General features: G+C 37.8%; 2 protein-coding genes across 4 annotated transcripts; one reads left to right on the forward strand and one right to left on the reverse strand.

Moving 5' to 3' along the window:
• Positions 1–7,314: 7,314 nt before the first annotated feature.
• On the forward strand, positions 7,315–23,141 carry LOC131167966 (uncharacterized). 3 transcript variants are annotated; one of them, XM_058127069.1, is made up of 6 exons: positions 7,329–7,942; positions 8,024–8,297; positions 11,194–11,292; positions 11,409–11,599; positions 12,762–12,853; positions 22,726–23,141. In XM_058127069.1, exons 1-5 carry the CDS (start codon positions 7,464–7,466, stop codon positions 12,832–12,834), a joined length of 1,116 nt encoding a protein of 371 aa, XP_057983052.1. In that variant the 5' UTR covers positions 7,329–7,463; the 3' UTR covers positions 12,835–12,853; positions 22,726–23,141. The 3 variants fall into 3 exon arrangements, with proteins under 3 accessions (XP_057983056.1, XP_057983052.1, XP_057983055.1); XM_058127072.1 differs by lacking the exon at positions 22,726–23,141 and adding an exon at positions 13,034–13,179; XM_058127073.1 differs by lacking the exon at positions 22,726–23,141 and having other exon boundaries at positions 7,315–7,942; positions 12,762–13,013.
• LOC131167967 (probable galacturonosyltransferase-like 10) lies at positions 15,701–17,309 on the reverse strand. The gene has a single exon (XM_058127074.1). The coding sequence runs from the start codon at positions 16,965–16,967 to the stop codon at positions 15,858–15,860; it is 1,110 nt and encodes a 369-aa protein (XP_057983057.1). The 5' UTR covers positions 16,968–17,309; the 3' UTR covers positions 15,701–15,857.
• Positions 23,142–72,089: the final 48,948 nt, after the last annotated feature.

Genomic DNA, 72,089 nt, shown 5'->3' on the forward strand with positions numbered 1-72,089 from the left:
AATTAATGAACCTCCTAACAAGTAAATAGATTAGTGTATTTTTTATCTTATGTACTTAAAAAATTATGAACTTACTTTGTTAGTTGACTCTTAAACTTATCAACAAGTCTATCATTTACAAATTAAACAAAAAGTTGTGAACCAGTGTAAAAAATAGCTTGCAAGCTTAACGAGTCAAGTATCAACTAACTATGTTGACTTTTTGAGTCTAATACCGTTTTGATTATGACAAACCATTCGTATCTTATGTGTGTATTTAAAATGTGAACAAGTTTATATTTCAGCATACACATAAGGTCAAGAAGAAATGAAAGCCAGAAATGACTCAAAAAATACATCATCTAACATATTCCATGAAGAAATGAAGAGCAGAAGAAGAAAGAAGACATATTTATTTCATTTGTAAATTGCATTTAGTTTAAGACTATTTGTAATAATGTATATCATGCATAATGTGATTGAATGCTCAGAATGACCATAGACAGACCTTAAAGATCAACACTATCATCAAAAATCCTTTTTCATAAAAGTTAAAATCATACAAGAGTTTTGGAATAGCTTTAGGATCAAAATCAGGACAAAAACCTAAGTTTTCAATGTCCTCAGTCGACCAACCTACATAGGTTATCCCCTCAGTCGACTAACCATGCCTTAAAGGCGAAATAATAATTTTGTTCAAGATCAGCTGACCGGCCCAAAAATGAACATAAATGGATGGTCGACCAACTATTGGGAATTGGGGATACTCTACGAGGAGGTACCAGTTCAAATTTTGGATCGAAAAATACAGGAACTGTGTACTAAGGATATACCATTGTGAAAGTGTTGTGGCGGAATCACATAGTAGAGGAGCCTTCTTGAGAGTTAGAAACAGAAATACGCCAAAAGTACCAACAGCTTTTCAAAGAGGTTTAACCCTAGACAAATTAGTAGGCAACACATGTAGGTGTTAGTTTTATTTGCAGGTAAGGTAGGTTTGTTTAGTTTATTAGTTTGTTATGGTTTCTGTATACGGATGGTCACTAGAAGAGTTTTGTTTGATTTTGTAATCTTTTGAGACCTTGTATGTAACCACGGTGATCTTCCATCATAAGTGAGGGTAATTAATAAACTTGGGTCGGGGCCACTATGTGAGTGGCTACCGACTCTTCGGTAGAGATGGATTGTGAGTTAAGGATGTGAACGGTAACAATTAGCAAGTTTCGAGGACGAAATTTTTTTAAGGAGGGGAGATTGTAGAAACCCGAACCCAAAAAATAAAAGAAATAAATAAGAAAAGAAGAAAGGGAATTTAAAAAGGACAAAGTAGTAGGATTCGTAGACGAATCCCTTGATTTTGTTGACGAATGCCCTTCTGTCGACGAAGTTTAGGCGTCGTCGACGAAGAAATCCCAGATGGCAGGAACTTCAAACTTAAGGTTCGTCGACAAACCTTTCCTTTCGTCGATGAACGTCCTTCTGCAATTTGTCGACAAAGGCACCATTTCGTTTATGAATGCGACTGGGTCAACGACCTATAAATAGCTTTGGAATTACTTCTTGATTAAGAAATCAAAAAAATCTCTCTTTCTCTCTCTAAAAACCGCACCCCTCACTCTCTTTCTACGATATCTCGACGTTCGTCGCTCAAATCGACGATCGGAAGTTACCACGAGGATCTGGGGGAAATTCTCTACAAGTCTAGCGGAGTGGATTTTTGAATGGGCTCTTTCTAGGCATCACCCCAAGGTTGAGGTAAGGGTAGAAATGAGCCTTTTGTCTAGCATATAACTAGTTAAATAGGGTCTATGGGTCTAGGGATGTTTAATGGTTGCTAATCTAGGGTTTGACTTGATTAAACTGGGGAAATGTGTTTTTAGGGTTTTAGAGCCTGTATCGCCATAGGGTGGGCTATATGAGCGTTGTAGAAACTATCTTACTAAATAGGTAAGGGGATTAAGTTAAGTCAGGATTTTTCTAAAGTTGAACCGATTAAACTGCTATATATGTATATTTATGTTTTCAGTTGTTTTTACAAAAACCAACAGTTCAAAATGGATTTTTCAAACCTAGGATATATGGTATCGTATTTTGAGTAAAAATGAACGGTGGAAAGTTTGGTAAATATATTGTGTTTCTTGGTTGCCTATGGGCTATGTTCAAAGTACTGAAATCATGTGGCAGATGAATATTATTTTGAGGGTCATTGAATAACAGAACTTGTGAATGGTTGTGAAATATTGGAACTGTTTGTGAAAAAAATACAAGGAATTGATATAATGGGTAAGAGCCGAGCGTTATATGACGGCCGAGGGCTGGGATTTTATTTAGTGGCTGAGAGCCAAGTGGTATATAACGGCCGAGGGCTGGAATTTTATTTAGCGGTTGTGAGCCGAATTTTATATGACGACCGAGGGCTAAGTTTTATATGACGGCTAAGGGCCGAGATTTTATAATATGACAGGTTTTATACGAAATATAGTTTTAATTACTTAAATTGCATGATATACTTTAAGAACCTTGAGAGCCAGTTATGTTATGTGCACGATACCTTTTCTAGAGATTCAGTAATTGACCACGTGCGCCCACACTGTTCTAAATAGAAGTGTAGGGTGATCTCAGCCGCTTAGCCTCAGTAGAGGATGTCCTTCCCTGGAAGTTCGAACCAAGAGGGGGTAAGGAAATTAGACCCACAACTAAGTTGGGAATGCCTATAGTCGTAGTTAGCAACAGATGTATGATTTTGACTTTGTCTGGGTTGATCCCCCAGGGCTTAGTCCAGCCTTCGGGCCGCGCAACCCATACCATGGGGGAAGTAAATGGTGTTTAGTCATAGGGAGTGTCTTTTATGCATATCTGTAGATTTATGTAAATATGTTACTTATTTACAAAACTATTTATACTATGGAAATGAGACGCATATTTTCAACTGTATAAAGTAAGTACAATACAAAATAACTATTTTCGATTAAATGAAGGATGGATGTTTTTTGTAAACACAAAATGCATGCTTACCACACACTAATGTTAACTTAATCTGCCTTACTGACAAGTGTCTCACCCCAATATACAAATTACCTTTTCAGTACCATATCGAGGTCGAGTTTAGCGAACTCTGAGGGGGGGGGGGTGATAGCCAGTTAGTTTTTTTGAGTGTCAGTAAGAACTCTACTATATGTAAGTTGGGTTTGAAACCCTTAGTATGTAAAATGGGTGTATGGAATGAGTTGTTTTTGTTGTACTATTTTAACGGGTTGTAATATGGATAATTGGAGACTATTGTGTATAAAGGTACTTTAGAACTCTGGTAATGGATTTTGGAGGATGTTTTATTTATTTCTGCTGCATTTATATTACTGATTATTGTATCAAGTACACAAATGACACTAAAGTAGCACCCCCAGCCCATATGGCGGGTCGGGGCGCTACAATTATCTTCAGTTAAGGTATGGTTTTCCAGATGGTTCAACATAAAGGACTTGGGAGAAACTGGTCACATCCTTAGGATCAAGCTTTTGCAAGATCGCAAGCAAAGGATGTTGGGCTTATCACAAACTACTTATGTCAATATGATTCTTGCCCGTCTTAGCATGTAGGATTCCAAGAAAGGGTTCCTCCCTTTCAGACATGGAATCTCTCTATCCAATGATCAGTGTCCTAAAACATCGATTGAGGTACATAACATGAAGGCAGTTCCTTATGCATCAGTAGTAAGAAGCTTCATGTATGCTATGCTTTGCACTAGACCTGACATTTGTTTTGTCGTAGGCATGGTCAACAGATATCAGTCTAACTTAGGGTGGGAACACTGAACTGCGGTAAAACATATAATCAAGTACCTAAAAAGGACTAGGGATTATATGTTGGTTTATCAAGCAGATAGTCTAGTACTTATTGGGTGCACAGACTCAGATTTTTAGTCAGATAAGGATTCCAAAAAATCAACCTCGGGAAATGTCTTTATCTTAGGAGGTGGAGCCATTAGTTGGAGGAGTATCAAACAATCATGTGTTGCTGATTCCACTATGGAGGTCGAATATGTGGCAGCCTCTGAGGCAGCTAAGGAATGAACATATTCGTGGTAAGTTAGGTGTAGCTCCTATAGAAAATAAGATAAGGAAAGGACGATTCAGATGGTATGGACACTTGCAACGTAGGCCTTATAGTGCACCTATGAGGAAGAGTGACTTAGTTACTGTGGGGGGCAGTAGAAGGGGTAGGGGTAGACCTAAAATAACTTGGGAGGAGATAGTGAGTAAGGATTTAATATCTTTGAATCTATCAAAAGAAATGGTTTATGATTGTATAAATTGGCGGAAAAGGATTCATATAGCCGACCCCACTTAGTAGGACTAAGGCTCGGTTTTTTTTGTTGTTATAATATATTAATTATTATTGAAACATAATTCAATTATGGAATGAAGAAGAAGAATAATCTATTAATTTAAATTAATATTAAAAATTAAAATGTCTAATTTAATTATTAATAATATTTTAACATAAATTAATATGATAATCATACGTTATAAATATAAATTAAGAAAAATATTATTATTTATCAAAAAAATAATATTATATTATTGTTAATTAATAAAAAATATTTAGATATTAATTTAAAATAAAAATTAACATATTTATTAATTAAAGTGTTAATTAAAAATTAATCATATATTGTTTTATTATGTATTATTAATATAATTAAATTTTTGAATGAATAAAAAGAACCATCTTTAAATTTAAATTAACATAAAAAAATTAAAATTTTAATTTAATTATTAACACTATTTTTTACATAAATTAATGTGATAATAAATATACATTAGTAACAAGGTTATTATTAACTAATAAATAATATTATATTATTTTAGTTAATATTTTAAATTTAAAATTTTGAATTATAATTATATTAATTTCTAATTAAATTTTAAATATTTTTTATCATCTAAAATAATATATTATTATTATTATTATTATAATTTTAATATAAAATATGACATATTAGTTATTACAAGTCAATTATGAATTGAAAAAGAACTATTTATTAATTTAAATTAATATTAAATAAATTAAAATTAAAATTAAAATTTGATTCAAAATATTATTTTCATTATAATTTAATATGATTGTAATATGTTATAAATATACATTAATAACAAGATTTTTATTAATTAACAATAATTAAGATGTTTTTATGGGGGAAGAAACAAGATGTGGCCGGGATTTTCAGTTGTTGGAATTGTCTATCGGAGGAAGACCAAAGGAGGTTCACTTTGTCATATGTTCGAAGCATGGATATCCTTAAGTTAGATGTCAATTTGAAGGTATTGGGCTTCATGATCCAACATTGGGATCCTATCTACCAGCGCTTTGCATTTGGACGAACCGACATGGTCCCCTTTTTTGAAGAGTATAAAAAATTACTCCAAAATCCTAAGACTACACATGACAGAGTCTTTATGTTTGACCAAAACATTAACTAGGTCCATGATTTGATCTAAGCTATGGGAGGTAAAGCTAAAGAACGAGAGGGGAAGATATGGAAGAAGGGAGAAATCAAAGTTTGAATTGAATTAAACTTTCCTCTTGAGTATGCTAGCCATCTTTCTCTTTGATTCCTTGATTCAGCTCACCTTCCTTTTCCACTATTAATGGTAGTGTTGCTGTGTAGCCCAAAAGTTTTCATAGTGGTCTTTCAACTCATCAGGGTGAGGCATAGACTTATCCCGCCCTAAGGCATGTGAAACCTCATAACCCTTACCTCTACTCTTCTGCCATGTAGTGTATCCCAAGGAAATACATATAGTAGTTCCTTCTCTGAAATTCTAGGACCTAATTAAGCCCTCTTTGTTTGCTCAATGAAAATGCTAATGGTGCTCTCCTGGTATCACCAATGAAATTGATGAAGTCCCACAGTTTGAACTATGCACTAGAAATGCCTAGAATGACAAATAGTTAAGGCAAGTGCATAAATAATTCATCCCTTTGCTCCAAATAAGAGGAATCCAAGGCATATCACAACATCATAGCAGCATGGATCAGATGAGCATCTAGTTTGCCAACCACCGAACTATCTTCCCATCCTTACTCTTAAGGGCAGCAAGTATATCCGCATTCTCATAAGTGGTTGCACACTCAAGTAAAGAATTCCTTCCTCCCACCAAAGTACTCATAAAAGTTAAGCAGCTACATGACCAAGGAACCAATTATGTAATAGTTGCATCCAAAAAAGTAAAGCTCCTCTATTTTCTCCCAAGAGAAGTTGGGTGATGTGAGTGTCGTAGCAATGATGGTGGGAATTAGTGCTTGTCCATCTTTACAAAGGTCATGACAACTCCATGATGTATAATATGAGTAGTTGAAGGCAAGAGAAATAACCCATATACCTGACAAAGCTAGTAGCAAGAGTCTGAACTTTACATCTAAGTCTTGTAAGTGATCTATTCTTATATCATTTTTTAATGAAAGATGTTTAAATTTTAATTATAAATAATTAAAATAATTATTGTTAATTTTTTAATTAAAAAATTAATATTTTAATTTAAAATATGTTTAAAAATAATTATGTAATATTATATAATAAAAAAATTATCTAAATACCACTTTTTAAAAATATAATCAAGCACCACCACTCCCCCAGGGCTTGGTTCAGGTGGCAGTTCGAATACTAGGATTTCGTCTCACGAGGTCAGCCAATGCGTGCATCCCGGGTTTGAGTCTGGCCTTGAGCCCCTAAATTTACCAGCTCGTGGTGGGGTGGGGTGGGGCCGCCATCACGGGGCGTGGGATTAGTCATGACCTGTGCGGCGGACCGTAAAAACGGACGTCGTTGACTGTTGTGGACACCCTACGATATTCCAAAAAAAAAAAAAAAAAATCAAGCACCGCTTATAGTTTTTAATTTTTTTTTAACTCAATGCTAATTATCAGTAGTTATTAAATTTAATATTTTTTTAAAAAATGTATATCTAATTAAGTGACTCCCAATGACGTAAATGTGTATTAATTAATATATTAAATTTAGAAAAAAAATTATCCTTACACAAATTTTTAATTTTTTCAAATAAAATATTTATATATATTAAAGTATATTTTTCGATATGCGTCGCTAACATATTATTAAATCGTTCGGTGGCTCATTTACAATCCTATGGTGACGTGGGCATGGTATCCTTGGGGCGCATCAGATTTTTGGGGGGATTGGCTGCGTGGCGGCCACAGCCATCAATGATCTCCCACCTGTACTTTACAAGATGTACCGCTCAGAGCCTCACGCGCTCAATGGCGAATCTGTAATATATCCCAACACCAGTGGCATCTACGTATCCCGTCCCCAAGTCACCAAACACGCCACGAGCTGGTGGGCCAAAGACCTAGGGGCCAAGGAAGAAAGATTCGAACTTCGAGAAGAGAGAGCGAGCGGGCATCGCCGGAGCCATCCGCACAGAGAGCCACACAAAGCTCCCCTCTGCCTCACTCGTCCTTTGATGGCCGCCCCGGCTAGGGCTTTCATCTTCTCCCGCATCGCCGACCTCTCACTCAGACCCCTCCGTCTTTCGCCGCCGCAGCCACCTCTACCTCCGATTTCGCGCCACCTCGTCTTCAAGCCGTTGTTACCTCCCGGCGGGAAGAGGCCTCATTTCTCAGGCGGGTGCGGCGGAGGCGGAGGAGGCGTCGTGAGCTGTCTCGTCTCCGGTGTAGACGGCGGCGGCGTCTCTGACGACTTTGTTTCTACCAGAAAGGCTGGATTCGAAAAGGAATTCTCGGTCATCGCCGCTATGCTCAAGCGGATCGAACCTCTCGACACCTCGCTTATCTCCAAGGGCGTTTCGGATTCTGCCAAGGACTCCATGAAGCAGACCATCTCTACAATGCTAGGGCTGCTCCCGTCCGACCAGTTCTCCGTTACTGTTAGGGTTTCGAAACATCCTCTTGATCGCCTACTCGTGTCATCGGTCATCACAGGGTAATTCCTTTAACCAGCAGCTAAACTTTTATGTTCACAAATCCTCAAATTGAAGATAGCGATTTGAGTGGTGTTTTCTAGGTATACTCTGTGGAACGCGGAATACCGAATATCTTTGATGAGAAACTTCGATATCTCGCCCTATAGTTCTGAGAGGTCCGACTGTACAGAGCAGCGTGAGGTTTCAGAAGCGGAGTGTGAGGAGAGCCAGGGTAACGACGGGGAGGTTCACGTGGGTGTTGATGGGGATGATGACGATTTGGATGAAAGAAATCCCCAAAGTCTTGGGGATTTGCCTCTTGAGGCTTGGGACTACATACAACAATTGCAGTTTGAGTTATTGACTGTTAAGAAGGTGAGGTTTTGTTCTACCTGTGGTGTAGTATAATTTTTCTTTAACTGCTGCCTGTGCTGCCTTTGGATTCGTCTCTGAAAAATGAAATTGTGATTGCGGTTAACTGAAGAAGAATTTAAAGCTGTGAAAGTTGTAATATGAAAAAAAATGAAGTGCATGAGTTCAGATGAGGATTATAATGATTGAGGTTATAATAGATTATTGAAGATAGTTATGCTAGTCTTACAGGCCTTGGTGACTGCATCCCAACTCCCATCCTCACCCCCCCCCCCCCCCCGCCCGCCCCTCTATTTTAGTTCTATCTCCCACCTAATGGAATGTCTCCATTTTGATTAGTAAAATTATGTCAGATTATGCATATATTTGGGATGTATTGATTAGGGGCTCTTTTACACTCTTTAAATATTTTTCTGGCATTGAAGTCTGCAGTAGACATTAGATGAACAGAGAAAATAACTAGTGAACTAGATCAACTGTGGATACTTCCTTTGGTATTTGTGAAACATATTTTACCCAACGTTTTAAAAGGCTTAATCGAAGCTCGCCTCAAGGCAAGGCATGCCTAAAACGCCTTGAGGCTTAATCTAAAATACCAAATCCCAAAAAGGCGTATGCATTTGCACAAAAGGCATGGGTTTTTTGCCTTTTTACTTGAGGCTTACGCATTTTGGGTGTGTGATTCTCAAGCAAGGTTTGGCTAGAAAATATTAACTATATGTTTATATAAAAGTAATGTCATAATATGAGTTGATCTCTAAAACTCTTGACCCTCAACCTTTCCAAAAAAATTTAGCTGTATCTTAGATTTTGAAAAATTATTTGAACTTTGGAATGTTATAACTATCACTTGTCATGATTTACGCCATGAAATTAAGTTATCACTCTTTTTGAATGACCAACAAGTAGTTTGCAAATTATTTTTGTTTTACATTATATTTGTGATTTTTTTTTAATTTTTCTTAATATGTAAACTCACATATTTTTATCTAAAATTAAAATCCCAAAAGGCTTATGCCCCCAACGTCTTAAGGCTTACGCTTCGCCACTTAAGGGTTAGAGCACCTTGCCTTACGCCTTTGCCTTTTAAAACATTGATTTTATCTATAAGCTCCATGTAATCCAATATGAAATAAGATTACAAAATACTGCTTCTACTTGTGGGTTAAAGGAATGCCCTTAGAATCATATGAAGGGGAAGCATTTTACTTCTGATTGAAGCCATAAATTTTTTGTATGCATGTACATTGTTGGGACTTTGAATTGAAAAGTTAAAATAAGAAAAAAATAGAGTCAAGGTTTCTTAGAATAATTGTGCCGCATACCCTCCTCCTTGCTGTCCCTCCTTGTTAGCCGTCAGCAGAACACATGTCCGTCATTTGGATTTCCAAAAATTCTTTTGAGAATCTTTTGAGTTTGATTGAAGAAAAGTGTTGTTATGTATGAGAAAGTGAAGTTTCTGTTATGTTGGTATTGGAATTCTTGCTTTTCACACAATGAGTTTCCATTTCCTAATGATGAAGTTACGTACATTTTAGACCATTTTTGAGGATTTGAAGATTGGGTTATTTAAAAACCTATTTTGGTCTTTTAATTGGAGCATAGAAATAGGAATTCTGTTTTGCTCATTTAAGCTGATTAGAACTCATGTAGATTAGTCTTACAAATCCCAAGAACTCCTTTTGTGTCCTTTTTCTATCATACTTGCTTCTGTTATCCTTGCTTTCATGTGGTTGGTGAGTTCCAATTTCTGGTAGTATGTTTCTTACAAGTTTTCCATGAGACCCCTAAATTTTTTGGGTTGGGTCCTATATTTCTCTGTAGTGCCACTTTCCATTCTCAATTATTAGGCATTTCGGATTCTTCAATTGTTGTGACTTAATTATGCATGGTATGCCATGGAGGTGCACGCGCCCAACTCAAGAAAATCATCCTGCATTCTGTAATACAAATGAAAAGAGATTCTCGTTGCATGTCTCACTGCTAAATGCCACTCATATGCCACCTGAACTGTTACATGGCTCCTATATTAAACAGATAGACATGTTGAGCTACCTTGTTGGAACATATTATAGATAAAAATAAATAGAGGAAGAATGGTGGTGGCAGGTTGCAACATGAGAGACATGTTGAACTACCCTTTTTTCATCTATTGGATTGGGTCCATGTTTATAATTTCTCCAAATCAAATAAGAGTTGGCTTTTTGCTGTCCTAGATTGGTATAGGTCTAAGTTTGTAAATCCAGATTCCAGAAGAAGAAGAAGACTGACGATCTCAAGAGAATTCCCATGTCTGGTGATCCTATATGAGACTACTCAGACTTATGACCAGCTGTTCTAGAATATGAGTTTGATAGGAATGTACTATATGAAATTGAGAAATGGGATATTTTGATCTCTTAGTTGAATAAAAGTGGCATGGACACCTTCCAGAATTGCTGTATTGGCAACTGTGGTTTAAACTGACGGGCTAACTGTATGCACTGGAGCTAAAATAGGTCAACACTGCAAATATGCTAGCTTGGCTGACCTGCAAGTAGTTAGCCTTAGTGTGACTTAGTTTCATGTGTTTCCAAATTGTCCCACTCCCACCCCCCCTCCAAAAATCCACCCTTGTTGTGTGTTACTGGGTGGCTGAATTGTGTTTTTGACGTCATTGCAATCGTCATTATGCTAGGCTAATATTTGTCATTTGCTCCTCGAAATGGTGGGTAAGTTGCTTATAAAATTTGTTTTGTTAATTGATTGATATTTGACATTCATAAGCTGGAGTTATGTGCAGACACCCATGCTGAAACACTTATGAATGAATTTAAATGCTTTATGTTTCCTTTATCATGTTTATAAGGAATGACTCTTGATTCTGCCACTGGGAGCTGATCAGTGTGTGTTGTCTCAGGAATTGAGTGTGCAGAAGCAGGAATATAGGCAAATGGAAAATAACAGAGAAAAAAACAATAATTTGTTGGAGTATTTGCGGTCCTTGGAGCCTGACATGGTAATGACTAGAATTTTTCTTAAATCTGAAATAGCACTTTCTGCTCATAGTTGGATTTGTTTGTATTATTTTTAATAGCGGAGTCTTTTTCTAATTATACACAATTTGTTTCACAGGTGACCGAATTATCTCAACCATCAGCAATGGAAGTGGAGGGAATTATTCATGAACTTGTTCAAAACATATTGCAAAGATTTTTTAAGGATGATACTAGCACTGGGATCACAGAGAATTACCAAAATGATGATGATGGAACTTGTGACGCCATTACCACTTCCCGGGATTACTTGGCAAAATTACTTTTCTGGTTAGTATATTGCATCTATCTTGTCTTAGTGTGCCTTTGATTTCTTCATTTTAGTTCTAAATGAGCCCCTTTTGTGAGATGAGATACCAATAATACACAACCAAGAACCTGCACGAGTAAGGCTGGAGGTAGAGATCTAATTGAGAAAGACTTTGGGGGCCCCGTGGGGGGGGGGGGGGTTGCACTTTGCAAATAGGATTTGGAACTCATCAATTGCATAGTGCGGTTGTGGGCCCCAATAGTGGGGCACTGCATCATTTTGAACACTGATATTATAGTCTGATTGGTGGATTCCGAATCTCCTGTGTGGTAATCAAGCTTAATCTAGTTTTCTGATACTACCATTGGAACATACTCTTATTTTGAGGTTTGGGACACTACTCGGGAGCCTCATCGAGCTTAATTGAGATTTTGTAATTTTATTATTTTTTATATTGTATAAGGAATACAACACATAGTTATACATATATTAAATATTATGTATATTATATATTTAATATTATTTATAATCAAATTGAGTCTCGCAACTGGGTCAAGCTTGCTATGGATTACAGGAACAAATGTAGTTGAACGAGACAGCAGGCGGGTTACACGTTCCACTGTGCCGAGATGTGAGGTGCTAGAAGGCGAGCGGGCTCGCCGTTAACCTGCGCCTCTTGTGTTTCGCTCGTGCTTCTCACCCAAGAGGCACTTCACGCAAGAGGTTCGAGTCAGAGTTGAGTCTGAGTATCCCACATTGTTGCCTTGAATGCAGCCATGGGAGAGACCCTTTCCTCTGAATATTTCTTGACTTAATTAGGGAAAAAGGTTAAGTAAAAGATAGATATGTTGAAGTGCAATAAATTTAAGGCAACTGGGTCAAGCTTGAGTTCAACAATTATAGGATCAATCAAGTTCGAGTCAAGAGTTGAGTTTGAGTTAGGGAAAAAAGGTTAAGTAAAAATTAGATATGTTGAAGTGCAATAATTTTAAGGCAGCTAACAGTCTTGACTAATTTTCATAAAGTGTTATTATAATAGAATTATTTCCTAGCTCAACCTTCTGCCATTACTTACCTAGGAATACTGATTTTATTTCTGCTGCATCCATAAATATCTTCTTGTATGAGACCAGTTCTTATCTGGATTTGTTGAATTAAGGTTCCCTATATTTTTTATGACAGGTGTATGTTATTGGGTCATCATCTAAGAGGCTTGGAGAACAGGTTGCATCTAAGTTTTGTTGGACTGTTGTGAAGAAAGTAGAGAGAGAGAGGCATGTATAGTCTTTTCCTTTTCATTGTCTTTTTGGTTTTTTTTTTTTTTTTTTTGCTGCCTAAACTCATATGTGTGATTATCATGTTTCATTTTTGTTATAAACTTTTCTTTAATATCAATTTGCCTTCAAATAAAACACATTCCATTCAAAACCTGAAGACTTTGATTTCTCTTGCAGTGGCCATTCTCTTTCCATCTGCCAATGTTCTCTAATTCGAAACAATTGAAACTCATGATGGTTTCTTGTTTTGTAATTAACAATTAAATAGTGTTTTTTTTTTCATACCAATTTCTTTTCAATCTTAGGGTGGTTTAGGGAAGTTACATGATCTGATCTTGTGTTATGTTAATGGGGTGGAGGGCTAGGGTTGTGCAAGCTTTGAAAGCATGGGACATTGCAAAGATAATGCCCCTAATCCCCATTTTATTTTGATATAAAACCGATTTTTAGGACCCCCCCCCCCCCTCCCCCAAACCACAACACAGGGAGTAAGGAAACCCTCATTCTTGCTCAGCAGTAAAAAAAAAAAAAAAAAAAACAAAACCATTCATCCAAGCCTTAGTTTGGCTCTTTTCTAATGGTTGAAAAAAATTTATTCTGGTGAAAAAAGAGTTTAAAAAATAAATAAATTTAAGATGTCTTGACTAATGTAATGAATTCAGGGACAATTTCGCAATATTTTTTTTTAAAAAATAATTAAGGAAGCTCATAGAATAAAATGATTTATTGAAAAATGTTTCACTTTTAAGTTGTCTATTTAGTAGCTGAAATTTTGTGTGTTGAATAGCTTATGCTAGGCTTTTACTTTGGAAAGGGGTAGTTTATGCTGAAGATTGTAATAGTATTTTTAACAATTTAAGCATCTTGTCATTTTTAGTGGCTTGTAAATATTAGATTTTCGTGTTTAGGAATAGTTTAATTTTTGTGATTATGGTTTATAAATCAATAAGATCTTAAAAATTAATCATTGATAAAATTTATATATATATATATATATATATATATATATATATTCAATTATGACCTCTACGGCAGCAACAAAAGAGAGAAAATTTTGAAACTAGCTATTCATTTGGAATTAGATAATTAAGAAAATAGTTATATATATATATATATATATATTTTTTTTTTTTTAAAACTGGGATCTATTATTTCTTATAAATAAAATGTTTGATATGGTTACTTATTTTATAATAATATAATAACTAATTATAATTATAGTATTAAAATTAATTTATTTCTGAGAACGTAATCTTAGAAGCAAATCCATTGGCCTTGAGCCTCCGGGGTTGCAAATATCCTGAAAATATTCTCATTTGAAAAGAGAAAAACGTTCAGCCCAGGAGGCATTATTAATTTGTCTAATTTTTAGGAATAGGAAAATAAATACTGTACATCAATATGGCTGAACTTTCAAAACCCTCACCCCAACCTTTCCTTTTTGTATTTTTTCCATTGGCCATACGATTCATTATATATAAAATGAATAACCAAAGAAAATGATAATGAAATATTACTATTATGATTTCGGCTCAAGTTATTTTACCTTGTCAATTCTCTTTCTACTATTTTAATAGTCTACAAATTCATTTTAAATAAAAATTATAAATGTTTAATTTAATTAAAATATATATACTAATTATTTGGTGTACTCTAATATTCAACAATCAATTAAATATTTTTCATAGTGAATTGGGGAAATGGGTTTGCGGGTGAAAAGATAGGTCAAAATTTGATGGATAACTTATAACTCGCTAATTTAAATCGAATTAGAATTTAATACAATTCAAGCTGTTTATAAACATACCAATTCAGACCGATTTGTTTATTAAACCTGGTCCAAGTCGAGTCACTCCTCAGCGACACGTTTTTTTGCCTATATATATATATATATATATATATATATATATATATACGCATTTCAAAATTAACCCGAATTTGCTACCACCCACACCTCGGCGATAAAGATTGATTCAGAGTGTGAGGGATGAGTGTAAATGAGTGCAACATTAGGATGACGAGGAGGACCACTCTGATCTTCGCCGGAGTTCGGCACGAGAGAGAGGGGAAGAGAGCCCAAAACTAGAGAAGAAACAGAAAGTGAAGAGCGGAGCAAGGCGTCACAGGCTGCTTCCTTCGTCCGCTTCATCGGAGCCTTATCAAGCGCACGACCCCTGTCGAAGTCTCTCCTAGCTTCCCACTACTCCCAGCCTTATTCGCTGGAGATCTCAAGCTTCGTCGGAGCCCTAGCAGACTCACGACCCCACTCTTACCTCTCTCCCAGCCCTCTTCATCCTGTTCGCCAGACATCTTCGGCTTGCAGGAGGACGATCTTGGCTAGGCTTGAAGCCTCTTCTTTGTTGAAGCATCCTATTTTATACCAAGTGGTCGAATCGAAGCTCTTCTCCGATTCTCTCTTGAAGGGTCGAAATATTTGGGTCTCTGCTCAGAGTGAATCGCGTCTTTTTTCTCTTTTGATCAACTCTTTATGTTTGATACTCCTATGTTTTTTAACTCTTTGCTTGGATCTCAAATTTTCATTAGTTTTGATGGCAATTGTCAATTGGCGACTAGCCTTGAAGCTTCTTTGATGGAAATCATAAAATTCACAGGAACTCGTGTGGGCACCTGTCAACACAAATTAATGGAGAGCAGAGTGTGTATATATATTCGGCCCATGGATCCGTTTTGCCACCCTTTAACTAAAATGGGTGACACCATCCCCTCCACCAAAATAAATAAATAAATGAAAGAGGAAACAGTGGCTCCATCAGCCAAAATATTTTCCCTCAAGTTTTATCTTGCCCAATAATTGATCAACCGGAATTGTTATGGCACGAGAACTGGATAAAAACAAAAACTCTTCTTCATTCTTTGTATCTATTCCTTGTTTCATTTACAAAAAGAATACTGTCCAACATCATGAAAAAATCAACAAATAAAAAAAAAAAAAACAAAAAAAATGAACTCAATCAATTGCAGCATAATGGTAATCTCTCCATTAGCTACTGGCGATGGAGAATGGAGATGAAGATCCCAGTGCCCTGTGTCTGTAAAGATCATAAGGAGCCCAAAAACGATCAACAGAGCAGGGCTCCCCTGCATCCAGCCTCGCCCATGGCTTCCCTTTCCCACTCCAATGCAGCAAGCTCACCGGCCCCGGATGCAATTCCCTGCAACTGCTCACCACATTGTCTCCCCCAAGCCCATGCTGGTTCCATCTGTGATCAATCCCCTCAACCTCGCCGCCGAAAACCAGCAAAAATGGCGGAAGAGAACCCAATTCATAAATCCTCTGTTCCTTCTGAATCTCCATCCACTCTTCGATTCTCCTCCTGCAATCCCCATCCCTCCACCGCCGCAAATCCATCACCATCACACCCGTGTTGAAATAACACGCCTTCTTCCCCGCAAAAACCTCCTTAAACCTCCGCTCCGACCAGAACTCGCCGGAAAAGTACTTCGTGAAGTTAGCTCCGCAGTACTCCGGCGCTCCGATTACCTTCGACCCAGTTAGGGGCACACTCCATAGATTCCGGATGTCGTCGACGACGATGACGTCGGAGTCTAAGTAGATCACGCGGTTAACGCAGGTTTCGAGGATTTCTCCCAAATAGCTTCTCGCGTAGTTTAGGGGATTTTCCAGAGCTTGACGAACAGAGGAGGAGATTAGATTGTTGACGAGGCGTTCTTCGAACGCGTAGACTTTGAAATTCAAAGAAGGGAATGTGGAACGGATGATCCGAGCAAGCTGGGCGGGTTTCGCCGGCGCCGAATCGGAGGCGACGAAGTGGAAGAAGATTGATTCAGGGCAGGAAGTATGTTTGAGAATGGAGTGAACGGCGGCGACAGAGCCTCTCAAGTACTCCAAATCAAGCGTCATTGCGATGTGAACGAAGGAGGGGTCAGCGCAGGCCGGGTCTGCGGTCTTCGCCCCCGGCGAAACTGGACATTCGGGGCCGTTTCGAAAGTCGGGCGCTTCCGCAAACGGCCGTAATGGGTCTGCAATCAGTCTTGTGTTGGGAAACGGTCGAATGGCCTGGATAGGAGTGAGAAACAGAGAAGCCAAGACGAGGAGGGTGACCGTGAAAGCCGGGCGGAGAGGAAACATATCGGTAGTAGTGAATCGAGGAACTGTGGGGTGCGATGGGCGGGGCAGGGAGGAATGAGATTTGGCTGGGTTGTTGAAGTTTTAATATGGGGAGAATTAATTGGAAGGGGGAAGGGAGGAGGAAACAGAGAACCATGGACGCGTATATTGATTACTGTATTTGGGTATTGTTGTCGTGATCATGAGGACTGTGCAAAGAATAATGGAAATGCGATTGGAGGGGGAGGAGGGGTGGTTGGTTGGAAGGTTCGCGTACATTTTGCGTAAAGAAATTTCGAAGGGCAATGATGTGCAATATTGTATTGTGGAAGGGGGAAGCCATGTGTGGCCACATGCAATGATCAGTACGTAAAATTTCAATCTCTCTCTCATCTCCAGACTGGTGGTGGGAATATGATAATGGAGGGGCGACTCACGTGGACAGCTGTGCATGGCGGCGGCGCCCAGAGTTGAATCGGAAATGTATGCAGTGCACGGGAATTGGGAAGGAAGTCATGGACTAGTTTTTACACGTTTTGTTATTATTTTATAATAAAATATAAAATAATATTGAAATTTTTTTCTTTTACAATTTAATGTTCAGGTAATTTCGTAACTTAGCTTTGTAAGATTTACCACCTAACATGCCAACTAAATTTAGGAATACGTGCACAGCGGACAAATTTTTTTATTTTTATAGATTTCATTTGGACGTCTTGAAATATATATACACACATATAATACTTCACTTTTTCGTCCTTAGAAGATGCGTTTGAATAACAAATGTAGAAATCTTATCCCACATTACTAAAAGTAAAAATTTTATTTTAATATAATTAAAAATTATAAATGTTGACCTTAAATAGTGTCACTCTTTTGAAATTTTTTTTTTTCTTCTCAAATTGAAAACAATTACAACTATGGTGAGAGAGCATTGTGAAAATGCGTATGAGTGTACATGAAAACACATGCTTTTATTTTGGTTTTAAATTTTTACCCACTTTATTCGATCAACTTATTTACAATCGGTTGGTCCCAATTCAATTGTTGACATTGTTAATTTAATAACTCCTAACATCGAATGGAAAAGTCCAACAAATGCTCTCTAACGTAAAAAAATTTTAAATGCTGATTTTTTCTTTTTCTCTTTTCTTTTATTGATTCACTGTAAGAACCCGACCCGACGTATGTTGATTGAATAAATGAAAAAAGATAAAAAGTTAAATTTTGTAGGCTTCGTCAACGAAACCATTGTTCTCATTGATGAAGACCCTTATACTCTTCGTCGCCGAAATTCAGAATCTCGTCGATGAAGTGATACCGAACATGTTGTAAAATATCGGAATAGGGTTCATCGCCGAAGGAGCCAATTCATCGACGAAATGTATGGATGATTTGTCGATGAAGGCGCCATCTTGGCGACGAAGTTGGCCGGGTCAAAGGGGCTATAAATATCAATTTCTCTTGCTTAGTTGCTAAGAAACCTCAAACACACACACACTCTCTTTGTCTAGAACCAGTGGGATCTCTCTCTCTCTCTCTCTCTCTCTCTCTCTCTCTCTCTCTCTCTCTCTCTCTCTCTCTCTCCGATTCTTCACTGTTCGTTGCCTAATTCGACGATCCGACGTTACTGTGTATATCAGGGGAGGAATCTCTTCGAGAATAGTGGATCGAAAAGTTGTTTCGAGGATTTTCGGGTTTTGACCCAAAACCGATGTAAGGGTCCGATTTCATTAGTTTCAGAATATGTGTAGTAGTAAGAATTATAGTGAAGTATAGTTCTTCGATGTTTAGGCTTTGGTGTCTCGGTTCGTAGTTTTGGAGCCGTAGAGTTCGTATTTTGGTATTCAGGAAAAAGTAAGGGGATTCTATTTATATCAGTTTATTTTTGAAATCAGGATCGATAAATCTGTAGTTTATGATCATATGTATATTTTGGTTACTTATTTGGGAAAATTTATCGGGTGAAAATGCGAGATTTTCGTGTTACAATTTTTGGAAAAATTTAGGGATTTCGAGTATCATCTCTATTTTGTTGTAGAAATCGTATGTTGTATTAAAACTGTTTTATATCAGTTTATTTTTGAAATCGGGATCGGTAAACCTATAGTTTATGATCATATGTATGTTTTGGTTACTTATTTGGGAAAATCTATTGGGTGAAAATGCGAGATTTTCGTGTTATAGTTTTCAGGAAAATTTGGGGGTTTCAGGTATCATCTCTATTTTGTTGTAGAAATCGTATGTTGTATTAAAACTGTAGTATTAAGATGACTGTACTCATATTTGTATTAAATTGTATTTTTGAATTGAAAATGATATGATTTGTTGTATACTAAATAAGTGTGAAATGAACTGTTGTATGTAAAATGTTCCAAGTTTTTGTAAAACAGTTAAGGACAGCTAATTACCGTACGTTGATGAGTATAGGACATGAGTTCCAAAATTGTTCCAAGTTTTGTAAATCAACTAGGGGTGGTTAATTACCGTACGCTGAATTAGTTAGGGGCAGCTAATTACCATGCGTTGACGCCATGTCTCGGCTAATTACCGTGGGCGAGACTGTCCAACTCTATATCTGAAGGTGTGAAATATCGTTTGTTCTTTCCAGATGGTCACTAATGGGTGTGCGCTACACCGTAGTGACAACGATATCGCTTTGAGGCTTCGATTATCGCAGGTTATCGGGTGCTCGTATTGGCAACGTTATCGCTGTGAGGCTTCGGTTATCGCGGGGTAATTGGGCAGTGACGAAAACCCTAAACAGATGCTGCGAACGACCAAAATACGGATACAAATGTCGCTGTGTTCTCGCTACTTAGAACAGGAGTCCACCTCCACTTGATTACAGTACCAAGATTGTACGCGCACATCGCTTCCATCCACTTCGGAAAAGTTTAATAAGACATATCTCAATCACCGAATACTTAGGCAATTTCCTTTTGTTTGCCCAACCAAAGCTTCTTATACGAGATCGAATAGCCGAAGCAACGATATATGAACTCTTTTAATGTGGCGATTGATGTCGATGCATCTCCCCTGATCATATTCACTATCTCCCTAGCAATGAGAGACAATGTGATTTGGTTATGGTCCTGTGAGAGAAGTTTGTTCAAACACATATGCGGACCACTATATTGGGTGATTTCGAATAATCGGTGTTTCATCTGATACATTGCACGCACTCTCCATCCGCAATCAGACTTCTTACACCTAGTAACCCATAACACTGGGGTAGACTGCACAACGTGGAAGTCATGGTGGGTTCGACCATGATATATTCGCACTGCCGCTATCAACTGATTTTTCGAACCGAATAGCATCCCCCTACTCAGCTCAAACGATTTATCCCAACGAGTAGCCCGTATAGGAAGCTCCTCGTCACGTGACAAATCTGCAACATCTATGTCAATTTGATCATACATAGGAGGTTCGTCCATAAACTAGGCGTCGTACATGGCATCATTCGTTTCACCGGAGGGATGAGTTCACATCATCGAGGAACTTATTTAACCCTTCACTCGTTTCCTGCTTGTACGTGTCATATTGTAAATTAATATCATTCGTAATGTTCATCCCCTCGTCTAACGCGTTGTTCGCAATGGCGAACAACGATCCTAGACCTTCTGCCGGAACTTCTTTGCAACCTCCCTGATCATTCGTGTGAAGAACAAATCTTTCGTACGTCGGCGGCTCAAACGATGATCCCGGACATTCATTGAAATCTACAACAGGCATCCCACCAATCTCCACGATTATATCATAATGACGTGTCTATTGGGTGTCTTCCTCTGCTTCAACCACACGCTCGGCAGATGTCCCCGTATGCCTATCCGCGGCGACACCCATGTGAGGAATGATTTTGACATATAACTACACAGTTAAATATGTCGTACTTACGCAGTGTGCATCCAACACAATGCGCATATCGTAATCATCAGTTATGATAATAGCCTCATAGAGGATTGTATCATTATACTTTCGCATAGGGTATCTTGCGGTCACCCGCAATGGATATTGATATGGATCAATATGCAAATATTGATATATTTTTGAGTACAATTTATTTAATTTACACCTATGACCAATGCGAATTGGTCGAACTGGCGTAGTACTATAACTAACACCCTCTACTCCGGTGATAATTCCCCCCATAGACAACAATACCGTCACCGGAACACTATTCGAGCTTCCTGCCATTTAGATCGACCTCAGGAAATAGTAAAAACCTATGAAAAATAAAATTGTATAAGCGCATGACATAACGTCTCGTTTCATTCATACTAAATTCTATTCTAATTAGAATATTAAATTAAACAAAACAAATCTTATTCCTTAATTCTAATTCATTTTAGATCCGTTAGAAATAGGATTTTTGGGATAAGGAATAAGCAACCTATGGATAAATCCAAATGACCCTTTCTTAAATCCAAGTGATCTTTTCGCAGGGGATTCGTTGAATTTCAAGTATTCGGTTTTACCAATTAGATACAGAGACTTACTTCGCATTTGGAATTACATAGAAAAGACTATTTATCTCAAAGAGGTCTACTGAAAATTTTGGGAAGACGTCAACGATTGATAGCTAATCAACTATATATATTATGATTCGTATTGTTATAAGCAAGCAATAAACTTCTCCGAATTCATATTGTGAGGACGTGAGCAAGGTTGTTAAAATCAAGATCCTACGCAGGATTGCTAGGTTGGTTTGCAGGATCAGATCATAGAATTAGATTGAGGATCATAAAATTCTACTAAATACATCAATAAATATGAAAAATGATTTGCATGCTTTTTCATCAATTTCTATCACATAAGCCTATTGAAAAAAGACAAGAGCACAATTTTCAACAAAAAACAGTCAAGAAATTAGCATACAACATGAACATCCATTTTTCTTTTTAAAAAAATTTTAGCAAACAAATGCTAAACTATCAAGCCAACTTTATATATTTACAATTATTCGCTATTTGAATCTGGACCAATTGGTTTATTGCTTAAATAAGAATGTGTATCAAGTACTTCACGTCACCCAATGACTTCTTTATCTACTCAACAAAACAATGTAGTACTTGACTTATTTTCATTAGCATTATCACGTGAAAAAAATACATAATCTATTCTTGAATTGAATGTTTCCATCGCTAATTTGAGACCGTCTAGCTGACCATACTTAAATTTTAGTCAAAAACCAAGTTATTATTGTAACATCCTTAAATTCTATCCAATTTGTTTTTTATTCATGTGTATAAATCCATACCTAAGCAGCGGGAATATAAATCATACAACCATTCACATATATATACTATACAATACCAAAATCCAGTGTATATTCACCATAGCCAAACAAGACTAACCCCTCCAGAATCATCTACCCAAAAATATACACAATTCTGTCAAAAACTTACCCTATAACCAGGGTAATCAACACTCTCTCTATCCGCGAGCCTGATCTGCTCGCCTAACTGGCTCACTTGAAAAATATTAAATTAATGGGGGTGAGTCGACGCCCAGTAAGTGGAAATATGCTATTACTAGTGTGTGACAACTAAGTTAAAAATACTTTTAAATAGTAACTGAACTGTAATGAAATGAATAATCTGTAAAGCATATCTTTCTTTCACAATTTAAACTATACTGTATCGTCTGTATTTTCTACTTTTCATACTGATAATACCATACTATACTTATCATATATTGTAAAAACTGTATACGTATACATAACTGTGCTTTATCCCTGGGACTCTGTACGTCATGATTTGACCTCTCATGATAGGGTTGTGCGGCTCGTAGGCGGGACTTAACCTAGTCAGCCCTCCAGGTAAGTCATCATACTCTACACTACCTCAGTCTGGCCAAACTACATCCACTCTTAAGCGCGGGACTGGCTGCTACCTCGTCTAACCAGCCCCCTCAACCCAGCGTACTGGGGAGCTGCATCCACTCCGAGCACAGTTAGACAGTACCCACACATTATCTAAAATATGTGGTTGCACTCTATCTGTATATAGCAACGGTACCGTGTTTTGTAACTGTATATGTCAGTAATCTTTCCACAGGGATCTTATATATATACATATATACTCTTTTACTGTTTTCATCATGTTCCCCAAAATTACCATAATGTTATCTTTATGTACTATAAATATTGTAATCTCTGTATACTATATCTGTAGCATCTTGATGCTACCTCTGTATATCTATTTGTATATTCTATCTATATACTCTGTATGTTATGGTAATAGGAAAAACATGGCATGCTATAACACTATACATACTGTTCTGTATAAAACTGTAATATATATACTGATATGAGTAAAACTGTATACATGTATATGTATATATTTATCTGCATCATGAAACTATTCGTATAAAAGCTGTATATGCATGTAAATTTCTCTGTATAATCTCTGTGCATTCAGTATAGTATGATACATTATAAAAGCTGTATAAATTCTTCATCACGTGAAAATCTACTCGGGCCATACAAGCATTTAAATTCATATTCTGTAAATATTATATAATAAACTAGTATAAATATGTGTCTATGAAATTTCTAATAGCATTATGGAAACTCCTAGCATAGCATATTTCCCTTACCTTAATTTTGAAAAGCCCCTATAAAATTCTGGCTCTATACCCGTAGGGTTCCTAACTCAACATCCTGAAAACACAATCTCCCAAGACAAAATATCAGTATTTTCTTACCTACAACATTTCTCATAACTGAGGGAAAGACAAATACTGAATAAAATGTATCACCCTGAGATTGGGACAAAATTCAAACCGACTTTTCCAATGATCAGTTTCGGCAGACTTGCATAGAACTTCGCCAGGAGTATCGTGGTAGCCTCGGTTCTTCGATCTGGCAAGAAACAGGCCCGGAAACGAAGAGAGAAGTGAGAGAGAGATGTAGAGAGAAAGAGAGAGAGGACCGCTGTAAATGGGTAAAAATCCTGGTTTTTTACTATTTATACTGCCAGATTAGTCGACGAGACACGTCACCTCATCAACGAGTCCTTCATTAAATTCGTCGACGAAATTCAGAGCAGCCCATATCCGTCTCTCGGTATTTTCTCGTCGATGAAACCCTATATTCGTCGACAAATTTCCCGACAATTCCTTGAAATAATAATAATAATTATTATCTCCAAAATGCGATGTCGTCGACGAAGTCTACTGCCTCCTTCTGTTCCTGTTTCCATTTTCCTCTTTCTTTAATATTTAAATATTAGTATTTTCCGGGTCGTTACAATTATTTTTCTCAAGAAATAAATGGTTGTGGCATTGGAGAAAAATCTTTGAATGATACTTTATTCCTATTTGTTTTCTTTTTTCCCAAAACAAAAAAATCAACCTTAGAATCATGTTCAGTTATAAAATTGTAAAATGTTAGGTCAATTTTTCAAGATTTGCATTAAAAAGTTGAGGAATAAAGGATTTGTTAAATTATGAAAAACAATTTTTATTTTTTATAATTAAAAATGTTGCATAACATTCCTATGCAGATTTATAAAATTAAAAAGCAAGTTTGTATTTTTGTAAAAAAAAATCCTTGTATTGTTCATTTTTTATATAAATTGAAAATTTAGCTGATTTTGTTCTAAATATTTTAAAAACACAAAAAATATATTTCCACAACTAAATCCATCAGTCTTTGTTCTATTCTACATATCAGCATTCAGACCACCATTCAGGCAATTAGACAAAATAACAAAGCAATTATAATGTAAATTAAATACAAACTCCAAACTCACAATGTCAATCAAAATAATAATTCATTTTAAATTAAAATCCAATCAATAATTCATTTTTTTCAAATATCAAATTTAAAACAAAAGATTACAGCATATCAATTACATTACATATCACACATGAAATGAAGTAAAACATTAACAAAAAAAAAAAAAAAAACCTAACCTCAAATTTGGGCGTTTCGAAATGATGTCTTCAATCAGCCCAACTAATTTATCAGCCACACTAACGATCTTATTAATCAAACAATTTCTTCAATCAAAAATATAAATTTTAATTCAAGAACAGATAAGAAGTTTTAAAATGAACTTACCCCATCTGCCCCTTTTATATGTTTCTCCTCAACGTTCACGAGCAACGTTCATAAACAATGCTCGGCAAGCCAATGTTCACCTACACTCGTCCGACCTCTGCCCTCTCTACTCTGCAATAGTCTCCTCTCTGGTCTTTATATTCTGTGCGCAGAAAATTGAAGGAGAAAGGGCGTTTGAAGGGCCGAAGCAAATCTCGCAGGACCAAGTTGCAAGATTTGCCAGGTGTCAGCTTACGATTCATTTCTGCTGCAAATCTCGTAGCTTCGTCCTGTGAGATTAATTAGAGACCCGGGAAATATAATAATAATAATAATAATTGAAAAAGGAGGAAATTTGGTTTGGTGAAGGCCAAACCGTCAATGGTTTGGAGAGGGGCACAGAAAACTGTCGACGATTTTGTATTTACCGTGGGCCGGTTACAGGTAAAATGGTAAAGGAGGCGGGATAAGAGCCCAAACCGTCAATGGTTTTGTGAGGGGTGCAGAAAACCATTGACGATTTTCTCTGCAGTGCTGGTTATGAGAAAGTCCCACGAGCTTTGTTTTGTTAAACAAACAAAATCTTTTCTCTCTTTCTCTCTCTAAACCCTACAACCCTAACTCCTTCTCTCTTCAATTTCGGCTTCATTCTAGGCCGAATCAATAATCCCGAACTACCACAAGGTTCGTGGGATGATTCTCTGCAAATCAACCTGAGTGGATCGTTGAGTTGGGGTTCCAGGGCACCACTCCAAAATCAGGGTAAGTGGGGTATTTTAGGGTTTAATTGGTAACTTAGAGTATTTGGGGCCTAGGAAAATATTGAATGATAAGTAATTCTGGGATTTAGTTGATTGAATTGAGGAAAATGTAATTTCAGGGTTTTGAGCTTCGAACGCTGTGGGGCGTGGATTTAAGGTTGTTAGTAGGTCTCTCAGTAAGCTAGGTAAGGGGAATAAATTATAATAGTTATTTTTGAAATTACTAGTTGAGTAATTATGTGAAAAGGAAATTATGATATTTTCCCTATGAATATTGTATTGTGAATATAAGACAAAATTGTGTGACATGAGGAACGGGAATAATATTTTATATAAGAATTGTGATAAAATGGAATAAATATGCATATGTTTTGGAATGGAAAGAAATGAAAATATGAGATATATTGATATGATGATACCGAAATGAAAATATGAGAAATAAAGATATGTTTTTATAGAAAAGATGAAATGTGATATGCAGAAATGGTTTTTACTGGAAATGATGAAACATGTTATACCGATATGTTTTTACAGTGATATGATAAAATGTGAGATAAAGATGTGTTTTATTTGAAACAATGTTATACGTGATATAAGATATGTTGGTACATAAATATTGAATTGAGCTATATACTAATATGAGATAAAATATGAACTAGAATGATGAAATGAAGCAGAAAATGATGAAAATATTACTAATGTGATGAAATGTACCAACAAACTGAAATCTGAACACTGAAATGTAAATATTGCAATGTGAATTATGCAATGCGTATACTGAAATGTGAATATTGAAATGTGAATACGGAAATGTGAATATGGAAATGTGGAAATGAGAACCCTGATGGACTAGAATATTTCTAAAAGCACGGTACCGTTGCTAGCGAATTGTTAGTGCAACCACACGGTCTCATTTAGAGTGTGGTGTGGCAGTTGATTGGGCCAATGAGAAAGGTAGAGATGCCCCTGAAGTCCAGACCAGGTGTAGGCAGGCCAATCGTATTACAGACAGGTAGTTTTATTGTTTTGATCTAACCGGGTAGGCTAACCGCGGTTAGGTCCAACTTTCGGGCCGCACAACCTTGATCATGAGGGGAAGCATGACGTGGAGAATATCCTTAGGGCAGTCATAAGTTACAGACATGAGGTGTATTGGTTACTGTGGATACTGTTGACTCTATGAGTCCAATCCTATTTTGATAATGACAAATCACTTGGTATTTGATCTGTGCACTGATATTGTTGACAGGAACAATATTTAGCATGCACGGAAGGCTAGCAAGTCATGGAAGCCATGAAGATTAAAGAATAAACATCTTGGCAAAATTCATGGAACTAAAAGAGTTGAAGAATGAAGATGCCAGCGGCAAGTTCAAGATCGTCATGGGAAGGGTATTTAGAATTGAATGAATTTACAATTTTCATATGATTTAATTTGAGGCTCAAAATATACCCTAGACTGACCTTAGGACTCATGCATATCATGAACATCTTTAGGGGATATTTATGGACTTAGAGATTGTTTTTGAAACCTTGGAAAATATTTTATAAAAGAGCAAAGAAAGAGAGCAAAACAAATTTTTGAAACTAAAAAGAAAAATCTAGAAATGCACTATTTAGAAGACCGAACTCCCTGTTTAGTCGTATGAAGTGTCAACTTTAGAAGACTAAAGTTAAGCTCAGTCGTCTAAAGAATTTCTTCAGAAGACCGAAGATTAAGTTCAATCGTCTGAAGAATTATTGGAGAAACACAGAAACAGGCAGAAGAACATCAGAAGACTGAACCTTGACTTCAGTCGTCTGAACCCGCAATTTTAGAAGACTGAACCCCAACTTCAGTCATCTGACCTAGTGTCCAAGTTCTATTTTTCAAAACTCTAAGGAACTTTAGTCGTCTGAGCTCTAACCCTTAGTTTTCTGAACTTACGAGAAGATTGAAAATTTGATTTTCTATTGAGAGTACACGCTAGTTATTTTTTGATCCAACGGTTAAGATTCATTCTAAGGGCAAGGTTACTTATATAATCAACATCTAAACCTTAGTGCTCTAGGAAGTGAAAAGAAAATGGACCTTTGGCATATGATTGAGCATATTGTATGTTTTAGCATAACTTGGGAGAACTTTGATCACATTGCTGAAGTTTCTGCTTAGGATTTCAATTCTTATACTTCAAATCTGAGCTAAAGCTACATTGATCTTCAAAAGGATTTCTTGTGATTGTTGTGCAATCATTTTGGTATTGAGGTTTGGTAAATCGATTTGCTTGTTAATATTTATTCTTAAAGAGTTTTTCATCTCAAAACCCATTATTGAATATTTGTTAAGAGGTTGATCTTGAGTGTGATTATATTAAATCGTTTTGACAAGATCACTACTTGAGAAAAGTTTTAGCCATTGGTTAAATAGTTTTGATTCAAGTGTGTATTCAGTTAAAGACTTGATATTTTTGATATTACAAACCACTTGATTAAATATCTGTAGAGTTCATAACTATATATATTATTGAAGGATATTTTCAGAAAACTATTATATTAGGTTTTTGATCTTTGGAAATCATATTGTGTGTGTGTGTGTGTGTCTATATATATATATATATATATATATATATTTATATTTATATTTATAGTACAAATATCATACTGTGGTTAAATATTTGGAAGAAAACTTATTGATTTTGATCGTTATAATATTCAAGACAAATTTTTTGATGAGATCACATTTGGTATTCGTGCATCAAATAAACTGAACTAGAATCATAATTTCTCTAAAGTTTTACTTATATAATTATTTTGGGAGTTTTGATAAAAAGGGAACTTGTGTGTTGAAGCATATCATTCATATAACGATTATATCATTACATACATACCAAACTTCAAGTTTCATTATATGGATATGTGTTAGGTTTCAATTGTACTCACTAGCTTTGTTAGAAGCAAATCTTGAGTTGTTTTGCAAATTTAAATTCTATAATTGTAATCACGGTTTGGGTTGTGAACCGGGTGAGGAAGAAGTTGTGCCTCTTGTAAGTAGCGGATGTAAGGGAAGTTCCGTCCCGATTAAAGGAGCAGGGATTTAGTGGAATCCTTAAATGGGTTGCTCAAGGCGAGGACGTAGGCCGAGTTGGCTAAACCTCATAAAAATTGTGTTTGCCTTCTCTCTTCCTCTACTCCTTTTATTTTCCGCACCACATTTCATTGTTTATATTGCATGTGTGTATGTTTGAATAACCCCACACGCACTTGATAATTATTTGGGTAAAATAGAATTCATCGAGACAATTGTTTGAATTTGCTTCAAACCTGAGCAATTAATGTGTTAAATATAGAAATATGGATTAAGTGGTAAATAATCTGAAAGATTTTAAAAATACCCAATTCACCCCCCCTCTTGGGATTACACTTGAATTAACAGATACTCATGAGCTAGATTGTGAAAGGAAAATGAGAAATGAAAGAATGTGGATTTAATGGTATAAATAATTAGGGTGAAGTAAAACACTCTACCTGAGGGCTTACTGAGTAACGTGAGTGTTCTAATAAGTATCAGTTGCAGCAGCACCCGAGTTAATCGGGCAAGGTTACAAAAGACATCAGAGCAAAGGGGCGTTACATGTATGAGCGTGTAATCTCCCCTATCTTCGGAAACTTCACTGATAAATATTGGTTGTACATGTAAGAGTATGAGAAAAGGTATCAAAGCTTATAAAATTATGTTTAATAATTATATGCTTATGAGTACATAGCTGTATATTTTATCGTATGATATAATCACTTAAATGAGTATTTTATGATATAACTAAACTCATGTACCACACACTGTAAATAATTTATTCCGTCTTACTGAGAGTTGTCTCACCCAAATATTTAAATATTTCAAGGAACTGTAACAGATGAGTAGATAGAGCTTCAAGATAAAATGGAGCTATTACCTTGATAGACAGGGTGAGTGTTATGAGTTAGGGATGTATAATTCTCTTAGAATATTTTGTTGATTTTTGGGAATGTGTTTAGACATGTATATATATATATATATATATATATATATATATATATATATATATATATATAGATGATTAGAACTCTAGTTATTTGTATTCTGGATGGTTTGTAAATATTGACTTCCGTTGTTAGGTTTGTTTGTATGAGATAGACTGATTACCCGGTTCCTTATTTCGAACCGGGTTATGTTGATATGGTATCAGAGTTTGTCAGCAAATGGTTGATTTATTGATTTTTTTTACATTAAAAAAATTATGAAAAATCAAGGCGTCACAACGCGTCAGCTGTCGGTTCATTTCCCCTTGCAAATCTCGTAGCTTGGTTCTACAAGATTTGCTTCTCAGCATGCCACGCGTCACAATGAGAAGGCCTGACCTTTTAAATCTCATAGCACGAAGCTGTGAGATTATGTAAGCATTAAATTAGGAAAAATTTTCCCAAACAGAGTATTATTTTATATTTTATTATAAAATAATAATAAAACAGGAAAAAAAACTCAGTCATGGAGAGTAGGGGTTTGAAAGTTGAAACCAGTGAATTAACCTAATGACTAGGTCTCATGCTTGTCATAGTCAATCTTAAAACTTCTAAGCTAAGAAGCAAATATGAGAATTTTTTTTTTTTTTAAAAAGGGCCTTTTGTTCTCAAAATTAGGTTGCCATTTTTTTGAGGTGGGAAGGGGATAAGCACACGCCTGATATCTTATTTTGAAAATTTTAGGTTATTACTTGCATCTTGAAAAATATTAGAGAAAGAAAGAAAAATGCATAAGAATCAATTCTTATTTTTTATTTTTTATGCATGTTTAACCATTAAAGAGAGTGAAATATATATCATTAATATTAATTTTTCTGAGTTTTACTTTTATTAGAATAAAATTTTTATTTTAGTAGTATTTGATACAGATAAAATAATATAATAAAAGAGTTTTCTTTATATTTTTTGAATTTTATTATTATTATTTTTTTAAAAAAATCAAAATCTTCCCTAAGGGTTCGTTTAGATCAAAGATTTCAATTAAGAAAAAAAAGATGAACAATAAGAAAGAAGTTTATTTTCTTTGCATTTTCTATCAAATATTATTAAAAATAAAAATTTATTCTAATATGATTGAAAATTTTAAAATATCAATTTTTTATTTATTGAAGATATATTTCAAGCCTTCTCACTTTCCTTTCCTTGATATCCAAGCATAAAAAAGTGAGTTCCTTTCTATTTCTTTTCCTTTTGTCAAGATTTTCCAAGTTTCAAATGGGCCATGAATGATTTTCAAAAGAAAAATATAAAGAAATATATTTTTTTATGTTTGATTATTAAGAAAAGTAAGAAAGAAAATAAATTATATGGTAAATTGAGGAATATAATTATGATTTTACATAACATCAAGTAAATTAATTTTTTTCTTAATTGTTTATCCCATTATAGAGAGAGAAAATATAATGGACATGTTGGTTTCCCTCCTTGTGGGACCCATATCTTGAAAAAGGATTTATTTTTATTAATGCTTTGTTGGCTTCTCAAAAAAGGCATGTCTGATGCATCTCCTTTGGCATTCTCCGAAAGCTTATGCGCAGCATAGCAACCCCTCCATTCGGATTTTTTACATACTACAAGCGGCCATTCCACTCTTTGATTTTCCCATACTACCTCCCAATGCTTGCAGCCAGCACCTGCAGCACTCCCTCCTCCTGCAGCCAGCATCAGCACTAGTCGTCCTCTCCATTTTCTGCAGTAGCTCCACCGGTCACTCTTGCAACTTAGGCTGTTTATTATTAACAGCTTATTGGTATTTTTTTGGTTGTGCTATTTTGGTTGGTTCTTTTGGGAGTTTTGTTCATAATATTGGCGAGATCTTTCCATCATGCTACATTTGTTTATACACTCTTATGTATTTGTAAGGCTCGTGCCTTTTGTATCCACTTTATACAACATTTTGGTGATAGTGGAGTTGGACTGCCGTGCCCCATGGACGTACCTCAACATTTGAGGGAACCACGTTAAATTTTGTGTGTCTAATTTTTATTTATTATTTGCATTACTCCATTGATTTACTTGTGGGAATTAGTTCATATATAATATTTTCCCAACAAGTGGTATCAGAGCCAGGTTATTTGGACTCGTTAGGTTTGTGTAAATCATGGATGGTAATGTTGGTCGTATGATTAGCTTCAATGGAAGTAATTTGGAAACTTGGAAAACAAAAATGCAAGACCTTTTATTTTGCAAAGATTTGGATGGACCTATTGAGGGCGATAGCCAAAAGTCTAAAGACATGAGTAATGATGAGTGGAATAGGCTTAATAGAAAAACCGTTGGTGTCATCTGACAATGGATTGATGATAGTGTTTTTCGTTATGTTTCTACCGAAACTTCGGTACATGAATTGTGGAAAAAATTAGAGGGTCTTTATGATAGAAAGTCGGCTACCAATAAAGCTTTTCTTTTCCAAAAATTGGTGAATTTGAAATATAAAGATGGAGGTCTTATTACCAAACATTTGAATGAGATGAAAAATATTATCAATCAGCTTGCTACTATAAAAATAGTTTTTGATGATGAGTTTTAGCCCGTAATGCTTCGTAGCTCTTTGCCAGAAAGTTGGGAGACTTCGGTTGTGACAGTTAGTGATTAGACTCCCGATGGAATTGTTACTATGAACCAAATAGCTAGAAGCTTGTTAAATGAAGAAATTAGAAGAAAATCAATTGGCTCTTCTCATTCAAAGGCACTTGTGATAGAAAACCGGGGGAGAGGCAGAAGCAAAAGCAGATTTTCTGACCGTAATGATAAATCAAAAGGCTAGTCTAGCTCAGTTTCAAAAAAAGATCTTGAGTGCCATTATTGTCATAAGAAAGGGCATATGAAGCGGGAGTGTAAAAAATTGAAATTCAAGGAGCAAAACAAAGGGACAAATCTTGAGAAAAGACGTGAAGACACAACTTCAGTTGCATCTGATGGTGATCTTATGGTTGTTTGTGATGAAGGTTGTATTAATTTGACAAGTCAAGAGAATGATTGGGTTATTAATTTCAGTGCGTCATTCCATGTCACTTCTCGGGAAGATTTCTTCACTTCCTATTCCAAAGGAAGTTATGGAGTTGTTCGGATGGGAAATGAAGGTTTGTCAAAAATTGTTGGCATGAGAAAAGTTTGTTTGGAAACAAATCTTGGATGTAAGTTGGTGCTAAAAAATGTGAGACATGTACCCGACATTCGATTAAATTTGATATCTACCGGAAAGCTTGATGATGAAGGGTTTGACAACCATTTTGGTGATGAAATATGGAAGCTCACAAAGGGTAATTTGGTGGTGGCTAAAGGCAAGAAGACTAGTACACTATACATGATGCAAGGTAAAATTGGTAATGGTGTTGTGAATGCAATTGAGAGTCACCCTTCCACCAATTTGTGGCATAAGCGACTTGGGCACATGAGTGAAAAGGGAATGCAATTTTTGTTCAAAAAGAAACTCCTACTCGGAATGAAAGGTACTCTTCTTAAAGCTTGTGTTCATTGTTTGGCTGGTAAGCAACATAGAGCTCCTTTTCGTACGAGGTTTGTGACTAAAAAATCTAATGTTCTAGATTTGATACATTCCGATGTATGTGGTCCTTTGAAAGTTAAATCTCATAGTGGTGCACTTTATTTTGTTACTTTTATTGATGATTGTTTAAGGAAAGTTTGGGCTTACATTTTGAAAACTAAAGATCAAGTGTTAGATATGTTTAAGCATTTTCAGGTCAAAGTTGAAAAGGAGACCGTAAAGAAGGTGAAATATGTGCGCTCAGATAATGGTGGAGAGTACATTGGCCCATTTGATGCATATTGTTATAGCCAAGACATTAGACATCAAAAGGCCGTCAAGAAAACCCATCAATAAAATGAAATTGTCAAAAGGATAAACTGCACCATACTGGAGAGAGTAAGATGTATGTTCTCTCATGCAAAGTTGCCAAAATCATTTTGGGGTGAAGCAATGAGGACGGCAGTGGACTTGATTAATTTATCTCCTTCAACTCCTCTTGTAACGACCTGAAATTTCATACCATTTTTTAATATATATATATATATATATATATATATATATATATATATACTGTAAATTACCTTACTCTGATACCCCTGTAAAGACTACTAGACAACACCTATGCAACGAAAAATACAAAACTGTACAACCATATACACAATACCAGAATTCAGTATCTCCTCAAAATATACATACATAATTACACATCATCCCAACATTTTCTACCCAAAAACTCCTGAATTCTACTAAAAAATATAACCCCCCTGATAACACTTACCCTACAGACAGGGTAGTGTAGACGATCTCTCTACTTGTGAGCTTGATCTGCTCGTCTAGTTGTATCACTTGAAAAATGTTAAATCACTGGAATGAGACAATGCTCAGTAAGACGAAATATGTTATTACTAGTGTGTAACAACTGAGTTTACATAGATAATTTACTGATAAATAACTGAACTGAGATATCATATAAAATATAATACTGTGTAACTCACCTATGTGGCTTAAAATACATCTGTAATATTTGAGTTTTCTATTTAATCATACTGCTAGTATTATAATATATCTACTGTTATTCTGTAAATTTGTATATATATAAATAATTGTGAAAACTACCTTGTAAATATGTATGTCATGATTTAACCTCTCATGAGAGGGTTGTGTAGCTCGTAGGCGGGACTTAACTCTCGCTGGTCCACCAGGATAATTCAACTGATACTCTATCAATCCTCAGTCCGACCTTACTACAATCTCTCAAAGGCTCGATACTGGCATCTCCCTCATCAAACCGGCCACCTCTACCCAAAATACTAGAGAGTCTGCAATCCCACCAAGGCATGGTTGACAGAAAATCCACACACTATCTGAGATATGTGGTTACACTCAGATTTGAAATAGCTACAGTACCGTGCTCTGTTGACTGAATCTGACTGAAATAATTAATCTGACTGAATATTTCATTAGGGTCTAATACTATATAATACTAATATATAATTATCTTACTGTTTCATCATGATTCCAAAATAAAAATAACACTGTAAATCTAATTTGTAAATACTGTAATATCTAACTGAAATAACTGTATATCTTATCTGTATTATCTGACTGAATAAGTTGTAATATCTAAGTGTTATGGTTTTGTAATTCTGGAAATCATGGTATTCTGTAAATACTGTAAAATATTTGTTTATAAAATATCTGTCTGTAAAATATCTATCTGTAAAATGTTTGTCTGTAAAATATCTGTTTATATAATATCTGTATGTAAAATGTCTGTCTATATAATATTTTTTTGTATATACACTATAATTTATAATTCTGTAAAATCTAGTAAAACATACTTCTGTGCCAAAAATACTATAAATCATGGTATTCTGAAGACTTGTATAAACTCTGTACTGAACAAATATCTACTTAGGCTACACAATTAATAAAACTCATGTTCTAAAATCTGTAAAACTGTATAATTTATACCCTTTATCTTAATAAACAAATACTATAATTTACTGATAAAATTTCTGAATTTACTAGCATAGCATATTTCTCTTCCCTAACTAACTGAACTAGCCTACTGATTCTAACTCATGCCCACGGCGTTCATAATTCTATAATCCTGAAATTACACACATATATATTTCCTTGTCAATCAACTGAATTTCCTAGAATAGTTTCATACTCACATTTCCTGAATTATAAACTACTTATCATTTACCTGGTTCCCTAAGGAAAAACATCCACTGAAAACCTAGTCTGTCTGCCGTGTATACACCAACCCTGAATTATACAAAATCCCAATTTATCAATTTAACCTCAAAAATACATTCACATCTAAGCTTATACTTTCCATAATCAAATAATCAACCCAAAACACTCAAATAACATCCTTACCTTAGCTTTGGGATGGTGCCCTAAAACCCCAAATTAAAATTCTACTCCACCTACGTTGTAGAGAATTTTTCCAGGAATCCCGTGGTGGTTCTTGATTGTCGAAATGAGGCTTATTGGAGTAGAAATTGTAGAGAGAAGAGAGAGGGGTCGTAGGTTGAAGAGAGAGAGAGAGAGAGAGAGAGAGAGAGAGAGAGAGAGAGAGAGAGAGAGAGAGAGAGAGAGAGAGAGAGAGTTTGATTTGTTTTAAAAAATAAAGCTTCTTGGTTCTTTATAAGTTTCAGCACTAGCCAGAAAATCGTCGCCGATTTTTTGTGCTTTTCATAAAACTGTCACCAATTTTCTATTAACCGGCTCAAAGATTTACCGTTTTACCTTTACCCAGCCACGGTAACTTCCCAAAACCGTTGCCGGTTTTCTAACTCCTTCAGAAAACCATTGCCGGTTTTCTCCTTCTCCGGCCAAAAATCTATTTTTTCTATTTTCTTTTATTATTATAATTTTCGAGTAACTACACCTCTACTTGGTGAAGTTCCCGAAAAAAATTTGGAGAGGTAAGGATGTCACTTGTGATCATTTGAAAGTGTTTGGTTGTCGCACGTTTGTTCACATTCCAAAATATGAAAGATCTAAACTTGATGACAAGAAAGTTTTTTCTTGGTTATGGGCATGATGAATTTGGATACAGATTGTGGCACCGGTTGACAAGAAAGTTGTTAGAAGTGGGGATGTTGTATTTTTTGAAGATCAAACAATTGAAGATTTTGGCACGGTTGAACAATCACAATCTAATGGGAATGATTTTGTTGACTTAGAGTCATCTTCTCCACCTTTGGCATATGACGAAAATATGGAAGATGTTCATCCACCTCTTGAAGATGTTGGAAATGATGAAATTCCTAGTGATGTTGAAGATGAAAATGAGGGGGAGCAACAAGTTCAAGCACAAGCTCCATTGAGAAGGTCTTCAAGAGAGCCAAGACCTTCAACTAAATATCCATCAAGTGATTATATTACTCTGACGAATCAAGGGGAGCCTGAAAGCTATCAAGAAGCCATAAACCATGAAGATAAAGCTGAATGGATGGAGGCTATGCAAAAGGAAATGAAGTCTATAGTTGACAATCATACTTATGATTTGGTTAAACTTCCTCCTGGAAAGAAAGCTTTGAAAAACAAATGGGTGTTTAGGTTGAAAAATAATGGAAAGAATTTTTGGTACAAGGCTAGGCTTGTGGTAAAAGGCTTTGGTCAGAAAAATGGAATTGACTTTGATGAGATATTCTCACCGATTGTAAAAATGTTATCTATTCGAGTTGTTCTTGGCGTGACAGAAAACTTGAATTTAGAAGTTAAGCAACTAGATGTGAAAACCACTTTCTTACATAGTGACTTGGAAAATGAAATTTACATGGAACAACCAGAAGGCTTCAAGCAAAAAGGGAAAGAGAATTTAGTGTGCAAATTATAGAAAAGTTTGTATGGGTTGAAGCAAGCACGGTACAGGAAATTTAATTCTTTCATGATTGATCATGATTAGTCAAAAAATTCTTTGGATGATTGTGTGTTTGTGGAAAAAATCCCCTGATGGTACTTATATCATTCTCTTACTTTATGTTGATGATATGCTTATTGTAGGACTTCTCCAAGATTGACAAGTTGAAGTTGGAGTTGAGCAAGTCTTTTGCTATGAAAGATTTGGGACTGGAAAAGCAAATTCTTGATATGAGAATTGTTCGTGATCGTGAAAAAGGGAAAATTTGGTTATCTCAAGAAAGCTACATTGAAAAAGTGCTTAAGAGGTTCAATATGGATAAGCAAAACCCATTGGTTGCCCACTTATTAGTTACTTCAAGCTTAGTACAAAACAAAGTACTACAAGTAAGAAAGACAAGGAAGAGAAGACAAGGAAGAGATGAAGAAAATTCCTTATGCTTTGGCCGTTGGTTCTTTAATGTATACCATGGTTTGCACAAGACTGGATTTAGCTCACGTCGTTGGAGTTGTTAGTTGATTTCTCTTTAATCTGGGAAAGGAGCATTGGTTAGTAGTAAAATGGATTCTTTGATACCTTAGAGGCTCTTCGAAGGTGTGTTTGTGCTTTGGAAATGGAAAATCTACGCTCCATGGATTCACGGATGCTGACATGGCCGGTGATGTTACTTCTAGAAAATCAACTTCAGGCTATTTGATGACTTTTGCAGGGGGAGCTTTGGCATGACAATCTAAATTACAAAAATGTGTTGTTTATCTACTATGGAAGTCGAATTTATTGCCATTACGGAAGCTTGCAAAGAATTTCTTTGGTTGAAGAGATTCTTGAAAGAGTTGGGCATAGAACAAGAAATGTATGTTCTTTATTGTGATAGTTAAAGTGCAATTCATTTGAGTAAGAATTTTATCTTCCATTCAAAGTCAAAATATATTGACGTTAGATATCATTGGATTTGGTATGTGTTGGATAAGAAATTATTAAAGCTTGATAAAATTCACACCGATGATAATAGTTCGGATATAATGACAAAAGCATTATGTAAAGACAAGCATGTGAAGTGTCGAGTTTTGGCCAGATTGGTACAGTCATCCTTATAAGTCGGAAGGGGGAGATTTGTTGGGTTTCCCTCCCTGTGGGATCCATATCTTGAAAAAGGACTTTTTATTAATGCTTTGTTGGCTTCTCAAAAAAGGCATGTCTGATGCATGTCCTTTGGCATTCTCGAAAAGCTTATGCGCAACATAGCAGCCCCTCTATTCGGATTTTTTTACATACTGCAAGAGGCCATTCCACTCTTATTTTCCCATACTAGCACCCAACACCTGCAGCCAGCGCCTGCAACACTTCTCCGCCTGCAACCAACATCAGCGCCAATCGTCCTCTCTATTTTCTGCAGCAGCTTCGCTGGTCACTCCTACGACTCAGGCTGTTTATTATTAACAACATATTGGTATTTTTTTGGTTGTACTATTTTTTTGATTGGTTCTCTTAGGAGTCTTGTTCATAATATTGGTGAGATCTTTCCATTTTGCTACATTTATTTATACACTCTTGTGTATTTGTAAGGTTGTGCCTTTTGTATCCACTTTGTACAACATTTTGGTGATAGTGAATTTGGACCATCGTACCCCATGGACGTACCTCAACATTTGAGGGAACCACGTTAAATTTTGCGTGTCTCATTTTATTTATTATTTGCATTACTCCATTGATTTACTTGTGGGAATTAGTTCATATATAATATTTTTCCCAACAGGACAATGAACTTTTATCTTATTTTTTTTTCTTTTATAAAAAAAAAAGTAATCTAAACAAAACTTGAGGTAGTGTTTATGAGTAGAGTTTTAGATCCTAAATTTAGATTTTGAGAATTTTAAAAAGAAATTTATATAATTTAATATAACAGTTTGTCTCCATTCATATAAATTCAAATTTAAAACTTGAATTTTATTGTCAACATGAAAGTGAAAATTATATTTATTTCGTAAAAAAAAATGTATGACATACACTCAAAGATGGCCCCGTGTAGGTCGATAAGTTACGCACAGGACATGTGGAGTGTGTATAATAAAAGGTTTCCTTATATTCTCTTTACAATGTTGAATTTTGATTTGACAAAACAGATGGAGATTTTTTTCTTCTTTTCTTTAGGGCAGAAAGCTTTTACGAGTTGGAGTTCTTGTCTAATTGAAACTTCATTTTCTTATTTGAGTTTGATTCAAGTGTCCAATAGGTTAAAGTTTTTATTTACATGAGACATCCATGAATAAAAAGCATTGAAGGTGACCTAAAGAAGAGATGGAGAAGAAATAAAAAGGTCGAGTTGAAAAAATGGATAAAGAAATATCTAATATCACTACTATAACTTAAAAGAGACGAATTTTACTCTTTTATTCTTAAGTCTCGTTCCTTTTTATATAAAAAGCGAAGAATTTTACTTTTAAATTTTCAAGTCTCACATGAATTTATTCTATTTTTTAATTGTCACTTTATTATTTATCTTTTTTAAATTTTAGACTTTCAAAAGATAATCTCTTTTTTATTTTCTTTCCTTTTCCAACCACCTATTAACCATCTTCTCATAAAAAGGTAAGAATTTTTTTTTTTATTTTCAAGTTTCACATGTACTTACTCTATTTTCTTTAATTGCCACTTGTTATTTATCTTTCTAATAAATTTTGGACTTTGAAAAGATGATCTCCCCTCCATTTTTTTCGCCTTTCGCACGACTAATACTATGAACCATCTTCTCATGCATGTATCCTCAATGCATTAAAAAAAGAAAAAGAAATTAGTTACTCAACTTCATCTAAGTATGGCTCGGGCATCTTCTAGTAAAATATAAATATCGATGTATAGATTAAATATTTTAACTACAACTATGTGACTTTTAAGTTTTCAGCATACTTCCATATCTACTACAGCTTTTCTCTTCATTTCCTCTTTTCTTCATCCAAAACATTTATATTTCAATGATATCCATCTTTCTCATATAAATTTATACGCTAAATTTGTTAGCTAAAATTTGATTGCCCACATATTCTCTCGCCAAAAGTACATAAATAAATCTCAAAACTAGAAAGTCTAACAAGTTTTCCCTTCAACTTCTCATCCTTGAAAGGCAAAGAGCTAAGAACATCTCTTGACCACCCACCATCTTTGCCAACCATCCATTTGTGACCATCAAACATAAGCAACTATATGTTTGTGCCAATTTGTGCGCTTACACAAATGTTTAGTTTGGCTGAACTAAAAATAATTTGGCCTAAATAGATATTGATAACATAATTTATGGCCCAACGATATGCAAATATAAGTAATTAAAGATGGATGAATGATTTTCAAGAGAAGCATTTGGTTGAATACTAGTGAGCGAGTATTGCACATATGTATGCTTTAATCATTTCGGCTTGCGAAAATTGTCAAAATCTAATTCTCTAGCCAACCAAGCAAGAGCTAAGACACAGTAACACAACCATACATAAATGGTCAAGCATTGCCCAAGGCTAAATAAACACCCAATTGCCACATCATCAAAATCATAGGATTTAACTAAGATACTACTACAAATGTTTTTAGGAATGATTAAAGATTGTTACATGTTTAAATTGGAATTTTAATGACGGAAGGGTTTAAACTACAAAGGTAGTTACATGTTTAAATTATCAAATACTTTAGGAAATTTCTATTGTGAGATCTAACTCAAGTAATCCATGATTCCTTGCGATCAAAGCTAGTAGTTAGATTATCTAGATAGCCTTGTAATGGTAGAAAGAGGCTTGCTGAACACATCATTAATTTTACTAGACTATTGGTTTGGCCCAACGTGACTTCATCCCCTTTCTCCATTTTCTTCTTCAATCTCAAATGCTAATCGTGTCTTTCCCTCTCTTCTTCTTTTTTCTCTTTAATCTAATCTTTCTTGTTATTTCCCTTATTCCCCCAACTCCTACAATTTCTACTAATTCCACACTTCTCCTTTCTCTATCTTGTAAAGTATAATTGCTCTTAAGGCAATAGGGTATCATAGACCTTTGAAGGGATGGCCTAAGTCTCCTTACATCACTCTCCACTCCTCATCCTCTCCTACTTTAAAAGGAAACTATTTTTATGAACTCATTTCTAACATGTCTTATCACGCCCCGAACCCAGAAATGGAACCCAGGGGTGAATTTAAGTAACCTAATTTGTCTCTGTATCAATTAAAACATATATGATACCACATAAAAAAAGGGTCCGACCCCGTAGGGTGAACAGATGCCCTACATACATACATACAAACGTCCATACTCATCAAAATACGCAGCAAAATACGGTATTTCTTTACATAAACTGTACCATACCAGAGTCTATACCATACAAGGATATACATCCCTATGAATCCCATACATACTACGGGCGTCTACAAAAACCCATCATGACAACCTGGCTACAAAAACTCGTACCTATCAGGCACTAGTAGTAGCTAAACAACACCCCTCGCTTTCGGATGCTAGGATGCTAATTTCAGCTACCCGAAGGACCTGAAAAACATTTGTATATATATTCGGGGTGAGACACCTCTCAGTAAGGGAGAAAATAGGTTATATCAGTGTGTGGCATACCAGTGTCATTTTACATACTTCATAACACTATACATACGATGCAGTTGAAACAATTCGTACAGTTTCAAAACAATTCCATACATTTCCATACAATTCCAGTATTTTCACAAAAACCCATTCCAGTTCATATGATACCCAAATACATACATACATACATACATATGGTCAGTGTCGTCACACTAGTTGGCAACTACACCAGGTCACCTCGTCTCACAGCGATTACATTGCTACATACGCAACTACGTTGCGACAATCAAGGCCCAATGGTGAATCCATTGCCACATACGCAACTACACAAGGTCACCTAGTCTCACAGCGGTTACGTTTCTACACATGCAACTACGAAGATCTACGACTCAGGCCCAATAGTGAATCCATTGCTACATACGCAACTACACAAGGTCACCTAGTCTCACTCCGATTATATTGCCACGTGTCAAACTACGCTGCGACGACCTAGGCCCACTGTGAAACCATTGCTACAAATGGTGTAGAACACACCTTTAGTGACCAATCGAATCATACTGGTGATATTTCACACCCTGGATATAGAGCCGGCCACTCTCACCACTGTAACTACCCGATACCTGGCTGTTTAACAAATCCCTAGAATCATTTTGGAACTCACGTTCCTATACATTTCAGCGTACGGTAATTAGCCGTCATATAGTTGTCTCACAAATATTTGGAACAAAATACATACATACAAACATACCACACTTATTTGGTTTACGACAAATCATATCGTTTTACAAATTCAAGTATACAGTTTATGCAAATATGGATTACGGTCACCTCAATAATACAGTTTAAACAAGACAAACGATTTTGCAAACAAAATAGAGATGATACCCGAAATCTCCAATTTTCCTGAAAACTGTAACCTGAAAATCTTGTATTTTACCCGATAGATTTCCCCAAATAAGTAGTCAAAATATACATACAATCGTAGCCTACAGGCTTACCGATCCTGATTTCAAAAATGGACTGATATAAACAGAATCCTCTTACCTTAACCCGAATTCCAACCACGAACTCTACGGTCCTCAAAATTACAAACCGAGACTCCAAAACCTACAAACCACAGTACATAACATACTTACAATCTGTACTACTATACATATACCAAATTAGAAATGAAAACCGAGCCTTACCTCTATTTTGGCCCAAAACCTGAAATCCGTCGGAACAAAATTCCGATCCAGTAGAAACGTAGAGAATCCTTCACTGATCCTCAAAGTAACTGTGGATTTGTGAATCCGACGACAAACGACGAAGGAATCGAAGAGAGAGAGAGAGAGAGAGAGCTTCGAAATCTAGAGAGAGAGAGAGAGAAATCCAAAACTTAGCAATGAAGCAAGCCCAAAATATCCTTATAAAGACCTTTGACCCGAGGGTCATCGACAAAAAGGTGTCTTCGTTGATGAAAAATCCAACATTTCGTCGAGCAATCGGAGACTTCGTCGACGAAGCCTAATATTTCCAATTTTTCCGCCTCTCGGCTTTCCTTCGTCGACGAACCTCTGAATTTCATCAACGAAAATCCTACTACCTTCGTTGACGAATTCTGGCTTCATCGACGAAGCCTGCAGAATTTCCATTTTACCCCTCTTTTACATAAAAATCCGCATATCACGGTTCGGGTTCTTACAATCTCCTCTCCTTACAAAAATTTCGTCCTTGAAATTTGCAATCTCTCATCACAAACACATTCATACTACTACATACATACTTTGAAGTGACACGGTGACTATCTATACGCAGTCCCTTTACGATACATACATACTCACTCTAGAGAATATGGCGGCCATTTATACGCAGCCCCGTTATGATACATACATACCTTCACTTATGGCAGAGGAATACCGTGGTTACATACATACACAATCTCGGGAGCTTATAATACAACAGGACTCTCCTAGAGACTAACCACTAAACACAATACGATAACAGGGGATTACATACATACATACATGCCCATACCACCCTGCTATTAACATACTACTTAGAATAATTGCGGACACTTTCGGCGTATTTCTGTCTCTAGTTCCCAAGAAGCTTCCTCAACTCCGTGATTATGTCACAATACCTTCACTAATGGTATCTCTTCGATACGAAGCTTCTGAACTTTACGGTCCAAAACCTGAATAGGTATCTCCTCATATGCTAAAGTATCCCCGACTTCCAACTCATCATAACTAATAACATGTGAAGGATCCAACACGTACCTCGTCAACATGGATATGTGAAACACATCATGGACCCTCGAGAGTGCTGGGGGTAGTGCAACTCTGTAGGCAACTGGACCCACTCGCTCAAGTACCTCGAATGGTCTGATATACCTCGAGCTCAACTTGCCCTTCCTTCCGAATCTCATCATTCCTTTCATTGGAGCAATTCTAAGGAATACTTTACCCCCTACCTCGAATTCCAACTCACGGTGGCGAACATCCGCGTAACTCTTCTGCCGGCTCTGAGTTAATCTAATCCTTTCTCAGATTAATCCTATCTTCTCAGACGCCTGCTATACAAGTTCAGGTCCTAAAACACGACGTTCACTGACCTCATCCCAATACAAATGAGATCGACACCTCCGACCATACAAAGCCGTGAACGGTGCCATCCCTATACTAGCCTGGAAGCTGTTGTTATAGGAAAACTCCACTAGTGGCAGAAACTGAATCCAAATACCACCAAAGTCCAATGCACAAGCCCGTAACATATCTTCCAAGATCTGTATCGTCCTCTCCGACTGTCCATCAGTCTGGGGGTAGAACGCTGTACTAAAAGTAAGTTTCGTCCCCAATGCTTCCTGCAAGCTCTTCTAAAATCGAGAAGTAAACCTTAAACCCCGATAAAAAACAATGGACACCGGCACTCCGTGCATTCTCACTATCTCATGCACATACAAGTCCGCTAGCCTACTCAAAGGGTAGCTAACCTTCATCGGTACAAAGTGAGCATATTTCGTCAACCAATCCACAATTACCCAAATAGCATTCTGCCCGTGAAGCGCTGTCGGTAATCCGGTAACAAAGTCCATGGAAATATGCTCCCATTTCCATATCGAAATAGGCAAAGGCTGCAATGACCCTACCAGCCTCTGATGTTCAGCTTTCACCTGCTGACACGATAGACACTGCTCCACAAACCGGACAATATCCCTCTTCATACCACTCCACCAGAAGGACTCGCGCAAATCCCGATACATCTTTGTATTACCTGGATGTATCATATACAAGGAACAATGCGCTTCCTTCAGAATCGTCCTTCTAATCTCATCGTCACTTGGAATACACAACCTAGTCCCAAACCTCAACACACCTTTATCTGAGATGTTAAAATCTGAAGCCGAACCCTGCTGCACTTTCTCAACAATCTCTGCTAACTCTACATCACTAGCCTGTGCAGCTTTAATATGCTCAAACAAAGTCGGTTGGATTACCAAGTTAGCAATGAAAGCCTAATGATCACCAGACACCAACTCTATGCCAAGGCTTTCCAGATCTCGCCTAACATGATGCTGAGCTACAACTGCACTTATAGATGCATGTTCTAACTTCCGACTCAATGCATCTGCTACCACATTAGCCTTTCCTGGGTGATAACTAATCGTACAATCGTAGTCCTTAATCAATTCTAGCCACCGCCTCTACCTCATATTCAGCTCCTTCTGTGTGAAAAAGTACCTGAGGCTTTTGTGGTCAGTGAAAATTTCACACTGAACACCGTACAGGTAGTGTCGCCAGATCTTTAAGGCATAAACTACAGCAGCCAATTCCAGATCATGCGTAGGGTAATTCTTCTCATACTCTTTTAGTTGCTGAGAAGCATAAGCTACCACCTTACTGTTGCATAAGCACACATCCCAAACCCTTCAAGGATGCGTCACTATAAATCACAAAACTCCCATCCCCTGAAGGAATGGTCAATACTGGAGCAGTAACCAGTCGGTGCTTCAACTCGAGAAAGCACTGCTCGCAATCACTAGTCCAGTCATACCTCACCCCCTTCTTAGTTAACCATTTCAGAGGTCCAGGAAATTTAGAGAAACCCTCCACGAACCGAAGATAGTAACCTGCCAGTCTCAGAAAACTCTGAACCTCCTGCACACTCTTCGGTCTAGCCCAGTCAACCACAACTTCAATCTTACTGGAATCAACAGAAATACCGCTCTCAGACACCACATGACCTAAGAACGCGATCTGATTCAACCAGAGCTCACACTTCTTCAGCTTAGCATATAGCTTCTTCTCCCGCAGAATCTGTAGCACCAACCTCAAATGTTCCACATGCTCTTCTGTACTCCTCGAGTATACCAAAATGTTGTCGATGAATACCACTACAAATCGATCTAGGTACTCATGGAAAACCCTGTTCATCAGATCCATGAACACCGCCGGAGCATTGGTTAACCCAATTGGCATAACCAAAAATTCATAGTGGCCATATCTGGTCCGGAAAGCAGTCTTCGCTACATCCTCTGCTCTAACCCTCACCTGATGATATCCTGACCGCAAGTCAATCTTTGAAAAGACCTGCGTCCCTTACAACTGGTCAAAAAGATCATCTATACGAGGCAAAGGGTAACAGTTCTTCACTGTCACTTTGTTGATCTCACGATAATCAATGCACATACGCATCGACCCGTCCTTCTTCTTCACAAATAATACTGGAGCTCCCCGGGGGGAAACACTAGGTTGAATGAATCCCCTATCCAATAATTCCTGCAACTGCTATTTCAACTCCCGAAGTTCTGTTGGAGCCATCCAGTATGGAGCTTTAGAGATCGATGCCTTACCAGGCAGTAACTCAATCATAAACTCCACCTCACGATCCGGAGGTAAACCAGGTAAGTCGTCTGGAAACACATCCGGAAACTCGTTGACCACCCGAATGTCCTCGAGTCTCAACTCATCCCACGGCGGTTCCTTCACACGAGCTAGGTACCCCTGACAACCATCCAAGAGTAACCTCCTCGCCTGTAAAGCTGATAGAATCTGTGGCATAGAACGCACACACGATCCAGCGAACTCAAATTCCTACTTCCCAGGAGGTCGAAACACTACCACCTTCTTCCGACAATCAATCACCGCATAGCTAGAAAACTAGCAATCCATTCCCAATATGACATCAAAACCTGACATGTCGTATACTACAAGTTTTGTCTATAACAATCTCTCATGAATCACAACTGGGCAGTTTCCTAACATTTTACTACAAATCGTTATACTCCTCATCAGTGTAGTTACAGCCAAACATTCGTCCAAATGTTGGGTTTCAATCCCACACAATTTCACAAATTTAGCAGATATGAACGAATGGGTTACCCCTGAATTAAATAACACAACAGCTTCATTCGAAAGCAACAACATGGTACCTGTCACCATGTTCCCAGCGTGTTCTGCATCTACAGGAGTAAGTGAATATACTCTCACCGGAGCCGTGGTCGCCTGGTTGTTCCCTCGAGGCATCTGATTACTCCCACGGTTCTGACTCTGTGTAGGCATAATCCTCCTCTATTCTTGACAACTTTTCGCAATGTGGCATGTCTCGCCACAGTTGTAGTAGACACCCCAGAATGGCCGGCATTCGCCATCATGCCATTTATGGCATTTGGCGCATGGTGCAGAGGATGGATCCACCTGAGCATTCAGACGCTCGGTGTTCTGCCGATAACCAGAGCTGTAGTTCTTCTTCTTCTTCTTCCACTGACCCTGTCGAGGGCCACTCTGAGGACCAGACGACACTGGCCTCTTTCCTTGAACCTGCATTACCTCATCTCCCCGAAGGTCGATCTTAACTATGGTGGCTTTATCCACCAAAACAGAGAACTCATGGATCTGCAGCATCCCCACAAGATGGCGGATGTCTTTCCTCAGACCCTTCTCAAACCTCCGAACCTTCTCATGCTTATTCAGAACCAAGTACGGTGCAAATCCAGATAACTCGATCTATCTAAAAGCATACCTCTGCACCGTCAAATTTCCCTGCTTCAGGCCCAAAAACTCATCAGCCTTCGCATCCCGGGTGGAGACTGGAAAGTATCTCTCAAAGAATACCTCCTTGAAGCGGCTCCACATCATATCAGATGGACTAGCTCTCTGCCTCTCAAGCAGACTCACCGTTGTCCACCATTGCCCTGCCTCCCCAATCAACTGGAAGGTAGCGTACAAGACCTTTTGCTTCTCAGTGCAGTGGAGGACTCCCAAAATCCTCTCAGTCTTCTCAATCCAGTCCTCCGCCACTATCGGATCAGGTCCTCCCGTAAATGTCAGAGGGTGCATGCATGTGAACCTCTCGATGGTACACCCCGCATCAGTAGGAGAACTCTCGCGTCTCCTAACACTTCGCCCAATCTCTTTGATCACCCGTCTCGCCAAACCACGAGACACAGAAGGAGACTCATCACTTGTCGTCTCCTCGAAGCCACTCTCCAAGTTATTATCCTTGGGCTCCATACTGAAAACAGAATAGGAATCTGTTAGAATTCCTATATTATACACAGTTAACACAATCATATACCTAATCATGTCAACTTTTACTCTCACAGGTCTAAGCCTGTCCTGTCACACCAACACGAAAGTCGTCAATAGTCTGCCCTGCCTTTACTGGAATCATCATTCCAGGAAAACCACGGAATACCGCCGACACCTCCCGATCTAGCAACAGAACAACCCTCTACCAACACTATCCATTTCCTACATCATATACTCTAGTATGTACACATCAATACTCCTAACCAAGTCTACAAGACCTAACAACTTGGTTAGCTCTGATACCAAGCTGTCACACCCCGAACCTGAAAATGGAACCCAGGGGTGAATTTAAGTAACCTAATCTATCTCTATATCAATTAAAACATACATGATACTACATAAAATGAGGGTCCGACCCCGTAGGGTGAACGGATGCCCTACATACATACATACAAACGTCTATGCTCATCAAAATACGCAGAGGAATACGGTCTTTCTTTACATAAACTGTACCATACCAGAGTCTATACCATACAAGGATATACATCCCTATGAATCCCATACATACTACGGGCGTCTACAAAAACCCATCATGACAAACAGGTTACAAAAACTCGTACCTATCAGACACTAGTAGTAGCTAAACAACACCCCTCGCTTTCGGATGCTAGGATGCTAATTTCAGCTACCCGAAGGACCTGAAAAACATTTGTATATATATTCGGGGTGAGACACCTCTCAGTAAGGGAGAAAATAAGTTATATCAGTGTGTGGCATACCAGTGTCATTTTACATACTTCATAACACTATACATACAATGCAATTGAAACAATTCATACAGTTTCAAAACGGTTCCATACAGTTCCAGTATTTTCACAAAAACCCATTCCTGTTCATACGATACCCAAATACATACATACATACATACATACATATGGTTAGTGTCGTCACACTAGTTCGCAACTACACCAGGTCACCTCGTCTCACAGCGATTACATTGCTACATACGCAACTACGCTGCGACGATCAAGGCCCAATGGTGAATCCATTGCCACATATGCAACTACCCAAGGTCACCTAGTCTCACAGGGGTTACATCTCTACACATGCAACTACGAAGATCTATGACTTAGGCCCAATAGTGAATCCATTGCTACATACGCAACTACACAAGGTCACCTAGTCTCACCGCGATTACATTGCCACGTGTCAAACTACGCTGTGACGACCTTCGCCCACCGTGAATCCATTGCTACAAATGGTGTAGAACACACCTTCGGTGACCAGCTGAATCATACTGGTGATATTTCACACCCCGGATATAGATTCGGCCACTCTCACTACAGTAACTACCCGATACCTGGCTGTTTTACAAATCCTTGGAATCATTTTGGAACTCACGTTCCTATACATTTTAGCATACGGTAATTAGCCACTACATAACTGTTTCACAAATATTTGGAACAAAATACATACATACAAACATACCACACTTATTTGGTTTACGGCAAATCATATCGTTTTACAAATTCAAGTTTACAGTTTATGCAAATATGGATTATGGTCACCTCAATAATATAGTTTAAGCAAGACAAATGGTTTTCCAAACAAAATAGAGATGATACCCGAAATCCCCAATTTTCTCGAAAACTATACCCGAAAATCCCATATTTTACCCGATAGATTTCTCCAAATAAGTAGTCAAAATATACATACGATCGTAGCCTATAGGCTTACCGATCCTGATTTCAAAAATGGACTGATATAAATAGAATCCCCTTATCTTAACCCAAATTCCAACCACGAACTCTATGGTCCTCAAAACTACGAACCGAGACTCCAAAACCTACAAACCACAGTACATAACATACTTACAATCCGTACTACTATACATATACCGAATCAGAAATGAAAATCGAGCCTTAGCTCAATTTTGGCCCGAAACCCGAAATCCTTCAAAACGAGATTCCGATCCAGTAGAAACATAAAGAATCCTTCACTGATCCTCACAGTAACTGTGGATTTGTGAATCCGGCGACAAATGGCAAAGGAATCGAAGAGAGAGAGAGAGAGAGAGAGAGAGAGAGAGAGAGAGAGAGAGAGAGATAAATCCAAAACTTAGCAATGAAGCAAGCCCAAAATATCCTTATAAAGACTTTTGACCCGAGGGATTTCGTCGACAAAAAGGTGTCTTCGTCGACAAAAAATTCGGCATTTCGTCGAGCAATCGGAGGCTTTGTCGACGAAGCCTGATATTTCCAATTTTTCCGCCTCTCGGCTTTCCTTCGTCAACAAACCTCTGAATTTCATCGACGAAAATCCTACTACCTTCTTCGACGAATTCTGGCTTCGTCGACGAAGCCTGCAAAATTTCTATTTTACCCCTCTTTTACATAAAAATCCGCATATCACGGTTCGGGTTTTTACATGTCTGTGGGATCCTTCATTTTATTAGTTATAGGATAGATCATCAATGAGACCAATATCATGTTGCCGACACCAATCATAAACACAAGAATTCAAAACTAGTTAGCCAAGGAAAATCATTACATGGTTTATCATAGCTTTTAGGAGGTCATGACTATAACGAAGTCAATGATTGAATATTTTAAGATTGAGATAAGGTCTTGGTTGGAGAACACATGCAAAGGTATATGCAGTGACATTTAGTTTACCACCAAAATACCTGCAAAATCACTCATTGTAATTTTCCTAATTTGAGGTATGACACATTGTTACCACGCAGAAATTAAGAGATTGTGATCCTGAATCCTTCTTGACCACCCTTGTCCATTGACATGTCTACTCAATAAGCATGGAAGCTAGGCCAATAGGTTGACTAGGCCATCTTTTTTGCAAGTCTTGCTACAAACTTTGCTCTTTCCAAACAATATGTATTCAACCATTGGGCAAATATTAAGTAGCAAGGATTGCGCACACCATGATCTCCCTAAGAATTTGATCGAACGATTGCTCAAAATCATATCAGTCCTTCTAGATTTTGCCATCCAATTCTTTATCAAGCAAACCTTTTTTTTTTAATGACCTAGAACTCCAACCTGAGTGAACCCTTCGGCCAAAGGGATAGTAAACTTCTCCAATATCGTCCGTTATGAAGACTATAAGGATCTTCACTTAGCCAATTACGTCAAATAAGAGAGAGAAATCAAGCCTACCACTTATGAAGATAGTGAGGATTGTGTCTATTACATTAGGAGAAAAGGTATTCTAAAAAGCATGGAAACTTTGAGTACTTCATTGGTTGATTACCTAAAAAATTATTAAGAGCTTGGTTTGTTAAGGATCGAGATTAGGATCCCAAGCTTTCCAACTATCTTGAGGCATCATTCCTTATCTTGAGGCTTGAATGATTAAAGGAAGACTCAATATAAACTTGAATAGAGATAAAGTTCATTGTTGACAAAAATACCAAACTGAGCATAACTCACTCTTTGTCTTGACATAAATCAAGTATATGTTGATTGATTGTGTCATCGATATTTCATGGGCTTTAAAGAAATGAAACTTCATTTCCTTTTATAATCAAACAAAAGAGAGATGGTGCATATTGTTTGTGCCATTTTTGTGCACTTGTAAATATTTATTTTGACCAATCAATAAATCACTCGACCAAATGGACAAATAGTAAATACGTAGCTAAAGATGGCTAAGGGATTTTTCAAGAAAAGCAATTAACCAAATATGTCATTAATGAGAACTAGCCAAGTATATTGCATATGCATGTCCTAAAATAAACATCTCGATAAGACACATGGAAAGGCTTTTGAAATCCAATTCATGCACCAACCAACCAATAACTAAGATATTGTAGCTCAGCCATGTAAGTAGTCAAGCATCACCCAAGACCAAATCATTGCCCAATTGCTGCGTCATCAAAAATAAAGGAAATTTATTTAAGATACTATTGCAGTTATTCCTATGGAATGGTTAAAGACTGTTACATGTTGGAATTTGAATTTGAATGTCCCGGGGATTTAAGTTGTAAATGTAGTTACATGTTTGTATTCAAATTCAAATGGTTTAGAAGATTTAAACAGTATCACATAAGGAATCCAAGAACCCTGTTAATACAAGATGGGAATTAAATGGGCTATCAATAAATTATGCTTGTAATGATACAAAAATGACTATACCATAGTATAGTTTGGCCCTGCATTGCTTTATCCCATTTTTTCCTTATCTTCTTTATCTATAGCTTAAATCATGTCTTGCCAGCTCCCTTATTCCCACCCCTAGCCCGACCTCCCCTCGATATAATTTATATGAATTGTATGCTTCACCTTTCCTTATCTTATAGGGTATCCCTTAATTGGTAAGACATCATATACCATTGAGGAAGGTAGCCTCAATCCCCTTGCCTTAACTCACCGCTTCTCACCCTTTCTATGATGCCCTTAATAAACTCTGATACTACAAACTATAAACAAAATTCATTCAGACTCAAAGTGGGGTACCGGGAATATGTCTGTTCATAAATACATATCAACTGTGTAGCGAAAAACATGATATACCTGAACCTTATACACAATACTTGAGTCCTACTAAATTCATAATTATACATATACATCCCCAAAAATCCATAAAAAATATTCTAGGGACTCACACAAAAACCTTCTTCTAACTCAAATACTTACCCTGTAGTTAGGGCAGTACTAAAAAATCTTCTATCTCAGAGCTCGCTCTGCTCATCTGACTAGATTTCTTGAAATGTGTGAATTCTGGGGTGAGACACCTTTTAGTAAGTGGGATGGATTAGCATCAGTGTATGGCACACGAGTTCTATTGTGTTATAAACATATATTGTACATAAATAACTGCATCTGATAAATCAAGTAAATATGTTCTGTATAAATATGAAGAAATCATATTTCATCATGGACATACTATGTCATAATAATTTTTTGTACTAATATAAATCGTCTGCTATATCTGTATAATATTTAAATTTTTGTATGCATAAAAAACATCTGTTATATCTATATAATATTGAAATTTCTCCCCGGGATGGATAACTAACTAATATCGTGTATTATCCCCACATGATTGGGTTGTGTGGCCCATAGGCGAGACCTAACAATGGTTGGCCTACCATGCTAAGTCAAAACTGACTCGTCTGTAAGTACGATTGGCCTGCCCAGTGCCCAGCCTAGTCTGGACTGCCAGGGGGGGCACACTACTACACTAGCCTCAATCGACTATCCATACATCGACACTTTATCTAAAACGTGTGGTGACACTAATCTGAACTAATAGCTATGGTACCGTGCTCTAAAACTAAACTAAGTCATTCGAATTTTGCTATCATGTAGTACATTTCATAAATAACTGTAATATAATTGTTTCATGGTTCTGTGTATAATATGTCATAATAACGTTTCTAAATAAAATGTTATAAATATATCTAATCATGGCATCTAAGCTGACTAAAATATCACGACATTTGGGCCGGCTAAAATATCACAGCATCTGGGCCGACTGAAATATCACGGCATCTGGGCTGGCTGAATTATCACAGCATCTGGGCCGGCTGAATTATCATAATATATTGAAAATATCGTAAGTTCTGTACTATTTATAGATTTTCTAAAAATTTGTTATAAAACATGTTTGATCTATGTAACCATAAAATAACCTAACATGCTAATATCAGTAATAAGACATTTATACTCATGCCACACAAGTGAGTGCTATTTTATAATATGCTGACTGTGTGAGAAGATTATATTTTTCTGAAAAATAATATTAAATCTGTTTCCATAAATCTGAATATCCAAATAATTCATATATATAATTTCTGAATCAAATACTATATTTTAAACGATGAACTTTCTGAAAATACTCGACATAATCTATCCCCTTACCTGTTTCCTGGAACTATGCCTGTAGGGAATTCAATACTATGTCTGTAGCACCTGCACAAAACTTGTATCCATAAACCCTAACTCAATCAACTTAACCCCAGAATAACAGCCATTCAACATACCTAGGCCCACATATTACCAATAACTAGATAAACTTTTAAAAATAACCTCCTTACCCTGGTTTTGGTGTGGTGCCTGAAATGTCTGATTCTCAAAACTACTCCTATTAAACTATAGAGAATCGCCGCCGGGATCCCAAAATCACGTTTATTAGCTGATTCGAGCTGAAATCAGGCGAGAAATCAAGGAAAGAGAGAGAGCTAGTCGCAGCCCTTGGTGAGAGAGAGAGAGAGAGAGAGTGAGTGATTTGATTTTCCTTAAGAAAAATTTACTGCAGAACCTTACATATAATTCATTGCCAAACAAAACCGTCGATGGTTTGGATTTTAATCAAACCTTTTCACCGTTTTACCTTTAACCGTGCCACGGTAATAACAAAATCGTCGACGATTTCCTGCTCCCCCACCAAATCGTCGACGATTTGGTCTACACCAAACCAAATTCCTATTTTTCTTTGTTTTTCTTATTATTTTCATTTTCCAAGTCGCTACATTCTCCCCTCCTTAAAAAAATTTCGTCCTCGAAATTTGTCATCTATCTATAGTACCAATCTTGAGGAAAAACACTAAGATTTTATTAATTACCCTCACTTATGGAGGAGGAATATCGTGGTTACATATATAGTTCTTGGAGATTACAATAACTAAATCAAAACTCTCCCAAAACCAACCCAAAATAGAAAACTATTACATTCAACTAATTAACCTGCACAAAAATTTACTTGTATACATGATTTCTTACCTGAACCATTACCTTTCCCTAGCTAAAATTGGATCCCACTAAATAAATGTAGGTACTTCTTATGCATTTCCTCCTCTAACTCCTACGAAACTTCTTCAATTGCATGATTCCTCCAGAGTACTTTCACTAGTGGGATTTTCTTAGTGCATAATTCCTGCTTTTTATAATCTAAGATCTGAACGGGCACTTCATCATAAGATAAGGTCTCACCAATCTCCAGTGCCTCATAACTTATTATATAAGATGGATTTGGGACGTATTTCTTCAACATGGACACATGAAATACATCATGAATTCTAGATAACGTTGGGGGTAACGCTAACCTGTAGGCAACTGAACCAACTCTTTCCAATATCTCAAACGGCCCAATATACCTAGGGCTAAGTTTACCCTTCTTCCCAAATCTCATTACCCATTTCATTGGTGCAACTTTCAAGAATACATTATCACCTACATCAAATTCCAAAGCTCGTTGACGGGTATTTGCATAGCTTTTTTGTTGACTCTGAGTTGTTCTAATTCTTTCCTGGATAAGCTTGATTTTCTCATAAGCTCGTCTTACCATTTCTAGCCCCAATATCTGCTTTTCTCCAATTTCATCCCAATATAATGGAGATTGACATCTCCGACCATATAATGCCTCATACAGGGCCATCCCAATACTGGCTTAGTAGCTGTTGTTGTAAGCAAATTCCACTAATGGTAGATACTAAATCCAATTGCCTCCAAAATCTAGCACACAAGCACGCAGCATATCCTCCAATATTTGTATAGTCCTCTCTTTCTGTCCATCGGTTTGAAGATGAAAGGCTGTACTAAAAGTCAACTGGGTTCCCAAAGCTCTCTGTAAGCTTTTCCATAACTAAGACGTGAAATGTGGATCCCGGTCAGAAACGATGGATATAGGTATTCCATGCAATTTGACTGTCTCATGTATATACAGTTCTGCCAATCTACCCATGGTGTAGTTAATTTTGATAGGAAGAAAATGGGCAGTCTTCGTCCGTTGACTTTTTGAGTCTGATCCCTGCTTTGATGTTGACAAAGCGCTTACAACTAATGTGTGTGCGTAGTACTTGAATAGGTCATTAATTTAGAACACACATATGAGAGAGGTTTTATGGAGGCCAAAAAAGACTTAAAGCACATACTCTTGGCGTACTCCATGCAGATTCAAGAGCAAATGAGGAAGACATTCGTTTTATATTGTAATAGCATTTAGTTTTATATTTTGGTCTATGATATGAATGGAAAGCTCAAGACCATAGATTGATCTTAGTTATCACCCTTCAGTTGATCGACGCCAGGTTTTTAGACTAAATTAAAAAGGCCTAGACCATAGATAAACCCTAGGTCCCTACACGGAAATTAATATTAAAAATAAAGACTTAAATGTACAATTTGAATGGCCTCGATTGACCAAACTCGAAGCTATATAAAAGCTTCGGTCGACTGAACTTGCCAGAGTCAAAATTTTGACTACTCGGTTGACCAAACCTAAACCTACATTGTAGCTTCGGTCGACCGAACCTCCCAGGGTCTACTATTGACTAGTTGGTCGACCATTTTAAAATGAATTTCAAAGCTCTGATTGATCGAACTAGCACATGGGGAATTCCCAACGCTCCAGTCGATCGAAATCTTAGTTCAAATTTGACCTAATCGACCGAACCTCTAAATTTAGTCAACCGAACTTGGCCTGGTCGACCGAACCCTGGAGGGTTCAAAATTGTCTTAATCTGGTCAACCAATACCTTAATTCAAAAATGCCCTGGTCAACCGAACTTAGCAATCTGGTTGATTGAACCTTAAATCTGGTCGACCGAACCTCTCGGGTTGGCAAATTTTTATTGCAGTTAAACAAGTTTAATTTTTGTTAAACATGTTTAATCTTTTTTCACAATATCCAGCATATCCCCAACGGTTATATTTTTTCCCAACTCTATATATACCCCATCATTACTCAAATTTAAGACATGAGATTAGATTGAAAATCCTCTGAAAATATTTTTGATTTTTTCATTCCTTTATACTCTCCTTTACTTATTACATTGAAAATCTTTCAAGAGAGATTTATTTTAAACATTCTTTTGGGCATTTGTTTTACAAATCAAATATATTTTAACTGTCATATATTATTTATTTTCATATCATATTTTGAGAGTGTTCTTCAAGTTCCTCCCACATTATTCTTTGATAAATATTTTTGGTGGAGAAATATTCTTATTGCTTGTGAATCTTCCACATTCATTGCAAGATTCAAAGGCTCACGTGCTTGTGCTTGCAAAAATATTTTTGAGCCAAAACCCTAGGTTCTCCTATACTTTATTTAAAAAAATATTATTAGGAGAAAATCATTTTTATTAGGGTTTGAATCTTTGAAGTGCATTATCATATACATCATTCTCAAAGATTACAAAATCCTTTCTAAGAAACACATATTCTCACATTGAGCCTTTTTTCATATCATTTGTGAGTGCATATTTTGGGCTGTAATTGTTGTACACATCTGCTTGTATTAGAAGCATTTCTTTGTACACAAAATTATTTATTATCATTGTATTCCTGATGTGTGGTCGGAAGAGGGAGACTTGCCATATGAAAATTCGCGGATTGACTTTGACCCGGTTAGGAAAGTTAGGTGCACCATCCTGTTAAGGTATTGTATTAGGTGCCGCTTCGCCCATTAAGTGAGCCATAGTGGAATCCTCTTACTTGTGAGCTTGAAGCGGGGATGTAGGTAGTATTGGCCAAATCCCGATAACATTTCCTGTGTTTGCTCTTAAATTTCTGCACTTTCATTTCCTACACATGTATGCTTAGATTTAATTAATTATGAATGTGTGCATAATTTAAATATTGTGAGTGATTGGAAATATTTAGACAGACTCTAAGTTTTGGTATATTGTTGTTGGACTAGTTGAACTTAGGAGATAACTTTTTAAATACCCAATTCACCCCCCTCTTGGGAATACATCAATTTCAACATCGTCAATCTATCAATGACTACCCAGATGGCATCCTACCTATGAAGTGCCGATGATAACCCCGATACGAAGCCCATAGAAATATGCTTCCACTTCCATTCGGGGATGTGAAGTGGCTGCAATGGTCCCATCGGTCTCTAATGTTCAGCCTTCACCTACTGGCATGTCAAACACTGCTCTACATATTCAGAAATTTCTCTCTTCATATTGCTCCACTAGAAGGATATTTGCAAATCCCTGTACATTTTTGTACTTTCTAGATGTACTGTACACAAGGAAAAGTGCACCTCTTCCAAAATAGTTTTTTTTTTTTAATTCCTACGTCATCAGGTACACACAACCTACTACGAAACCTCAAAGTTTCGTAATCTGAAATATTAAAATCAACTCTCTGTCTGCTCTGCACTCTATCTTTGATCTTTACTAATTCTGCGTCTTTCATTTGTGCAATCTTAATTTTCTCTAGAAAAGTTGGTTGAAGTACCAGATGAGCAATTAATGCCTGATGACTACCCTCTACCAGTTCTACACCAAGTCTTTCTAAATCCATTCTGATCTGAGGTGCAGTTACTATTGCTGATACGGATGCGCACCTTGATTTATGGCTCAATGCATCAACTACCACATTAGCCTTCCCTAGATGATAACTGATGGTACAATCGTAATCTTTAATCAGCTGGAGCCACCTCCTCTACCTCATATTCAGCTCCTTTTGCGTGAAGAAATATTTTAAACTCTTACGATCTGTAAATATTTCACACCTTCCACCATACAAATAATGTATTCAGATCTTTAATGTGTATACCACTGCAACTAACTCTAAATCATGTGTAGGGTAATTCTTCTTATACTCTTTAAGTTGACGAGAAGCTTAGGCTACAACTTATCCTTGTTGCATTAGCACACATTTGAGCCCCTTCTGAGACGCATCACTGTAGATTACGAATCCACCATCTCCTGATGGAATAATCAAAACTGATGCAGTGACGAGCCGCTGCTTTAATTTCTAGAAACTTTACTCAAAATTGTCATTCCATTCAAATTTAGCATTCTTCCTTGTTAGCCGTGACAGAGGCCCTGATAGCCTAGAAAATCCCTCTACGAACCGACAATAAAATCCTGTCTGTCCCAAGAAACTTCTAATCTCCTGAACATTCCTCGATTTCACCCAATTCACCACCACTTCTATCTTGCTTGGATTTACAAAGATACCATCCCTGGATACCACATGCCCAAGGAATATAACTTTCTCTAACTAGAATTCACACTTCTTGATTTTGGCATACATTTCCCTTTCTCTAAGTATCTGAAGTACCAGTCTCAAATGTGTCTCATGCTCTTTGGGACTCCTCGAATAGACCAATATATCATCAATGAAAACTATTATAAATTGGTCCAAGTACTGATGGAAAACTCTGTTTATCAAGTCCATAAATGCAGCAGGAGCATTTTTTAGTCCGAATGGCATAACCAAAAATTCATAGTGGCCATACCGAGTTCGAAACGCTGTCTTGGAAACATTCTTTGCTTTGACTCTCACTTGATAGTACCTAGAGAGAAGATCAATCTTAGAATAGACTCGTGTTCCTTGGAACTGATCGAACAAGTCATCAATACAAGGAAGAGGATACTTATTCTTAAGTGTGACTTTATTTATCTCTCTATAGTTAATGCACATCCTCATCAACCCGTCTTTCTTCTTTACAAATAGAACTGGCGCTCCCCAGGGTGAAACACTAAGTCTGATAAATCTCTTATCTAATAATTCTTGCAACTGATCTTTTAATTCTTTCAATTCTGTTAGAGCCATTCTGTAGGGAGCTTTAGAAATCAGTGTCGTCCCTAGAAGCAAATCAATGGAAAATTCAATCTCACGGTCAAGAAATAATCCAAGTAGCTCTTCTAGAAAGACATCTTAAAATTCCTTCACTATTAGAATATTGATAAGTTTCAAATCTTTCCTAGCATTTCCTTCACACAAGCTATGTACCCCTGACATCCGTCCAGGAGTAGCCTCCTCACTTGAATAGCTGACACTAGATATGGTGAGGAATGCACATGTGACCCCACAAATCTGAACTTCTGTTCTCCAAGAGGTCTGATTACCACCTCTTTCTAATGACAGTCGATGTTGGCATAGTTGGCGGCTAACCAGTCAATTCCCAATATCATATCAAATCCATGCATGTCTAACACTATAAGGTTAGCTGGTACCACTCTCCCCTAAATATCCATTGGATACCCTTTAAGTACCCTTCGACACCTCACTATTGATCTTGGCGATTAGGCTACTGATAATTCGGTGTCTAGCAACTGAGTTTCTACCCCACATAATTTGATATACCCCGTAGATAAAAAAAAAGTGTATGACCCCTACATCAAATAAAATAATAACTTTAATTGAAAGCATAGTAATAATACATGTCACCACATCGCCAACCACCCCAGCATCTCCTAGCATCAATGCATAGACCCTCGCCTGCATGGTATTCCTCTGCTTGCCACCTCGAGGTGTTTGATTGTTTCCTCGAAATTGTCTGAGGGCGGGAGCATTTCCTAGCTGCGTACGATAATCTCGTGCCAAATGACCCAGTTTACCACACTGGTAGCAGACATTCCTCCCCGCTTGGCATTCTCCCACATGTCTCCTGCCACATCTAGGACAAATAGGGTAAGTCTGCTCGCGCTAAAATCCACAGTTTCCCATCTCTTGTCTCTGACCCCCGCTGTATATACCTCTTCTCCTCGGGCCCCGTCTAGTACCCACCTTGACTCTACACCTTGACACCCCTCTGCCTACTTGTCTCTACTACGGCGGCCCTATCTACCAATTCTGCAAAATCATGCACCTTCAAAACTGCCACTTGTTTATAGATTTCTTGCCTCAAACCTCTCTCAAATTTTCTTACCTTCTTCGCTTGATTTGGGACTATGTACGGGGCAAAGCGGGACAACTCAACAAACTTGGTCATGTACTGCTGAACTGTCAAGTGCCCTTGGGTCAGATTCAAACTCCTCCACTTTAGCTTTTTTGTGGTGGCAAGGAAATATCGGTCGAAAAACATCTCTTTAAATTGGCTCCAAGTCATAGCTACAGGTACTGGTCTCTACTCCTCCAAGAGTCTCACAACAGACTACCAACGCTCAGCCTCCCCTGTTAGTCTGAATGTGGCATATAGAACTCTCTATTTATCAGTGCAGTGTAGCACTGTTAGTATCTTCTCAATCACTTGGACCTAGTTCTCAGCCACTGTAAGAACACGAACTGTGAAATATGGGTTTAATTAAATAAGAGAAAGGTAAAATTGGAATTTGAGTAGGTTCGTCGATGAAGGCTTTGTTATGCTCGTCGACAAAGTTTAGAGGCTCGTTGATGAGGAGAAGCTAAAAGATTTCGGGAAACCAAGGATCTCAAGCTCGTCGGCGAGGAAACCGTCTTGTCGACGAGCTAACTATATGGCCTCATCAATGAGGACGCCATTCGTCGATGAGGATGCCCGAGTCAAAGGACTATAAATATCCATTCTTTTGCTTCCAAGCTAAGAAATCTAAATATCCTCCCTCCCTCTCTCTCTAGAACTCGAAGGGCTCTCTCTCTCTCTCTCTCTCTCTCTCTCTCTCTCTCTCTCTCTCTCTCTCTCTCTCTCTCTCTCTCTCTCTCACTCTCAAGATTTCTTCGTCATTTTTCATCTAATTCGATAATCTAACGTTACCACGAGGATCAGGGAAGGATTCTCTACAAAACCTATGGATCGGAATCCCGTTTTGGAGATTTTTGGGTTTCAGCTAAAAATCGAGGTAAGGCACGGTTTTCTTTTCTGATCTGGTAGTTTGGTAGAGGATGGAGTTGTGAGTATATTTTGTACTGTATTTTGTAGATTTTGAGAACTCGATTCACTATTTAGGAGCCATAGAGTTCGGGATCGATCTTTTGGGGGAAAGGTAAGGGAATACAGTTTATATTAGTTATTTTTGAAATCGGACTCGGTAGAACGGTGGTTCATGGTCTTGTGTGTGTTTTGACTACTCATTTGGGGTAATCTGATGGGTAAAATTATGGGTTTTTCATATTACAGTTTTGGGAAAAAGGGGGCATTAGGTTGCATCCCTGGTTTTGTTGAAAACCGTTGGTATATTGTGATTTATACTGTGTATTAGGGATGGACGTGCCTTGACTTTCTTTTAAACTATATATGATTGGAAAACATGATTTTTGGATTACCAAATGGGTGTGGTATGTTTGGTTCTATGAGCATGCATGAATGTGTTATGTTGAAATGCAATAGGAACTGGGTTCCGAATTGTTCCAAGTATTGAAAGAGTGTCCGACTCTATATCTGAGGCTGTGTGTTATTCGCCTTCCATGTAGTCAAGATTTTTTGGCTCTATATCCGAGAGCGTGAGACTATACCGGTTGATCACCGAAGGGTGTGGATCCACCAGTTAGCGTCGGTACAATGCCATGGGAGTCTGGGACTAGCCATATGCCGGTGGCACCGTATTCGCGGGTTGGCTACTAGCTAATGCCATATGTTGTGGACCAACTTCGGGCCAAGGGGTGTGGCGACACCGTGTAAATCATGGGCATGCGTATGCATGTGTGTGTGTGTGTGTGTGTGTGTGTGTGTGTGTGTGTGTGTGTATGCACTATACTGGAACTATATTGTGAGAATAGTGGAATTGCATTAACTGTGTTTATTTGCTGTCATAATAACACTCGAATGCCACACACTAATATAACATGTGTTTGCCTTAATAAGATGTGTCTCACCCCTGCTATACGTACATTTTTACAGGTCCTTCAAGTAATCGAAACTAGCATCCTAGAGTTGGGAGCATAGTGGCCAGTGCACTGCGAGTAGCGCTTAGGTAAGTGCTAGGACCTTGGTTTTGCGGGTTGCCGTTTTGGGGTATGTTGGCACCCGGATGTACGTTTTGTATGTATGGATCCTGGACTCCGTTTTGTTTTGTATAGGCTCTGGTATGGTACAGTACATATATAGAATGACCTTTTCCACTGTGTATATGATTTGTGTATGGATGCGTATAGGGTGCCTGGTAACCCCACAGGGTCGGACACTCATTCATTATGTTGTATCATTATTATTTGTATGATACAGAGACATGTTAGGTTACTAATTCACCCCTGGGTCCCATTTTCGGGTTCGGGGCGTGACAGCTTGGTATTAGAGATAACCAGGTTACTAGGTCTTGTAGACTTGGTTAGGTGTAGCCATGTGTACATACTAGAGTATAGGAGGAAGGAAATGGGTAGAGTAGGTCCAGGGTTTTTTGTTGCTAGACATGGATTTGTTGGCGATATTTCGTGTTTTTCCCGGAATGATGAGTTCAGTAAAAGCAGGGAAGACCATTGATGACTTCTGTGTCGGTGTGGTAGGATAGACCTGGACTTGACATGTGGTAGTTAACATGATTGTGTGTGTTAATTATTTTGTTAACTATCTGTGATATAGGAGTCCTAACTGATTCCTATTCTGTTTCAGAATGGAGCCTAGGGATAATAACTTGGGAAGTGGTTCTGAGGAGACTGCCAACGATGATTCTTCGTCAGTGCCTTAGGGTTTGACGAGGCAGGTTATGCGAGAAATTGGGCGGAGTGTCAGGGGACGCGAACGCTCTCCTACTGCTGTGAGGTGTACCATTGAGAGGTTCACACATATGCATCCACCGACATTTGTAAGGGGACCCAATCCAATTGTAGCAGAGGACTGGGTCAAGAAGACCGAGAGGATTCTGGAAGTCCTCCACTGTACAAATGAGCAGAGAGTTCTATACGCTACCTTTCAGTTGTCTGGGGAGGCGGGGCGTTGGTGGACTGTCGTGAATCTGCTGGAGAAGTAGAGAGATGGTGTTTCAAAGATATCTTAGAGCCGTTTCAAGGAGGTGTTCTTTGAGAGATACTTCCCGACCTCCACTTGTGATGCGAAGGCGGATGAGTTTTCTGCTCTGTTGCAGGGAGATATGATGGTGCAGGGGTATGTTGCTCGGTATATAGAGTTGTCCCGCTTTGCGCCGTGTCTAATCTTGAGCGAGTACGAGAAGACTCGAAGGTTCGAGAAGGGTTTGAGGAAGGATATCCGTAGGTTGGTGGGTATGCTTCAGATCCGCGAGTTTTCAGTTTTGGTAGACAAGGCCACAGTGATCGAAAACGGCATCCGAGAGGATGAGGTGGATCAGGAATCAAGGAAGAGGACAGTATCTTCTAGTTCTCAGTCGGGATCTCATCAGGGATCATGGAAGAAAAGGAACAAGAGCTCAGGTTACCGTTAGAATACCTAGTGCCAAGGTACTCAGGCGAGTCAGATGTAGGATCATTGTACCAGGTGCCTCAGGTGGCATGAGGGCGAGTGCCGGTCATTTGGGGGTAACTACTACAACTGTGGTCGGTCAGGCCACATGGCTCGCAACTGTCATGCACCGAAGAGAGATATGCCTGTATCTAGTGTAAACAGGGGGAGTAATCAGATACCTCTGGGAACCGTTCAGACGAATACAGCTCTGCCAAAATATACTCTCTTACTCCAGCGGATGCTGAACATGCAGGGAACGTAGTGATAGGTACCTTATTATGGCTTTCAAATAAAGCTTCTGTTTTGTTTGATTTGGGTGCGACCCATTCTTTTGTATCTATGAGTTTTGTTAAACTGTGTGGGGTTAAGACCCAAGTCATGAATGAGGTATTGTCTATAGCTACACCATCTGGAAGTATATCATTCTATAGTAGGATGTTAGAAAACTACCCAATGGTAATTCAGGGAAGGCTACTACCGATGAATGCTATGGTATACCACATGTCAGGGTTCGATGTCATTCTAGGGATGGATTGGTTGTTCTCCAGTTATGCTGTGAGCAACTGTCATAGGAAGGTAGTAGTGTTCAGACCTCTTGGGGAGCAAGAGTATGAATTTTTGGGATCGTGTGTGCGTTCGACGCCACAGATTCTATCAGCATTGTAGGCGAGGAGGCTACTCTTGGACGGATGTTAGGGTACCTAGCTTGTGTAAAGGAACTGCCACGAGATGAGTTGAGACTCAAGGATATTCGGGTAGTCAGCGAGTTCCTGGATGTGTTTCTAGATGATTTACCCAGTTTACCTCCGGATTGTGAGGTGGAGTTTGCGATAGAGTTACTGCTTGGCAAGGAACCGATCTCTAAGGCTCCGTACTAGATGGCTCCAACAGAACTTCGGGAATTGAAGAAGTAATTGCAGGAATTACAGGATAGGGGATTCATTCGACCTAGTGTTTCTCCTTGGGGAGCTCCAGTACTGTTTGTGAAGAAGAAGGACGGGTCAATGTGGATGTGCATTGATTACCGTGAGGTTAATAAGATGACTGTGAAGAATTATTATCCTTTGCCTCATATTGATGATCTCTTTGACCAGTTGTAGGGGACGTGGGTTTTTTCAAAGATTGACTTGCGGCTAGGATATCATCAGGTGAGGGTCAAATATGAGGATGTAGCGAAGACTACTTTTTGAATTAGATATGGTCAATATGAGTTTTTAGTCATGCCTTTTGGGTTGATGAATGCTCTGGCAGTATTCATAGATCTGATGAATAGGGTTTTCCATGAGTACCTGGGTCGGTTCGTGGTTGTGTTCATGGATGACATTCTGGTATACTCGAGGAGTTCGGAAGAGCATGAGAACCATTTGAGGATGGTGCTACAGATTCTGCGAGAAAGGAGGTTATATGGCAAACTAACGAAGTGTGAGTTTTGGTTGAATCAGGTTGCGTTCTTAGGTCATGTGGTGTCTAAGGGCGGCATCTCAGTTGACCCTAGTAAGATTGAAGCGGTGGTTGACTGGGTAAGACAAAAGAGTGTACAAGAGTTTTGGAGTTTTCTAGGACTGGCAGGTTATTATCATCGGTTCGTAGAGGGTTTCTCTAAATTGTTTGGGCCTTTGACACGTTTGACCTGTAAAGGGGTGAAATTTGAGTAGACCAGTGATTGTGAGCAGTGCTTTCTGGAGTTGAACCACCAGCTAGTTACTATTCCAGTATTGACCATTCCTTCGGGGGATGGCGGGTTTGTGATTTATAGCAACGCGTCCCTAAAGGGTTTGGAATGTGTGTTTATGCAATAGGGTAAGGTGATAGCTTATGCTTCTCGACAACTTAAGGAGTATGAGAAGAATTACCCTATGCATGACCTAGAGTTAGCTGTTGTTGTTTATGCCCTGAAGATCTGGAGACACTAGCTGTACGGTGTTCAATGTGAGATTTTCATTGACCACAAAAGCCTCGGGTACTTTTTCACGTAGAAGGAGCTGAATATAAGGTAGAGGCGGTGGCTAGAATTGATCAAGGACTACGATTGCACGATCAATTATCACTTGAAGAAGGCTAATGTGGCAGCAGATGCGTTAAGTCAGAAGTCAGAGCATGCAGCAGTATCTGTAGTAGTAGCTCAGCATCATGTCAGATGGGATCTGGAAAACCTTGGCGTGGATTTGGTGTCTGGTGATCATTAGGCTTTTGTTGCTAGCTTGGTAATCCAGCCGACCTTGTTTGAGCGTATTAAAGCCGCGCAGGCTAGTGATGCAGAGTTAGCTGAGATTGTGGAGAAAGTGCAGCAGGGTTTGGCTGTGGATTTTAACGTCTCTGACAGAGGTGTCTTGAGATTTGGGATCAAATTGTGTGTTCCAAACGACGATGAGGTCAAAAGGACGATTTTGGAGGAAGCGCGTTGTTCTTTGTATACGATACATCTGAGTAGTACGAAGATGTATCGAGATTTGTGCGAGTCTTATGGTGGAGTGGTATGAAGAGGGAGATTGCCCGGTTCATGGAGCAGTGTCTGACGTGTCAGCAGGTGAAAGCTGAGCATCAGAGGCCGGCGGGGCTGTTACAGCCTTTGCCTATTCCGGTGTGGAAATGAGAGCATATTTCCATGGACTTTGTTACCGGATTGCCGGCAGCGCTTCACGGGCAAAATGTTATTTGGGTGGTAGTGGATAGATTGACAAAATCTGCTCATTTCATACCGATGAAGCTTGGCTATCCTCTGAGTAGGTTAGTATATATGTATGTACATGAGATAGTGAGAATGCACGAAGTACCAATGTCCATTGTGTCAGATCGAGACCCGAGGTTTACTTCTCGATTTTGGACGAGCTTGTAGGAAGCACTGGGGATGAAACTTACTTTCAGTATAGTGTTCCACCCCCAAACTGATGGACAGTCGGAGAGGATGATACAGATCTTGGAAGATATGTTGCGAGCTTGTGTGTTAGAATTTGGTGGTAGCTGGATAAAATTTATGCCACTAGTAGAGTTCACTTATAATAACAGCTTCCAAGCTAGTATCGAGATGACACCATTCGAGGCTTTTTTTGGTCGGAGGTGTCAATCTCCTTTATATTGGGATGAGGTTGGTGAACGTCAGGTGTTAGGACCTGAACTTGTGCAGCAAGCATCTGAGAAGGTGGGTTTGATCCAGGAGATGATTAAATCAGCTTAGAGTCGGCAGAAGAGTTATGCAAATGTTCGTCGCCGTGAGTTAGAGTTCGAGGTGGGGGGTAAGGTATTTTTGCGTATCGCTCCAATGAAAGGGGTGTTAGATTTGGGAGGATGGGCAAGTTGAGCCTGAGGTATATCAAACCATTCGAGGTTCTTAAGCGGGTGGGTCCGGTAGCCTATAGGATTGCACTACCTCCAGCACTCTCCAGGGTCCATGATGTGTTTCGCGTGTCCATGTTGACGAGATACGTGTTGGATCCATCACATGTTATCAGTTATGATGAGTTGGAAATTAGGGATACTTTAGCATATGAGGAGAGACCTGTTCAGGTTATGGACCATAAAGTTCAGAAGTTTAGTACCAAAGATATACCATTAGTGAAGGTATTATGGCGAAACCACGAGGTTGAGGAAGCTTCTTGGGAACGGGAAACGAAAATACCCCGAAAGTATCCACAGTTGTTTTGAGTACTTATACGTCATCCTGCTTTGGGTTGGGATTGGTGGTTAGTCATCGGGAGTGTGTATATTGTGAACTCCTGAGACAGTTTATGTTGTAACCATGGTATTTCTCCGCCATAAGTGAGGGTATGTATATATGTGTTATGTTGGGGTTGCGCTGTAGTAGTCACCGGTGTTTCTTCAGAGTTGAGTATGTGTGAGTGTCTAATTATATGTATGAGTTCATGAATGAGAGATTGCAAATTTCGAGGACGAAATTTTTGTAAGGTGGCGAGGTTGTAAGAACCAGAACCTTGAAATATGGGTTTAATTAAATAAGAGAAGGGTAAAATTGGTATTTGAGCAGGCTTCATCGATGAAGCCAGATTTCATCGACGAAGGCTTTGTTATGCTCGTCGACGAAGTTCAGAGGTTCGTCAATAAGGAGAAGCCGAGAGATTTCAGGAAACCGGGGATCTCAAGCTCGTCGACGAGGTCACTGTCTCATTGATGAGCTGACTGTATGGCCTCGTCGACAAGGACGCCATTCGTCGACGAGGACGCCCAAGTTAGAGGGCTATAAATATCCATTCTTTTGCTTCCAAGTTGAGAAATCTAAATATCCTCTCTCCCTCTCTCTCTAGAACTCGAAGGGCACTCTTTCTCTCTCTCTAGATTTCTTCACCGTTCATCGTCTAATTCGATAATCTGACGTTACCACGAGGATCAGGGAAGGATTCTCTACAAAACTTATGGATTGGAATCCCGTTTCAGAGATTTTTGGGTTTCGGCTAAAAATCGAGGTAAGACTCGGTTTTCTTTTCTGATCCGATAGTTTAGTAGAGGACGGAGTTGTGAGTATATTATGTACTGTGTTTTGTAGATTTTGAGAACTCGGATCACTGTTTAGGAGCCATAGAGTTCGAGATCGGTCTTTTGGGGGAAAGGTAAGGGAATACATTTTATATTAGTTATTTTTGAAATCGGACTCGGTAGAACAATGGTTCACGATCCTGTGTGTGTTTTGACTACTCATTTGGGGGAATCTGATGGGTAAAATTATGGGTTTTTCATGTTATAGTTTTGGGAAAAATGGGGTATTGGGTTGCATCCCTAGTTTTGTTGAAAATTGTTGGTATGTTGTGATTTATACAGTGTATTAGGGATGGTCGTGCCTTGACTTTGTTTTAAACTGCATATGATTGGAAAACATGATTTTTGGATTACCAAATGGGTGTGGTATGTTTGGTTATATAAGCATGCATGAATGTGTTATGTTGAAATGCAATAGGAACTAGGTTCCGAATTGTTCTAGGTACTGAAAGAGTGTCCGGCTCTATATCCGAGGGCGTGTGTTATTCGCCTACCATGTAGTCAAAAGTTTTCGGCTCTATATCCAAGAGGGTGAGCCTATACTGGTTGACCACCAAAGGGTGTGGATCCATCAGTTAGCGTCGGTTCGATGCCATAGGAGTCTAGGACTAACCATATGCCGGTGACACTGTACTCGCGGGTTGGCTATGGGCCAACGCTGTGTGTTGCGGACCGGCTTCAGGCCGAGTGGTGTGACGACACTGTGTAGATCATGGGCGTGCGTATGCGTGTGTGTGCGTGTATGCACTGTACTAGAACTGTATTATGAGAATACTGGAATTGCATTAACTATGTTTATTTGTTGTCATGAATACACTCAAATGCCACATACTAATATAACTTGTGTTTTCCTTTCTAAGATGTGTCTCACCCCTACTATACATACATTTTTACAGGTCCTTCGAGTAACCGGAACTAGTGTCCTAGAGTTAGGAGCGTAGTGGCCGGTGTACTGCGGGTAGTGCTTTGGTAAGTGCTAGGACCTTGGTTTTATGGGTTGCCGTTTGTGGGTATGTTGGCACCCGGATTCTAGGGATTCACGCAAAAACCCTCTTCTAACTCAAATACTTACCCTGCAACTAGGGCAGTACTAAAACCTCTTCTATCTAGGAGCTCACTTTGCTCGTCTGACCGGGTTTCCTGAAATATTTGAATTTTGGGGCGAGACTCCTCTCAGTAAGTGGGATAGATTAGCATCAGTATGTGGTACATGAGTTCTATTGTGTTATAAACATATATTGTACATAAATAACCGCATATGATAAATCAAGTAAATATGTTCTGTATAAATCTGAAGAAATCATATTTCATCATAGACATACTATGTCTTTCTGTATGCATATAAATCGTATACTATATTTGTATAATACTAAAAAAATTTTATGCATATAAAACATCTGCTATATTTGTATAATACTGAAATTTCTCCTCATGATGGATAGCTAGCTAATATCATGTATTACCCCCACATGATTGGGTTGTACGGCCCATAGGCGGGACCTAGCAATGGTTAGCCTATCATGTTAAGCCAAAATTGACTTGTTTGTAAGTACAATTGGCCTATCCAGCCTAGCCCAGACTGCTAGGGAAGCATATTACTACATTGGGCTCAATCAACTATCCATACACCGATACTCTATCTGAGACGTGTGGTGGCACTAATTTGAACTGATAGATACGGCACCGTGCTCTGAAACTAAATTAAGTCATTCGGATTTTACTATCATATAGTACATTTCATAAATAATTGTAATATAACTGTTTCATGGTTCTGTGTATAATCTATTATAATAATGTTTCTGAATAAATTGTTATAAATATATCTAATCACAACATTTGGGTCGGCTGAAATATTATGGCATCTGGGCCCGTTGAAATATCACAACATCTGGGCCGACTGAAATATCACGGCATCTGGGCCGGCTGAATTATCACGGCATCTGTATCGGCTAAATTATCGTAATATACTGAAAATATCGTAAGTTTTGTACTGTTTATAGATTTTCTAAAAATTCGTTATAAAACATGTTTGTTCTGTATAACCATAAAATAACCTGACATGCTAATATCTATAATAAGGTATTTATACTCATGCCATACAAGTGAGTGTTATTCTATAATATGCTAACTGTGTGGAAAGATTATATATTTTGAAAAATAATATTAAATTTGTTTCCATAAATCTGAATATCCAGGTAATTCATATGTATAATTTCTAAATCAAATACTATATTTTAAACAATGAACTTTCTGAAAATACCTGACATAATCTATCCCTTTACCTATTTCCTATAACTATGCCTGCAGCACCTGCACAAAACCTGTATCCATAAACCCTAATTTAATCAACTTAACCTCAGAATAACAGTCATTCAAAATACCTAGGCCCACATATTACCAATAACTAGATAAACTTTTAAAAACAACCTCCTTACCCTGGTTTTGGTGTGGTGCCTGAAATGTCTGATTCTCAAAATTACTCCGGTTAAATTGCAGAGAATCACTGTTGGGATCTCAAAAATCACGTTTATTAGCTGATTCAGAATGAAATCAGGCGAGAATTCGAGGTGAGAGAGAGAGCTGGCCGCAGCCCTTGGTGAGAGAGAGAGAGAGAGAGTGAGTGAGTGAGTGAGTGAGTGATTTTATTTTCCTTAAAAAAAATTTACTATAGGACCTTACATATAAGCCACTGCCGGACAAAACCGTCGACGATTTAACCAAACATTTTTACCGTTTTACCTTTAACCGTGCCGCAGTAATAACAAAACCGTCGACTGTTTCCTGCTCCCCCACCAAACTAATGACGGTTTGGTCTACACCAAACCAAATTCCTCTTTTTCTTTGTTTTTCTTATTATTTTCATTTTCCGGGTCGCTACACTTTCCCTCTTTAAAAGAGTTTGTTTTGTACAAGTAATATCTAAAATAACAAGTTGTAATAGCATGACTACAACTTTGCATCAGTATTAATTATCATGTCCATCCCCCAGAGGGCACCCTATGGAGGATGGACATCAGACGAAGGTTTCAGCACTGTAGGAAGTGCAGGTGGAGATTAATGTTGTTGCTTATGAGGATGGGAATTGAGATGATAGGAGTTCTAGTAACAATAAGGTAAGGATGGCTGGAGTGACAAAATGTTGGATTGTGGGGAAAGTCGGCAACGCTGTAGGTTTGTTTATACTTGTATGGGCAGAAGGGCATATAGAGAAAAGGGAATCCTCATATGAAAGGCAAATTAGTACAGATGCAAGGGTAGCCGAATTTTTTAAAAGACAGTTATGGAAATTTTACATTTGAGGAACTTTCAAATGGG

Source organism: Malania oleifera, chromosome 11, assembly GCF_029873635.1.
Source record: "Malania oleifera isolate guangnan ecotype guangnan chromosome 11, ASM2987363v1, whole genome shotgun sequence".
Classification (NCBI taxonomy): Eukaryota; Viridiplantae; Streptophyta; class Magnoliopsida; order Santalales; family Ximeniaceae; genus Malania; species Malania oleifera.

Excerpts from the sequence above, each read along its gene's own strand:
- LOC131167966 (XM_058127073.1), top strand. The coding sequence starts at position 7,464 with ATGGCCGCCCCGGCTAGGGCTTTCATCTTCTCCCGCATCGCCGACCTC. Across the intron at positions 7,943-8,023 it reads GTGTCATCGGTCATCACAGG|GTATACTCTGTGGAACGCGG; the intron begins GTAATTCCTTTA and ends GGTGTTTTCTAG. Across the intron at positions 11,600-12,761 it reads TTGGCAAAATTACTTTTCTG|GTGTATGTTATTGGGTCATC; the intron begins GTTAGTATATTG and ends TTTTTATGACAG.
- LOC131167967 (XM_058127074.1), bottom strand. The coding sequence starts at position 16,967 with ATGTTTCCTCTCCGCCCGGCTTTCACGGTCACCCTCCTCGTCTTGGCT.